The sequence below is a fragment of the Lygodium microphyllum genome, chromosome 25, assembly GCF_053477565.2.
Source record: "Lygodium microphyllum isolate KBCC chromosome 25, Lygodium_microphyllum_v1.1.10, whole genome shotgun sequence".
Classification (NCBI taxonomy): Eukaryota; Viridiplantae; Streptophyta; class Polypodiopsida; order Schizaeales; family Lygodiaceae; genus Lygodium; species Lygodium microphyllum.
The window spans coordinates 97,833,993-97,906,081 of record NC_141159.1 but is presented as its reverse complement, the minus strand read 5'-3'; the positions used below and the strand labels follow the sequence as shown (position 1 = coordinate 97,906,081).

The window sequence follows — 72,089 nt, the reverse complement described above, 5'->3', positions numbered from 1 at the left end:
GGATGTTTCCGAAAATTCCGCCACGTGGGAAAAAACGGCCCCCCCCTAAAAATTCACCGTTTTTGACTGATTAAGCTTACAAGCTTAATCACGTAAGCTCCAATCACATTAGTCTTCTCAATTCTCCAAGCCACACACAACCAATCAAATTCTACGAGTCTATCAAGTCAAAGTTCTGCAAGTTACATAAAGCAACCAAGTTTTGCAAGTCTACAAACTCTGCAAGTCACATAAGTCAGCAACTCTGCAAGTCAGACAAGTCACCTGAAGTCAAAACTGACTTCTGTTCAAAATTCATAGAAGGGCTGTTCTTGCGCAGAAACTCCGAACTGCAAAGTTGTTCATTGGAAGGTACTCTATGCATACGCAAGTTTGCTGAAGCATTTTCAGCATACGAAGAAGGATAAAACACATATTTTTCAAAGATTATGAAAGCCATACCCAAAAATATATAAGCCTTGTATACCCGATCTTGAGCTACGCTCATCCCGCTAACTTGATTTTGAGAGTGAGAGGTCTTTTGAGTTTTGCAGGATGACGGAACCACATACGGATGATTTAATGGCTGAAGGCGACCTACTTGAACCTACAATGGAGCAAAAGCTGGATTTAATTATGATGCAGTTGGATGAAGAACAACGAGATAGGCAAGCATTGCAAGTTCAATTGGCTAATTTACAAAGATCGATTACCGACAAAGAGAAACCTCAATCTGAAGATATTATCCGACGTATTATCGACGCGACTCTCAAAGCTCAAACCATCTGCAAGGAATCAAAGATAAGTAAAAGAAATTTCAAATTTCGTACTTTCAATGGCACTCGAGAGGGAAAAACTGTTCTTGCATTCATTACTCAGTTTGACGACTACTTTTATGAGGAAACCTATGCAGAAAAAGATAAAATCAAGTGTGTCACTAATCATTTAGTGGATAGAGCATCTCTTTGGTGGACTGTGGCTCGCAAGAGTATAGATTGTCCCACTACCTGGGAGAATTTCAAGAAGAAGTTTATGCAGAATTTCCTTCCTCCACAATTTCATGAAAAAGCCATAAAGCAATGGGATCTTCTTCAGCAAAGAGATCGTGAGCCTATTCCTCAGTACACAGAACTCTTTTGGAATGCATTACTCCAGTTACGCATGCTTGAAGACGTACCTGAAGCAACACACAAGCGCAAGTATATGTCTGGACTCCTTGGGCATTACTACTGTGAAGTTAATATGTTCAAGCCTGCAACTCTTGAAGACACAATTTCATTAGCTCATGACACTGAAGACAAGCTGCGAGGTAGAGACAGATGTCCACAGCAATTCCAAGCCAATGGTAACTATGGATCTAAGCAATTCAACTCAAATTTTAGAAGATTTAATCAAGGTCGTTTCACTTCATCATCTTTCCGTAAGAATTGGGCAAAACCACCTGCTTTACCATCCAATGCCAATCAAAACCCTAAGCCTATTCCACAGCCAAATCCTAATGTCCCTAGACTTTCTGCCATTGCAAATAATGTAACCAAAGCCAAGCCTATAGTATGTTATAAATGCCACCAGCCTGGACATCTAGCAGCAAATTGCCATTCAAAGAAGCCACATGTCCATATCAACTACCTTGGAGCAATGGAAGATGAAGAATATGAAGATATGAATGATTTCACGGAAGATGAGGACGATACTACTACTCTTTCGGATACTTTACCAAGTATGCCAACTCCACATTCTTTATTGACTATGAAATGTTTAGTGCATGGAAAGGAAAAGATTATTTTGCATGATGATGGTAGTACTCATTATTTTATTTTTGCAAAGCTAGTAAAAGAATTGAAGTTACAGACTGTACCTACGCATTATCGCATCAAAGCAACATTCTTAGGCACTAGGTATAATGGTACACATGAAGTGCATGACTTAGAAATTCAAATTGGTCAATACACTGAAAGAAAAAAATTTCTAGTTGTACCACTACAGTCGAGTGACATTATTTTAGGTATGCCTTGGCGTCATCAGGATAACCCAGATATAGATTATTCCACACATTCAATTAATATTAAATTTCAAGAAAAACATATTACATTGTATGGTATGCATGCATCTAATGCTTTTCCACTGCTTTCGCATACTCAAGCTAAACGAGCACTATGCAAAAGTAGTAAATCTTATCTCATTTGGGTGAATGAACTGCAAGTAAAAGAAAATCATATGCACCTTAGGCATAAAGAATTTCTTGCACATTTTAAAGACTGTTTTGCCGAAGATCTACCACCTGGTTTACCTCCTTCACGTCCAGAAGACCATAAAATAGATTTGATTCCTAGTACACAATCACCTTGCAAAGCACCATATAGGCATAACCAGATAGAGCAAAAAGAAATTCAAAGTCAAGTTAAGGAATTACTAAATAGAGGATTGATTAGACCTAGTAGTTCTCCATTTGGTGCACCTGTTTTGTTAGTTAAGAAAAAGAATAATACCTATCGTATGTGCATTGACTATCGAGCTTTAAATAAGATCACTGTAAAGAATAGGTATCCAATTCCTAGAGTCGATGACCTTATGGATAAACTGCAAGGTTCTGCCATATTTAGTAAAATAGACCTTAAGTCTAGTTATCATCAGGTGAGACTAGATAAGTCTGACATATTCAAGACTGCATTTAGGACACAGTTTGGTCATTATGAATTTTTAGTGATGCCTTTCGGATTGACTAATGCACCTGCTACATTTAGTAGAATGATGAATCGTATATTTTTGAAATATCAGTATTGTGTTATTGTCTTCTTTGATGATATTTTGGTGTTTAGTCAAAATGAGAAAGACCATTATGAGCATTTGTAATTGGTTTTCGAGTTATTAAAAGATAATCAACTGTATGCAAATTCGGAAAAGAGTGAATTCTTTAAAACAGAAATTGAGTATTTAGGTCATATAGTATCATCTGATGGAATTAAAGTTGACGATCATTCCTAGGTCTTGCTAGTTCCTATAGGAAGTTTGTGCGTAATTTTTCATTACTTGCTTTACCATTAACCAAACTTCTGAAGAAAGGTATTGTTTATCATTGGTCTGATAATCAACAGAAATCTTTTGACTTATTGAAACATGCATTAACCCATGCCCCTGTCTTACAGTTGCCTGATTTTAATAGACCATTCTTTTTAGTAGTGACTAATGCTAGCGGATCAGGAATAGAAGCCATACTTATGCAGGACAATCATCCAATAGCCTATTCTAGTTGTAAGCTAAAATCCTCTAAACTGAAATATTCCACATATGACAAAGAATTATTAGCTATTGTACAAGCCTTAAGACAGTGGAAACACTACTTAATGGGTTCAAAATTTATGATTAAGACCGATCAGCAAAGTATTAGACATTTACTTAGCTAACCCCAAATATCTGACCGGCATATCAAATGGGCATCTTTGATTCAGAGTTTTCATCCTATCATTCAATATCAACCCAGTAAAGAAAATGTAGTGGTGATGCATTAAGTAGAAGACCTGCCATTCATAATATTTCTGTTATATCTTTTGATTCTTTGATTGCTATGAAAGATACTTATCATTAGGATATTACTTTTCATGCTGATTGGAATAAATTAGTTCAAAATAACTTGATTCCTATTGATTCACTATCTTATAACGATGGATTTATGTTTTATGAAAAGAGATTATGTGTTATAGTTCCATTCAGATCTTTTGTTTTGAATGAGATTCATTGTCCTCCATATCAAGGTGATAGAAATATAATATCTACTTTACGTACATTAACTGAAGATTTTTATTGGCCGCATATGGACACTGATGTATCTAACTTTGTTTCTGAATGTTTGATTTGTCAAAGAGTTAAGAGACATCATGGTAAACAGTATGGATTACTTATGCCTTTATCTATTCCATCTAGACCATGGGAACAAATTTCTATGGATTTTATTACTGGTTTACCTAATACTTAATCTAACCATGATATGATTTGGACAGTAGTAGATAGGTTTAGTAAACAAGCATATTTCATTCCATGTGAGAAAACTTTAACAGCATCACAAGCAGCACAATTGTTTTTGAAAACTGTTTTCACTAACCATGGATTACCAAAAGTTATTATTTCTGATCGTGATTCTAGATTTTGAACAACTTTTGGATTACTTTGTTTGCTAACCTAGGCACAAAAATTGATTTCTCATCTGCATTTCATCCTGAAACTAATGGACAAACAGAAGCCACTAATAGCACTATTCTAGATTTTTTACGTGCTTATACTATTTCTAAACCACAGACATAGGATACACATTTGCATTTATTACAATTTGCATATAACAATACACCACACACATCTACAAAGAAAGCACCGTTTGAAGTGATTTATGGTTATAGATTATCTACACCTGTTGCATCTTTGTCAAATAGAATTCAGAGTGCTAATGATATTGCTAGTATGCATAATACTATTTTTGATGAGGTTAAAGACATGATTGCCAAAGCCTAGCAATCATATACCAAACAAGCCAATAAGAAAAGACAAGCAATGAATTTCAAAGTTGATGACTATGTTTGGTTGAGAATAGAAAAACGTAGACTACAAAGTGTAGATAGACACCCAGTTGTTAAATTAGCCCCTAGATTCTATGGACCATTTAGAATCATTCATAAAATTAATGACAATGCATTCAAGTTAGAATTACCACCTCATTGGAAAATTCACAACACATTTCACATTAGTTTATTAAGACCCTTTAGAGGCCAATTACATGTACACCCTGTTTATGAAAACCCACCTTTGTTACAGGAAGAGACTGAAATACTTGAACCTGAGGCTATCATAGATACTGACTTTATGACCACTAAAACTGGCCGAAGATATTCTAGATATCTAGTCAAATTTAAGAACCATCCTGTAGAAGAAGCACAATGGATGCACGCTAGAGACTTAAATGCTTTCCCCACTCTGTTAGCTCCACATTGAGCTAATAGCAATTGAGGTCAATTGCTATCCCACCCCAGGGGTATGATGTCAGGAGGCATATTTCACAGTGGATTCCGTGCCACGGTGGATTCCGTGAGGTCTTACGGTGGATTCCGTAAACTTTGATGACCGGGGATCATACACAAAGTGGATTCTTTGTGCGAGAAGTTGATGGGGACGCCTGTCCTTTTTGGGCGTTTCATTGATTTAGTGTGTACATGGGTGATTCCATAGCGGGTGATTCCGCAAAATGCATATTAAATTAATAAACGTTTATGAGTTTAGAGTGCGCACTCGTAATAAATTAAGGTTAGGATTGATTTCTAACCACTTGATTTATTTATGTAGCTGAAGACTGCTAGGTATTCACTTTTGTCGATTTAATTGTATTATTTTTACTAACGATTGTGAATGCTTCAGTTGATGTGTAGAGATAGCAGCAGTGGCGGAGGAAAGTATTGGAGGATAGCGAGTATTCGATTTATTATTTATATTTTGATGGGCACATACCTTAGGCATGGCGCCTATATTTTGTCGCGCCTATTTATTGAGGCATTGGATATTTATTATTATTTTGTATGCGCATGGGCGCATGATTATGTTATTTATACTTGGACATTGTATTGGGTATGCCAGACTCTTTGGGCACCGTCCGTTAGCTTTATTCCTATTTTGTGTTAAAGCAAACTCAAAAGCTAAAAGCTTGCTATTTTGTAATTTGGGCTATTATTTGAGCTTGAAGATGATTAATACATAAAATACATGCTTTGTGAAGCGCTCACACAAGGCATGGGGGGGAGATTGCATCTAATTGGTCTCTTATTCATGTCGTTCATGCTTTTTACATTGAATTTTGTACAAAAAGTAGAGTTCTATTGTTCTTGGGGACCTTCCGGCATTCACTACGCGAGCGTACAGCATCCGATCTGCGCACCAAGGTCAAGAAGCCATATGGTGCAGTGCACACGAACAAATTGTGCTTTGTGCATGGAGAGGCCCATCTCGTGCTTGCAACACTCCATTCACACATCTCACCTCTCATTTGATTTGAAGGGAAAGATTGGTCACTCACCCCACCCTCTGTCTCACTCTTTGATAGATATAGAGGGCAGCCCATACTCATGTCCCCATCCTATTAGGATGAAAGCTTGCATCACTCAAGGGGTTGGTGATGAAGATCATGTTGGCTGTTGTTGGCATCAGGATCTTAAGGAGGCATACCCATGGAGGCAGCCAACGAGTCTTGTACTTCAATGACTTGTAAGAAAGGTCGTCTGTTAAGAAGGGCAGACAGACTGATATTGTAGAGACAGTGCACCAAGGGAGGTGGCTTCAAATTACTTGCTAAAGAGGTTCTGCTGGTGAGTCAGCTATCATGCACTGCGTGGTGTTACCACCTTTTCCACAGTCAACTTCACGCCCAAGGGTGTTTCCACCTTTTCTTGGAACAAGGCCTGTTATGATAGGGAATTTCTTCCTTTTCTCCCATAACAGTTTGTTTATTTTATTTTTGGTTTTTTTTCCTTTTTTCTTTTTTTTTTAAATTTTTCTTAAGAAAGAGAATGGTAGAAATACCATATGTCAGGACCAACCTCGCCACCGTTGTTGGATCAGATGAGAAGATAACAATGTCGGGTTGAGATGTTTCTACGAGGGGGTAGTAGAACGAGACCGCCTCATGAGGAGAATCATAATGGCTATCAGATGCATGACAAGAAGGACAGTGTGATGCCCAAGAGGGAAGGGGTAGGTCGACTGTGATTGTCAAGATCCCTAGGGAGGGAAGCACTTCTTCAAGCGATAGCCATTGATGAGGAAAGGATCATTAGAGGCATCAACGGTCTACACTTGAACAAAACCGTTAGGATTGACGGCCGATACCTTGTACGGGCCCATCCACCATTGTTGAAGCTTGCCAAGAAACTTGCCAAATCTTGAATCATAGACTAGGACAAGATCACCTTCTTTGAACTCCTTGTGCTTGATGAAACTGTCATGATAGGCCTTGCATCGTGCTTGAGTGGTTTCCATGCATTGTAGGGCCATCCGCCGTATCTTGTCCAAGCATTCCAAGTGCAGGAGATGGCGTTGTAGTGACTCATTATCTCCCAAGCGTTCTTTAGCTGCCATTCGCAAAGAGGGCAATTCTAGCTCAACAGGGAAGACAGCTTCTGTACCATACACTAGATGGAAAGGGATATGTCCTGTTGCTGCCTTATGGGAGGTTCTGAACACCCAGAGGGCCTTTGTAAGTCGATCGTCCCAATCGCGACAAAGTGCCGCAATCGTTCTTGTCAGAATCGAGCAAAGGATACGATTGGTGACTTCAACTTGGCCATTGGCTCTAGGGTAATAGGGAGTGGACTTGCAATGGTGGATCTTATACAACTCAATCAACTCCTCCATGATTTTGTTAAGGAAATGAGTACCTCTGTCACTTACCAGCTCAAGGGGACTGCCAAAACAGGTGATAATATTATCGTACATGAACATGGCTACACTGTTACCATCATCCCGCTTTAGAGCTTTAGCTTCACACCACTTTGTGACATAATTTGTACATACTAGGATGTATCTGTTCTGCTTCCGTCTAGTGGGTGGATCAATAGGACTCACAAAATCAATCCCCCACTTCTCAAATGGCTTTAGGGAAAGAATGGGTTGCAATGGCATGGCATTTGTTTTGGTGGGTTTTCCCATTCGCTGACAAGCATCACATCTCTTGCAGTAATCGTATGCATCCTTGTGGAGGGTCGGCCACCAGTATCATGCTAGCAGAGCCTTCCTGACTATCGCATCTCCTGCAAAGTGTCCATCACAGGGTTCGTCATGGCATGTTTTCAATACTATGCCGATTTTATCCCCTACAACACATCTTCACAGCACTTCATCTTTGCCTTTCTTGTACAGTGCACCGCCTAGCAAGGTGTAGGGGGCTGATTCTAATAGAAGCTTCTTCTTCTCACGGCTTGAGATGCCAAGAGGATATTTTTGAGTTGCCAGGAGGTTGGCTATGTCTGTATACCAAGGAGTAACTGTTTCAACTGAAACAAGGAAGCATCAGGAAGGTATGGATCATTATGTTCCTCCTCTTCTGGTTGAGGGATCCGTGACAGATGATCAGCTAGGACATGGGAATGGCCAGGCTTAGTGACTACTTCAAAGTTAAACTCTTGGAATAAGAGTAACCATCTCATCAATCGTCCTTTAACATCTGCTTTGTTCATCAGGAAGGACAGGGCTTCATGATCCAAGTAGAACTTGAAATGCGTTGACAGTAGATAATGTCGAAACTTCTCCAGTGCAAACACCATTGCCAAGCAGTCAAGCTCTGTAACTGTGTAGTTCCATTCCCTATCAGTGACTTTTCGGCTTACATAATAAATGGGTTGATCTAATTTAGAGGGGCCCTTTTGACATAGGACAGCTCCTCGCCCTTCAACTGATGCATCGGTGTGCACATGGAACTCCTTCATCCAATCAGGAGGCTGTAAAATAGGTGCTTAGATCAGGCACTGTTTTAGGGTATTAAAGGATTCTTCATAGTCATCAGTCCAAAGAAAATCCACCTCTTTCCTTAGGAGCTTGTGCAGAGGGGCTGCCTTGGTTGCAAAATGTGCAATAAATCTTCTGTAGTAGTCCACATGGCCAAGAAATCCTCTTAATTGCTTGAGGTTTGTTGGTGCTATTAAGGCGGCAATCTTCTCAATCTTTGCCGGATCTGTTGCAATCCCTTGTGCAAAGACAATATGGCCCAAAAGAACTCCTGAGGAGATGCTAAAGACACATTTGTCGGGGTTGAGAGAGAACCCATACTTGCGGCATCTGTCAAAACATTGCTCTAGGTGTCCCCAGTGCTCTCGGATCAAATTGTAGACATAGAAGTCATCAAGATACACCTCAATGAGATCATGCAAATGATTCTCGAAGGTAGCCATCATTACTCGTTGGAAGGTGGTAGGAGCATTACAAAGCCCGAATGGCATCACTCTGTAGGCATAGGTCCCCCATTCCGTGGTAAAGGTTGTTTTAGATTGGTCCTCTTCTGCGATTTGGACTTGGTTATATCCGCTGAATCCATCCAAGAGGGAATACAGCTCATGGCCTGCCATTGTGTCCAACAATTGGTCTATAAAAGGGATAGGGAAATGATCCTTCTTCATCTTCGAATTTAGTTTTCGAAAGTCGACACATATTCAAAGTTTCCTTTTCTTCTTGGGTACTATCACAATGGGCGAAACCCATTCACTATTAGCCACTGGATAAATGAACTATGCTTCAAGAAGTTTCAATAATTCAGCCTTCACCAGAGTGGAGTAATTAGGATTCATACGTCTTTGTCTTTGCCTTACAGGTTTGGCATCAGGCTCTAGGTCAATATGATGTTGACATACTGTGGGATCAATCCCCTTTACGTCTTTATATGACCAAGCAAACACATCTAAGTTCTCCTTTACTAGGTCTCACAGGACCACTAGTTCTTCTTCTGGAAGATTGAAACCCACTTTCAGGTGACGTTCAGTATCGTCAGCATCCAAGAATGTTACTTGTCTTTCACCTTCCACTTCGCGAATAAATGTCCCACGGATTGCTTCTAGGTAGAGGTCTGATTCTTTCAAGAGAGTAGTATCCTCGTCTGATGTTCCACTAGAACCAGTATCCTCCTTCTGAACAGATGACTCATTTGTGTATTTAGGTTACTAGAAGGGTATCAGAGCTTTGTTTGCTTCTTTGTTAGTGGTGATTTCTTCTGGACTTAGGGATTCATCTTCAGAGGATGCGTCCAGAAATGTCACATAGCATGGACCTGCTAGAGGCCGGGGCTCTGAGGGCTTTGGCTTCTATTGGCAGGGGGCATCATCATCATCTTTTCTTTGGACTGAACGGTCAAGGAGACAAGAGCCACTGGTGAACTTAATTTTTATGCTTTTAATCCATTGCTTATATAGATTTTGCATACTTTGTGGTCCATTTATCAACCCAAATGGAACCATTGTCATTTCATCCAGCACCGGGAGATCTTCGGCCTCTGAGGTCTCTGTAGGGGCATCAACAAGATCATCCTCTATCTGAGGGAATTCCTCATCTACACTTTCATAACCTACTTTATTTTCTTCCTTATCATTCTCATCCTCTTTCTCTAGAAGCTCTGTCTCTGCTTTTGTAGAGGCTCTGTAGGAGAAGAACAGATCTTCTTCCTCTGCATCTGCTTTTGCTTCTGTTACAGCTTCTAACTCTGCTTCTGGCTCTAGCTCTGGCTCTAGATCTGTGTCTGTTACTGTCTCTATGACTGTCTCTGTATCCGCTCTGTCTCTGTTCTGTATCCGCTCTATATCTGCTTTGTCTCTGTATTGTCTCTGCTTTGTAACTGTACTGTCTCTATACTGTCTCTACTCTGTCTCTGGGACTGTCATGTAACAGGGAGAATAGTACATCCATACTTCTATTTCACTATCAGATGTGATTTTCGAAGTTAATTCTAGTTGAGGCAGGAGGTATTCTCCCATGGACAAGGATTTTACATCCCGTGGCAGTTGGCTTACAGTGCCCACTGTTAGGGACTGTGCCTCTGTTTTCTTAGGAAAGATCTGCTTAACAGCCTCTTCATCTCCTAATGTACCATCAGTTACCTCATTAGAGGAGTCAGTTATGACTTCAATGGATATGGATCCATTGCCTTTTTGCGATCCATACAACTTTAACACCGCTTTGTTGGGTCCTCTGCCTAGGGTTAGGGTTCCTTTGAACCAGTACGTCCTGGCTCTTGCTTCAAAAAGCCAAGGTCTTCCCAACAGCAGAGGGTATGAGGTCCCATAAGAATTTGGTTTGACCACCAGGTATGTCATCCAATAGTCTCTTCCTACAAGGGTTTTTTTTACGTATGGAAGAATGTCCAACGGTTTGACTTTGCTTTGGTCTGCCAATCTGATAAGCCACTGTGTAGGTTGAATTCCTTGCAACCCTAAGTCCCTCATTGTCACATCTGTCATTATGTTTACTGATGAGCCTCCATCAATCAATGCATCTAAAATAAAGCATCCTTCTATCCATACACTAATCTCTGGGGTTCCAGGATCTAGGAAGGCATTAGCCACATCTACTTCTTTTACAGGCTCCGGGGCCTTATTGATCTTGGTCGTCGTTGAAGGAGTGATCCTTAGTCCACGCCTTCTTGTCAAGATGCTTTTGAATTTCTTTCGCCATCTGGGAGACAACATCAGCAACTTTCGGAATGTTAAGTTTGGTTTAAAAGTGTCTAGGTCTTTGACCAAGTCATAATCTTTGATAGGATCTACAGGCTTCTCTAGCCGGCTGGGGAATGGGGCTACACCCATTTTTATTTTTCCTTTTTCTTCTAGTAATTGCAGCATCGGCACTTCTTCTATTTCTAGAAGCGCTTCTGTATCATCCATCTCCTGGGCCTCTGGTCCTGTCTCTGGGATTGTCTCTGTAGCTCTCTGTGGCGCTATAGTGCTCTATATTATACTGTTCTGTTTTGTACTACTCTGTCCCTTTGTAGATAGGTTAAACTTCACAGTCTTGGCAGGAGAATCATTTTTGTTCTGAAACACTGTTTCCTTCTTCTTGGTGCGCGTAACAGCAGCAACTTCCAACTCTACCAAATTGGAGGCAGGCTCTTGTACCTTCTGTTGGCTATCAATGGCATTGGCCTTTACAAGGGCTGAACTTGGACAGTCCTTTGTAGTGTGGCCTTTTCCTTTGCATCGACTCCATAAGGGCTTGTAATCCACAAATTGTCTAGGGTTTGGACAATTCGGGGAGATATGTCTCTTTTCTCCACACCTATAACATTCCATCTCTGATCTCTGACCACCGCCAGACTGTCGTCCTCTGCAACTTTGAGAGGGAAACCTCCTTGGACCGAAATTAGGACCAAACTCTCTAGGCTTTGGTCCAATATCCTGTGTTGTCATTTTGGATTCCAGCAAGTTGAATCTTGCATTTTCATCCTTCTGTCTTCGTTCATGCATCTCTTTCAGAGAGCAAATATCCTCTGTATGGTTCTTCTACAAACAGTAGGAACAGAAGGCTCCAGGAATGGTTGGTTTTCTAGTACATTCAGTGGCTAAATGTCCCGCTTAATGACACTTTCTGTACCATGTATTAGAGCGCATCACATCTCTTCCAACTCCCACATGAGTGGATATATTGGCGGTATTCACCTTCAACGTCTATAGCTGCTCTGTAATCACATCCAGAAGCTCTTTCTTGATACTTGCAACTGAGTTGGATAAGTAGTTCTTTAAATTTTCACCTCCTAAAGTGCTTGTAGTGGGATTTTGGGAAGCGTCTATAATTATTGCATACACTAGTTGGGTCGATCCAGAAGGTCCTCTGTTTTGGCTCTGATTCAAAGTTGCTGTTGAGACTTGGGATTGTTGATTCCAATTGGTAGGGTTCCACTATTGTTGAGTTGCCATTGGAGAAACTGTTTGAGGCCACTGTTACTGTGGTTGAACCATCATTTGAGGTACTGTCGTTTGCAATGACCACACTGGGTTAAATACATTATACTGTGGCACTGTTTGCATCTAAGGATAGGGGTAGGGAATTGTCCCTGGGACTGCAATTGGTGGGTATACCATTCCTGGCATGGGAGGAGGTAAGACTCCTTTTCCTAGAGTCATTGACAGCCTTGCTTCAACTTCGTCATACAATCTTGCACCTTCCACTGCAGCTTGCAGATTGACTGGTCTTCTTGATTCCACGTACTTGCAAACTTCCGGTTGTAGGCCCCTAAGAAACACTCCTTTCTGGATACCTTCGTCCAAATGATGGTTAGTCCATCTCTTCATAATGGATTCCATTCGTGAAACATAAGCTTCTACTCTTTCTCAAGAGGACTGACTTAAGTTCATGAACTCCTCTTGCATCCGCTCTTCAAAACCTTCAAGCCTGAATTTAGTGAGGAAGGCCAACTTCAAGTCGTCCCATGTACCAAAAGTTCGTGCTGCTTGTCTCTCATACCACTGAAACGCCGCACCCTTGAAAGTGGCGGGGAATATCGCTAACCAATGCTCAGGGGCTCTGGCATTGTTAGCCACACATGCTAGCATAAATTCTGCTACATGAATATCAGGGTCTTCATTGTACTCTCCCTTAAAAACTGACAATGGGACTATATTGGCTAGCCTGTCATCATCAATATTTCCATGACGAATGTGACTAGGAAGGGGACCTTGAGTTGCCATGGAGACTTCTGTAAAGAGTGCTTTTAGGGTGTCAAAGGAGGCTTCTGCTGCAAGCTCATTCTTAGATTTGATTTTTGCTTTCTCACGTACCTCTAGACTCGTTCTAACTCTTGCCTCTTTATTGCATCATTCATCAGGGGATTGGCTCCAACTAGTTGGTCTGGACTCAACAGGATAGTATCAGAGAGGGCTTCAGTCTCTGATGGATTCTCTGGCCAACATCTCTTCTAATTCCTTCTTTTCAACTTCTCTGAATTCAACTTTCAAACCACTATAGAGGAGGAGATATTCCATTCTGAAAGTATCAAAACTCATTCTTCTTAGGATCGTTGTTGCGTCATTATAATAATGCCAGCTTCTGAGGGTTTCAACAGTGTATGTTGTGAAAAACACTCTGTCTACCAACTTCCAGTGGATTGCTAATTGGACAAACAGAAGATTATCAATGCACCAAGCATCCCAATTATCTCGTTGTTGAGCATCCACGAACAAATTCCAACTCTTTTCCTTCTTGTCTTTGTGAACCTCCACAGACCACGACTCTTGAAGCTTCTTCAGGATCTCCCACTTGATGATGTCTGGAAACTTCTCAATGAATGCCAAATCTTCCATGGATGGTCATTCTCTCTATCCCTACTCTTTAGTTTGTTCCCAAACAATTTGCCACCAAGATGCAAGTTTCTACTGCTTCAACAAGAAGAGGAAACAGTCCACCACATAGAGCATGCATCATGATGGTGATATGTTTCCGCCACTATGGGATGAAATTCTTGTGGAAAGTGGCTTTGATAATGATAATTTCCAACTCTTTAGTGGAAGAAGAAACTTTGCAAACTTCCATTGAATTCTCCTCTTCTTGGCAATGACATTTCCTTCATTTTCAGCCTCTTCTGGTGCTTGTTGATGGCAAGATTCCCCGGCTGCGCACCAAAAACATGGAGCCCCAAGAGCAACACCAAGGAAAAGGGAATTCTCTTGCAAGAAAATATATCTTATAACATCAACAAGCTTTTATTTCATTCTTTTGATAACCAAAACAAAGAAAATAGCAATTCTTCACGTAGCATCATAGTAGATTTCTCCCACGGATTTGATAGAATCAACCATAATCTTCAACATCTTTATAAAATTCTTCAATAGAACAAAGAATAAAAAAGAATACACCATATTTTTAATGGAAATAAATCACATAATATTCATCTTCAATGTCTTCATAGTTCTCTCTCTCAATCTCTCATGTACATTTACATTGTTTTGATAGAATTGGCTATCTCTGGCTCTCTCTCTCTCTCTCCATCAATAGTACATCATCTCTCACTAAAATACTCTCATAATAACTCTCAATAATAATTATTAGGTCGTGGATGCACCTCCCAAGAGGTATGTCTGATATGAAGAGTCATCAGAGCCACTACAGTGTTTTTTCACAGCTCACTACTGTCACTGTCACTTAGTCTTCTCTTCAGTCTTCAGCAACTGCTTCTTCCACTTGTTTTAGCTCTTTTAAACTTATATTCATCCTTTCCAAAGGTTAGAAAAATTTCCCAAAGTCACACTTTCTACAGAACACTTACAAAAGTTCTACAGAACAGTTACAGTACAGTACCAGAGCAGCTACAGTACAGTTACAGCGCAGTACTAGAGCAGAGACAGAGGCTCTACAGAGGGTCATCATAAGGTCATCAAAACCTCATAACTCATACTCAAACCATTCCATACTATCAAAAACTATTCAATAAGCTTTCAAAAGATCTCAATCTTCATCAATCATCAATCCATGCTTCTTCATACAGAAGACAATCAGAATAAAACAGAAGCTATACAGAAGGTATACAGAACCAATCAGAACATCATTAGAACCTCATAGAGCTTCATATCTCCACTGAGAATCATCATGAAATTCCAAAACATAATCAATATCATCCAAAAAACTCTCAAACACTTCCATTATCAACCATACATCACTCTAAATCCATCAAAAAACAATCATTCAGACCTCAAAAACAACAAAATCAGTCAAAAATTCAGTCTTTTTCCACTCTCAACAGAAGTGCCTAGTTGAGACCTCAAACGTCTCCCCTAGGATTATTGCCAGGGAGAGAGCCCACGGAACATCCCACAATTTTTGGTGCATTTTGTGATGTTGTTCCTTACTCTATTGCTTGCCCCTTCCCCAACTCCACCCATTCCTCCTATGCTCCTAATGGCATTGACACCCCCTACTCCTCCTTGATCAGATGATTTGGATCTCCATGGTTCAACATTTGAGCTCCCACTTGTAGAAAGGCTTAGGTTTTAGTTGTACCCAGCCCTTCTAAATAGCCATTGAAGGTCATCCCAAGCTCTTATTTTGGCCCACAGCCTCAAGAAGCTTAGCTTCAAGAGATCCTTCAATCCCTTTTGGTTTCCCTTACCTAAATTGAAGACATGGAGCTTAGCATGCATAAGTTTTGTGGGTATCCATGAAAGCTCCATTTCAAGATTCAAGCTTAGGAGCAAACACGGGAGCCCCATCATCATTGGAAGCATTCGAATGCTTGAAGTCTTCATCCATTGGAATGCTCCAACCAATTGGGCTTGCTTGATGAAGCAATTGTAATCATGATGGGTTATGCTTCAACCATCTTTCCCAAACACTGAAGAAGTATGTCAATATGATATTAATCTCTCATATTTATCCACTTATTGATCTCAATCCTTTTTTTGGAGAGATTCAATATTGCATAGGCTTTATTAGTTCATTCAATCATTGTATGCATGTGTCCACTGAAAGTCAATATCCGGTTTGCCTCCTAATACATCATAACTAATCTTGAATCAATTGTGATTGCTAACATTAACCTCCTCTTTATCTTGTGTGCCTTGGATAAGTCTCAAAGTGAGTAATAGACCTTTGTAAATGGGTAAGTAGCAGCCTGTGAGTCACTAGACTACCAAGGTAATTCCTATCCAAGCTCTTGTTCATCCTTGCATCTCATGAAATGACCCAATGTTTCATTTTTAATGCATCTCATGCTAATTAATTAATAAAAATGTTTTCCATGTATACGTTGGCTGATAAAAAAGGCTAATGAGCTGGTAAGACAAAAGAGAGCTGACCCTCCCTTACCACTTAAGACCTTGAAGGGATGCACAACCCGGCCCAGGGGGAGCTTTGCCTACTTCCCGGTGATCTAGAGCCCGATACTTGTATGCAGGTGTGGGTACTCCCCTATGATCACCACCTCCCCCAATGAAATGATCCCCCTTGGGCACCCTTTCAGTGTTGATGGTACCTATGTATGACACTTAAAGTGTATGCAATTAGAAGAGATGTATGGCCGTAGCCCTCACTTATGCAATGATGACAAAGAAAATGGACATGAAATTATACTTGGGATAGTGATCCGTATGCTTAGGATGTTATTCATGTTGCTGCTTATGCCCCTTAGTATATGAGCCATTCATATAGTGCTTTTGCATTAAGGGACATACAATGTTTTTATTCACAGTCAATCAAAACAGTCATAAAGATCCAATTACAAAAATTTATGTATTGCACCTGGGAGTAAACCCTATAGCTCCTCTCGAAGAGGGCTTTTTCCCCTCTTTTTTGAATTAAAAACTCCCCAATTGGAGCTACGGTCTAAAAGTTATGGCCATTTTTGTACACTAAGGTCACTCTGGACAGGGTGCAGACCCCTCCAGGATAGACATAGAAATCCCATTGCACAATATTTTGATCATTTTCTATCACAAAGATTAATAGCTCATCTCAAAAAGGTCTTTGTTCCCTCTCATAATTTGAATAAAAAATCTCACAAATCGGAGTTTCCTACCAAAAGTTACACCCCATTTACTAACAAAAAGTCTTGTGGATTGCATCCAGATGGCTAGCCAGAAAGGCAAAAGTAAGGCCCATTTTTACTCATGATCTGTTCCAAGTACTCCATAGATGGTTCATGAATATACATTTTCTCTCCTTAGCAAATAGTTAATTCTCTCTCAATATGTCAAACAACCTTTTAACATGTGCCAAGTGCTCCTTTTGTGAATTTCTATAAATGAGGATATTGTCAAAGAAAACAGACACAAACTTGAACAGAAAGGGTTAAAAGATTTTATTCATGAGGCTCTGAAATGTGGCGAAGGCGTTAAAAAACCCAAAAGACATCGTCAATAGAAAATGATAAAGCCCATGATGAGTCCTGAAGGCTGTTTAGATCTCATCTCCCTCCCTCATGCAGATTTAATGGTAGCCAGAGCAAAAATCAATCTTAGTGAAAAAGCATATAGGTTCCATTGGGGCTCCTAGTAGGGAGAGTGGGGAAGTTTCTGCCAACGGTAGTAGAGGGGCTTAGTGGGGGGGATAGCTACATGGTTGATGGGGGAGCTCAATAGGGTCTTGTCATGCACATGAGAGGGTTCACCAATCCCATTAGATCCAAGGATGCCCTGTGTGCCATGTAGTGGTTCCAGTGGTGGCAGGTGTCTAGACTCACACTTAGATTCACTTTTCCTCTCTTGGAATGAAGCTGTAGCTAGCTAAGCAATAAGAGTGGTGAGTTGTTCTAAGGTTTGTTGAGTTCTAGAGTTTGAGAGGGCCATTTTCTCAATTTATTCATCAAACTTAGACATCATTTAGTGGTGATTGGTGACCATGTCATTATGCCTTTCCATGTGACAAAGCTCATGCTAACATAAGGTGTGGTTGATTCAGTTGTTGTAGGGATCCATATTTGGCATTTCCTCTTGCATATCACCATGGTAATCTTGTGCTGAGATAGGTTCATCATTCATAGAGGTCCTAGAGTCTCTAATCTCCCTCAGATTTATTGACCATAACATAAGGAAACCCAAGGTAGTAACAATTTGGGGTCTACAGGGTATAAACCTTAACCCAAGGAAAAAGGGGAAAACAAGCAACCCAGCTTGCTAAACCCTTGGGATCTTGCCAAGTCACGAATGATCCAAGATCGAATACTAGAAGTATTCGAGGAGAAGGAATCACATCTTAGTAGTTGACCGTACGAAACAACCATTGGAATGCTCGTGATTGTACACTTAGGTGCACTGTTTGTACTTCTTTGCTCAAGGAACTAATTCAGGAAAAATAACTAATGCTTCAGGTTAAAATCCCGGAGGGAGAGGCAGTATCAGTTACCTCCAACTGTCTGCTTGACCCTATCCAAGGGGGTTGTTAACTGTGCCGGGTACATGGACCGAACCCACCGTGAGAGGTCTCTCCGTGGGTGCTACTTGGAGCAGGAGGATGCTTGGGTGCTATGGGAGGCTCTGGCCTAAATTCCTTGCCTCCGAATCCTACACAAGATGCCGACGTGACTCAAGAATGGATCTTGAGGCCCGTATACTAGTCAATAGGCGGAACTTGGAATAGCGATCCCTGAGGATTGCTAGGATAGCCTTCGGGCTGGATATTTGATGTATTCCAAAGACTATGATAAATAAAGATCAAATGTTGAAAAAAGGAACTTGCTTGATATTGTTTTTCTGTGTCAGTGCTTAAGTTACGTGAAGGAACTAGTGTTTAATTGGTTAATTAAGGAAGCTATTTTTGCTTGTCAAACTAAATGTGGTAGGTAATTAGATAACTAAGCAACCCGAGGAAAGTGCGGTGGACGTGACTCTAGGTCCGTCCTATGGAAGGGTGGTCCTGGTTGGCCAGAAAATTTTCTCGAATGAATTGATAGCGAAGTAGCGATGACCTAGAATCAATAGAGTTAGAGTCCCGATTTATGTTGTTTTAGGGGAATGGAATGGGACTATGCCTTATGGGAAGAGAGGTCGAGCTTTGCATTCCTCTCGTTTCCCATTCTCTTTGAACCAAGTGCAATATAAATCCGCTTCGACCCTAATGTTTCTGCACAAAGTGATTCGTGTCTGGGGCTCAATGCTAGCTACTTCCTAGAAAATTGACTATTAGGAAAACCTTGATTCAGGTCGTTCCTAAGTGGGAATGGCCAGATGCTTTCGCTTCGTGGTAGACTCGAGAAGACCCTGATCGCAAACCCCGTGACATTCCTTTGTGAGTGCCGGGCAGCGCTTTCTAGACTCTCTTCCTGATGGGCTGCTAAGACGTGTCCTACAAGTGGACAGGGGACACGTTACATTATTTGGTCCCATGGCAAGAACGTCAGCCCACATGCTTCTCCCTTCACACGGAAGATCATGGAAGGGATACATTCTTGTCCCACTACTGGTCATTCGGGATTTTTCAAAACATATGATAGGATTGCCAAGAGCTTTCATTGGAAAGGCTTATGGAGGGATGTCAAGGACTTTGTGACCAAATGTGTCCCATGCCAACATAACAAGGACATCACACTCAGTCATGCTAGCCTCTTATAGACTCTCCCTATTCTTGAAGGGATATGGGATCATATGACAATGGACTTCATCACCGGCCTCGTCATGATCAAGAAAGGTTGGAACAACATATATGTGGTAGTTGATCACCTCACCAAACCTGCTACTTTATCCCCATTAAGATGCAATACACTACCTCTCAATTGGCCACTCAATTTATGGAATATATCTTCAAGTTGCATGGCTTACCACAAGTCATAGTACATGATTTTGATGCTAAGTTTATGAGAAACTTTTGGCAAACACTTTTCACATCTATGGGTACCAAGATTGCTCCATCCACTGCATACCACCCTCAAATCGAGGCTAGACTGAAAGAGCAAACAAATGGCTTGAGACATATTTTTGGCACTTTTTTCATGATGTATAAGACAATTGGGATGCGTGGCTCCACGTGGTTGAGTTTTCCTATAATAACTCCACCCACTCTAGCATGTGAGTTTCCCATTTTGAGGCATTATACGGGTATAAGGTCCCCCTCCCTACAGTCTTATTCAATGATAAGATCAACCCTCAGAGTCAGGCCGAGTGGATCGCATGTAGGCCCTACTTCCACAATGCAAAGTGAATCTTTAAAAGGCACAAACTCACATGAAACTCTATGATAATGAGAAAATAAGGCATTTGGAATTCCAAGAAGGGGAACTAGTCCTCTTGAAAGTGCCTAAGTCCCGCTACTCCATTCTCAAAGAGGGTAGCAATAACAAGCTGGCCCATCGCTTCTATGGCCCCTATCGAATCCTAAAGAGAGTTGGTGATTTTGCCTACCGATTAGAGCTTCTCCGTACCACCAAAATCCACAATGTGTTTCATGTCAGCTAGTTGAAACCCTTCATTAGCACGTGAGTGGACTATGTGGAAGAACTTCCCCCCATAGATGAAGAAGGTATCATTCAGAATATCCCTAAGACAATCATTGTGCAACGAGATAAGCGCTTAAGATCTCAATCTATCAAGGATTACCTCATCAAATGGCAAGGCCTACCCTTGGAAGAAGCCTCTTGGTTCCCAACCACCATTATCAATGAAATTACTCACCTCCAAGAGGCCCAATAATGGGTTGAAGGTTTACCGAGTTATGCCCCCGTTTGACCACCCTCACTTGTAAATTGCACATTGCTTTAGAACAGTTTTGTACTTGCCCAAATCTCAAAAGTGTGTATCCTACCTAGGCTCAAAGTACTCATGATCAACTCTGTTTCAACATGCGGCATGCCCCCTTTGGAGCAGCCTATCAAAAGTTATAACAAATTTACCTCAATAGGCATGGACATGGACATCATGTTGTCCCTAGTCTTTACCCATCCATTTTCATTGTAACATGGATCAAAGTAGTACTCTACACTCCACTCCCTAAGCCCACCTATCACTTTCCTCTAGTTCTCTTCATTTTTGTGGGAAAAAACCTTCAGGGTGGGGGTGGATTGTAATGAGCGGGATACATGGAAACTAGGGATTAGACACCCAGTCACACTGACTGAGGTATATAAGGTGTAAGAGTCCTGGTTTATGGCTACCACTTATTATCAAGAACATACTCTTCACCTTCATCTCTAGATTCCATGGCTTCCTCCTTTCTCCCCTCTTTTCTATATTTCTATCTCCTCTTCTAGCCTTCCTTTCTCTTTTTTTTGCTCTCTTTCTCTCTCTTCAGTTCTTTCTCCTCTCTCCTCTTAGATTCATTCATTACACCAACTTTGTTGAACTTGAAGGATGTAGTTATGATTCTCAAACTTTGTCAAACTTGAAGGATGTAGTGACAATTCTTGAGTGGCTAGAGGGGTGTGAACAGAGTTTTCACTAATGAAAGGGATGCTCCATCAAGCGATGACAATGACTAGATGATGATGACTCTTCTTCCTTCCTCTCTTATCCTCTTCTCTTGTGCTTCTCTTCCTTCATGTCTCTTCTCTCTTCCTCTCCTCTCTTATCCTCTTATCTCCTTTTTTCACTTTTCTTTTCTCCTATTGATTCTCTCTCTCTTTTCTACTACTCTTTCTTATTCTTTTCCTTTTTTTCCTCCCTCTCCTCCCCTTCTTCCCCTTTTCTCCTCTTACCCATCTCTCTCACCCTATTATCTTTTCCTCTCCTCTTACTACTCTCTCTCTTCCTCCCTCTCTCTCTCTCTCTCTCTCTCTCTCTCTCTCTCTCTCTCTCTCTCTCTCTCTCTCTCTCTCTCTCTCTCTCTCTCTCTCTCTCTCTCTCTCTCTCCATGTCATGAATCTTCCAATAAATAAAACTAGGATTTCATCCTAATTGCTAAGGCTTTTATAGCCTTGGTTAAAGGCTTCTATTGGTACTCTACTTGTGTAGGGCTATGGCCATTGCCATGTCAAAATCTCTCTCTCACTTCCTCTTGCGGTGATTTTGAGGTCACTCTTGCTTGTCCATTTCATGTGGCAATATGGTGTTATTGAAGCTGATGTTTGTCGCAAACTAATGATCATGAGGGGGAGTTTTTGATGATTGCGAGGTGGAGGTCACACTTAGCTTGCATCGTGCTCAAGAGGATGGTACGAGTTGGCTACATAAAATTTCAATAGGCTAACATGAAATACATTGTGAAATTTTAGATATTCAAGAAATTATAACTTGTAAGCATTGAGTCCCAAACACTTGAGAATCTTGTATAGCCCACAATACCTTAGGCTTAGTTTCTTGAATTGTCCCAAGGGCAAGAAACTCTTCTTAGGATGGACACATAGACAAAAACCATGCCTCCTTCTTTGAAGATCCCTTCTTGTCTTCCTAGATCAGCATATGCTTTTTGTCGATCCTTAGCAGCTTGGATGTCTTATCTTATAGCCTTAACCTCTTCATCCAATTCTTTCAATATCTTCTTGGAAGATTCTAACTTTAGGATAGGGTTAGAAAGCTCAATGGAGTAAAATATTATTGTCCATAAATGCTTGGAATGGATTCATCTAAATGCTTTGATGATAGGATGCATTCTAAGCTTTGTTTAAGCTTCTCAAAGCTAAACTATTGAGTATGAGTCCATACTATAGTAATTTGCATCTTCAGTAAGTTGGTTAGAGGTATAGCAATCAAGGCATAGTCCTCGATAAAGATTCTCAACCATCCCGTTATACGCAAAAGGCTTCAAACTTCCTTAAAGGTTCTCATTCTTGCACATCCTCTTAAATTTAGTAGGGTATACTGCAATTCCTTGATCGAATACTATGAATCCAAGATATTTAGTCTACCTTTTGAAGAAAACACATTTCTTCTTCTTGGTATAAAGTTCATGGATCCTCATTGTTTCAAGGATGACTCAAAGTTGTGGTTCTTGATCTTTGTCTCTCTTTGAGTAGATCAAGATGTCATCAAAGAATATAAGGAAAAATTCATCAAGAGAGGGTCAAAAAATATATTGCATTAACCTATTGAAAATTTCAGGGGCTTTGGTTAATCTTAAAGACATCAACAAATGATGTCATTCCAAAAAAGCAAGATGGTCTTGTCAAATTTGTAATGGCCGCATCTTATGTCGAAGGTAGTCTTTGGGATGTCTTCTTCTTTTATCCTTATTTGGTAATATATTGATCTTAGATTAAATTTTTAGAAGATCTTTGCCCCCTAAAGAGGATCAAGTAGTCTATCTATCCTTGGAATCAAATACTTATTCTTGAATGTCACTTGGTTCTCAACCTATGGTAATCGATGCAAAGGCAGAGGGTCCCATCCTTATTTTGTAATAACACCGGCCCATAGTGTGTTACTTTGCCTAATGTATCTTTGATCGATCCAAGAGTTTCTTTAGCCTCTCTTTTAGCACAATGGCTTCTAGAATAGACATTTAGTAAGGTCTCTTTGCTAATGGAGAAGTTCCTAATGCTAACTTGATTTCATGATCAACTTCTCTTTGTAGTGATAGTTCAATCAGCCCTTCCAAGAATACATCCGCATATTCCTTTAACCAAGATGTCACTTTCTAAGCTTCTTTTCCCTACTCTATCTTATTAAGTTTAATTTGGTAGATATGCAGTCCTTTCCTTAATCCCTTCACAATTCGAAAAGCTTTTTCCAATTGGATTCTAAGCTTTCTAATTTCTTCGTGAGTGGTTACTAGCTCTCTTTTTTGAATTTGGAATGTGATTTGGCCTCTCCCACAATGAATATGAACATCATTAGGGATCAACCACTCCTTCCAACAAACATTCATAAGATTCTAGGTTCACAACTTTGAACCCCATGTTGGAAAGATTGCTTCCTAGTTAAATGCCACTTTGTTAGTCTATTGAGTAGAAATTTCCTCTTTCCCATTTGCTAAGTCTACCAACAAATTTGATGCAGATGCAATGTCTATCTCTAATCTTTTTGAACATTTTGGTGAGATAAATGAGTGGGTGTTTCCACTTCAATCAAAATTTTGATGATTTTATCTTGGTAGGTTGGTAGGATTTAGATCACTAAGAGTTGATGATTTGGACCCTTCTTATTAAGGGTAGTTGTATTGTTGCTCTTTCCATGTTCGCATCCAAAATAGGATCTTCACCTTCTTCCATCCCCTTGAGGGCTACTCCAACAAATTTTCCCTTAGCCATAGCTACTTGATTCATGCCACAAAACTATCCTTGGCGAATTATTTGGCCTAGCTTTGGGCATTATCTTTTGAAGTGGCATGGCTCATTGCAATGGAAACACATTGTCACTTCATTGCTGCCAATTGTAGGTCAAATTTTTCATCTACATTTATTTTGGCCTTCAGCTGCTCTTGGGGTTTTGTTCAATGTTCTAGATAATTGTCTTAGATCTAATTAATATATCATACAAATCATATGGATGCAATGCTTTGAGGTGAGTATCTAATGCAGGATTTAGTTCGTGGCAGAACTTTGACATCTATTGGGAGATATCCATGGATGGGGCATATTTTAAAAGAGATACAAATTTAGAATACAAGGCTTATAAGCTTAGCCCAAACTACTTTTAAATTAAAGAAGTAATTCATATTTAAGGTGTAGAATGGTGGGATGGGATATCACATGTGTAGAGCCTCCTTTTGCTTCTCTTAGGTGATGGTTGCTTTAGAAACCCCTAGGACATTACACCATTGTTTCCATAAAGTGGAGCTTCACCTATTAGCTTCAACTTAGCTATCATATCCTGATTAGGGGAAGTAGTTCCTATAGTAGCAAAGTAATCCTTCATGGACTCAATCAAAACCTTCACTTTAGACTCAACATCCTTTCCTTTGCCATCAAATTTTGGTAGCTTGATTTGCTAGACAAGGAATTTCTTATCTTGCAGTCCAACCAAGGTAATCATAGGTATAGAAGATGTGATACCCTGGGATTGAAAAGATCTTATGATTAGATGTGCCTCTCTCATGAGCAATAATTTTAGTTTCTTTCTTAAGACTTTCAATACTCAACTTTACCATTTTAAATTTACAACAATATTTTAATTTAAAAATGCACAAACTTGAAAGGAAATCAAGACCTTTTTCATTACTCACTGTCGTGGTAATATAAGCTAATTTTTTTTAACATCAGATAGAAAGTCTAAGTACAAAAATTACTTTGTATGGATGGACAATAAGAAGAGAATAGCTCTTTTATTATATAACCCAAAGGCTTACAACTTTAGGGTAGAATCCTAAGGATGATAATAAGCTAGATCAAAGGGGTAATAGTATAGTGGTTCATGGTGGATATTAAAAATCTTGTACTCCAAAGGAGGATTATCAAGACCTTCTACGTGGAATCCACAGTGATGTGAGCATCCCTGTATTAACACTTAGGTGGCTAGAATTCCTCATCACTTCATCATAAACGTAGTGGTCTAGGTGAATTTCTCAATTGTAGGTGTACAAAGTGGGATTTCTCCTTTATCATCAAGGGAATATAAAAGTAGTTGTGACCTTCAAGTTCTCCATGTATTGAATTTTCTTTAAGTTTGTTTGGGTGTAGTTAAATGATCGATGTCTATGTAACAATAACACACATCCAAAACCCATATTGTTTCTGAGTGTGATGGGGATGGATCATACAACATATCCAAGATGCACATCACTTCTCTCCTCTCCATACGTAGTTAGAGGAGTGCATTGCCAATGTGTCCATGGCTCAAAACACTAGAAACTGGTCCCAAGCTTCCATTCTCTATTGAAGTTACACCATATTAGTACAAGAAAACTTCTTGAATCCTGAGTTAGGTTAATAACTTATCCATAAGCTTTTACCATATAATCATAACTCCATTTATGCTCTGATACCATGTGTAACATGCTCAATTGAGGAGTCCTTAGTAGCACAATTTAGTGGCCCCTCAAGAGGATCTTCCTTGGCAATGCTACCAGGTACTTCTTAGAATAACATGGGCTTTGTCTCATAGGCACTCTCGCATCCACTTCGTGTAATGGAAGGTTCTATCCATAACCCATAAGGAGTGACTTGAGTTCTGAGCTCCTAAAATAAGCTAAGCTTGCCTATCGGTTTGTCTACAATCTTCAAGCATCTCCTTGCACTAGAAGCCAACCCATGTCATACTTGGTTCAAGAAGAGTGAGAAATAAGGGGAAGTATAGGTATGTAGACCCCTTTGCCCATAAGGCATAGTCTCACTCTAGTCCCCTAAAATGATACAAAGTTAGGGTTCTAGTTAATCTCTACTTCATCAACATTTTACTTTTAACTAATGTATTGGATTGTGGAGAAGCTCTCATCTCATCGAGACCACCCTACCTTAGGATGGATCTCTTGGGGATGTTGCCCTCTCACTTTCCTCAATTGGTCAACTTTAATTGATTAACTACCTATCACACTTAGATTTAAGCATATAAAATCAACTTCTTTAATAAAATTTTAAAGCACTGGGTCTATTTTGTAATTTAGGGTCTCGATACTGAAAAAGACTTCTTTAAAAAAAAACTTATTTATTTTGAAGAGTCTTCTACAATTTCACCTTGCCCATACGAAAGAATAATTTCATCAAGATTTTGCCCTTAACTATTAATAGCACTCTCAAGAAGTCCATCGTGAGTCACATAAGGGTTAGGTAATTCCTAGGAGCCTAAGAGGCTTATTAGCTACTAGAGCCCCCTTGGAACCCTCACCCCTTGTGCTCAACGATTCCCTATAGAGTAACCTCTTGCCATCAAGGCTAGCCCAAGCTCTAGTATGACTCTTTTATCCTATTACCATTTAGATTCAATTAGGGTCCTAGACACTACAATATGTTCTTCCAAGTATATTTGGTAATCTTTTGCAATCATTATTTGAAGCGTAAACAAGATGACAATAAAAAGTAAGATTTAACCTAGTAGGCAATATTTCAACCTTCCAACTTGGTTTCTCTTTCCCTTGGATGTCTTGAGGATTTTTTGAAGTCTCAAGTTAATAACACCTATCAAATTTTTTCTTGGCTACAAGCAACTTACCTAAATTTCTAAGGTCTTTAATTAGTAATCTCTTCCTGTTTAAGTCCCTTATTGAAGATTGGATATATGATCAATCTAATTGGGAGCCTTAGTTAAGAGGTTGATTTTTATGTGTTGATGTGATGGGCTAAGTCTCAACTTTATGAAAGCTAAATCAAAACTTTGGAGTCTTTCTAGTGTAAGCTTGCTTTGAGATCATCATCACTAAGTAAGTTATCAAAGTGAACCATTTTCCTAAAAGTTTAGGTTTCTAATATTTCAAGAGATTATCATCAATAAGCTCTTGTATTTGCTTCTTCGAATAATGATCATGCTTTCTTCTTTATGTGGATCTATGTGAGTCTATTCTAGTTATCCTAAGGTCTCTCAACATACTAAATACATGTATTGAATTTTTTCTCAAGAAATTTTATCTTATTTAAATTATTTTTTAAATAAAATAACACATTTCTTTTGGTTAGATTAATCCTTCTCTTTTCTATCTCTAGATGACTTACAATGCCCTAAATATATTTGATGTATTTATTCATTTTTTATTCCTTGTCAAAATGGATTTTTTTCTAATTTATTATTTCAAAGTTTACTATTTGACCTATTTCTTGATGCAATTGGTCTAAATTTAGCTTCCCTTCAATTTGCCCTATTTTGTGTACATAATTTCTACTATCTTGATTTTTATTGCTTTAGTATTGAAAAATTTTATATTTTTCTTTTTAGTAATTAATTTTTTATATTAGTAAATTCTAAAAACTTGTTATAATTTTTATCTTTTATATTACGCAAATTTTAAAATTCGATGGATAATAATTTAGGATTGGCTTACAAGTGATGGTGCGTTGTCCATGCTTGCAACTCCATTCACGACTTTAGCACTTCTTTCTCTTGTGCTTCACTTCTGTGGAGTCATCACGAATGTGAATCCTCTTGTGTGCTAGGCCCCAACTTTTTGGACTTGAAGGGTGCAACTACGAGTCTCAAGCAGCTAGAGGGGTGTGGATAGAGTTTCCGTAGATGGAAGGGATGCTCCTTTGAGCAATGCTAATGACCAGAAGACGATGATTCTATTTTCTTTATTTTTTATCATGTCCTCTTGGTCTTCTCTTCCTTTATTTATATTTTCTCTTCCTCTTCTCTATCCTCCTCACATTTCATTTGTTCCCTTCTCTCTTCTCTCTTCTCCTTCTACTAATTCTCTCTCTTCTTTTACTCCTATTTCTTTTTCTTCTCCTTTTTTGTTCCTCCTTCTATCTTCCCCCTTCTACCTCTACCTCTCCCTCTCCTTCTTCTCTTTCTCTTTCCTATACTCTTTCTTGTCTTCTTTCTTTATCTCCTAGTCTTCTTCTCTTTTCCTCCTATTCCTCTCTCTCTCTCTCTCTCTCTCTCTCTCTCTCTCTCTCTCTCTCTCTCTCTCTCTCTGTGTGTGTGTGTGTGTGTGTGTGTGTGTGTGTGTGTGTGTGTGTGTGTGTGTGTGTGTGTGTGTGTGTGTGTGTGTGTGTGTGTGTGTGTGTGTGTGTGTGTGTGTGTGTGTGTGTGTGTGTGTGTGTGTGTGTGTGTGTGTGTGTGTGTGTGTGTGTGTGTGTGTGTGTGTGTGTGTGTGTGTGTGTGTGTGTGTGTGTGTGTGTGTGTGTGTGTGTGTGTGTGTGTGTGTGTGTGTGTGTGTGTGTGTGTGTGTGTGTGTGTGTGTGTGTGTGTGTGTGTGTGTGTGTGTGTGTGTGTGTGTGTGTGTGTGTGTGTGTGTGTGTGTGTGTGTGTGTGAGGAATCTTCCAAGAAAAAGGACTAGGCTTTAAGCCTAATTGCTAAGGCCTTTATAGCCTTAGTTAAAGGCTTCTATTGGTACTGTAGTTTCATAGGAATATGGCCATTGACATGTCAAGCTCCCTCTCTCATTTCCTCTTGTGGGTGGTGATTTTGAGGTCACTCTCATTCCAAATTGAGTCTAATAACCCTGACATGCCCTCCAATTACCTCTCTAGTCCTACTACTTTTTTTTCTTGAGCTTCTCTTGATTCTTAACCTCGGCTCTTCTTCCTCTCTTCAACCACTAGGATAGGTGCATTTTCTCGATTGCTCTCCATGTTGTCATGGGGGAGCTGCACCTTGGCTCTAGTGTTGTTGATGTGGAAAAGCCACATTTCACCTCTAAATGGTGGTTGTGCCATAGGGAAGCCTCGTCATGTCTTTAGATGGAGACTTGTGTTAAGGTCATTGTGTCAAGAAACATCATGATGAGGGTCGACGTGACGGGGTGACACAACGTGGGGCAATATGATGTGGGGAATTGCGATGTGGGATGTCATGATATGGTTTTGAGTGATGGATCTTCTTTCTTACTTCTGTGAACACTCTTTCACGCTGAGCAAGAGTTTCTTAGATATCAAGTGTAATACATCTACACTTAATCACTCACATGGCACAGAAAGATAACACAATATGTGAGAGCCAGGTATACTCTTGCATTATTGAAAGAAAGAAATGGTACAACATAAGCACATCCTATGACTACATCCTCGTGATACCGCACATGTGAGGGTTCAACATTGGGTATAGGGAATCACAAACATAATGGAAACCAAGTAGGGCTCAAAGTCACTACTACTCCTTATATAGGTGTTTTTGCCAACAACACCATGGTATAGCTACAAAGCCCTTATAGTGGCTAACAAAAAGAGAAAAAAGTTAAAAAATTTCAACAAAATAAAAGGAAGAGAAAGAAGTATTTGTTGATTAGGTTTCCATCCTTTGCATCGCTGCCATCCTCTCCAACATGATGGAAGGTAATTGCAACCTCCACAATGCGATCATCATTTGTAATATTTCCGCTCAGAAATATTATGGAACTTGACTTCCCGCACGCTGCGTAAAAACTTGTGCAAGGTTATCTCCCGCATCGTAATTACTAGCAGCTTAATCCCCGGCACGCGCAAAAATAAGGCCTCCGCATTGTGAAATCAAGGCCAGGGTTAAAGACCGTTAAAAAAAACCTGCAGGAGAACACTCTTACTCTTTTCCTTCACAGCCAATGCACTTAACAATTTCCTCAACCCTAGGCAATATGCATTTTAGGCTTCCACTTTGAGAAATGCACAACAAGGCAATTAGTGACTAAGTTCATAGGGCGAGTAAGTGCTTTTCATTCATAACTTTGGAGATGCATGATATGCACAAATCCTTTATCTATCATTCAAAGAGATAATTTATCAAATGTACTTTTATCACTACCCATGAATTAATGATAACGTAGAATGCATTTTTCCTATGGAATTAAGCGTACTTAAAACATCTCTTCATGTGGGAATAAATTTATGGAGCCTGGGCTTGTGGATCCACGGTGATATCCACGTGCAAGTTCGGGGAATAACCTCCCGCAGGTGCGCCTTGCAACATCTTGGGAGCCATCATTGATGACTTGAACTCCGCGGATTACCCTCGCTTCTACGCATTCTCCAAACAGCCTCAAGATGTGCCTTCTTCCTTGTACGCAGGAGATTCCTTCACCGAAATGCGGATCTTTGAAAACCCGAGAGCTTGTGGGATTGGGGCTTATGGGAAGGCTTGTGGGAATGGAGCTTTACGAGCCCGGTTTTAAAACCAGGAAGGCACGCAAGAACAAGGCCCAAAGACCTTATCCTTTAGAAGCTTCTTAGAGAAGCTTCTAAGAAGCTTTTGATCTTCTTAGAAAACATGGGATTAAGGTAATGATTGAGGGGAGGGAATATTATCGACGACAGGTGGGGGTTTATGATGGAACGGCGGCGGCTTGAAGAACTGGGCGGGGCAGCGACTGCATCGGTAGCCTGGCAGCGGGTTGGTGGCGGCAGTGGCGTTTTCTCAATAGCACGGTGGCGTTCGTCAACATAGCAGCCTATCCTCCTTCCTCATATCCCTCACTAAGGGGTGTTTATATAGGTCTAGGGGGGGGGGGGGGGGGGGGGGGGGAGAGACTCCGCACACGTGGAGCCCCCCCATGCTTCCCTCTTCTCCCATGCAACTCCACCTCAACAAGCTCCCCATACTCTTTCCTACTCTTCTCCTACTCCCTCTCCTCCAGCCATGCATCGGCTGGGGGAAGGGATATTTAGGAAAAAAAATTGCATAAATTTACATTATTATCCATTTGCCCCTTTTAGTCAATAACTTTCTTGTTATGACTCGCATGAAAAGAATCATTAACGTCCGTTGCACAGCATGAGAATGAAACCTTGGACAATTGCGTAGTATGGGAATGGAACCACAGACTTGTAAGTTTCATGAAAAAGGATGCTTGGAAATGCATTAAGCCAACACTAGCCTTAGGCTTGCATACAAATGAAGGAAGAAGAGGAGGAAAAGAGAAGAAAGTTTGAAGTGGAGCAAGGTTACAAGGAGTGGGTGATACAACAGGAGGATGAGAAGAGACACAAATTGCAAGAGAATGTGGATAGATTGGCAAATAGGTTAGCTAGGAAGGAAACCTTTAGGAGAACTCAAGATAGAAAGAAAGACAAGGAGAAGGAAGCTAAAGTAGGAAGCAAGAAGAAGTACAAAAATAAAGACAAAAGGCAAAACAAGAAGGATGATGAGGAGAGTGAAAGTTTAGAATATGACTATGGCAACAAGTTCAAGATGCCTCAACCCACCATGTACAAGGGAGAGAGAGATGGGTTGATCCTAAAGAAATGGATTGCAGAAGTAGATAGATACTTGAAGTATGCTATAATCACTAAATATAGGAAGGAAGAAGCGACGGCCATCTATTTGGAAGAGGATACCACTAGTTGGTGCCCATTGGAACAAGAGCAAGGCCACACTATCCTCTCATGGGAGGAACTTTAAGAGAAACTCAAAGGCTACTTCATCCCAAGGATGGAAAATTTAAAAGTTAGAGATAAGTGGAGAAATCTCAAACAAGCACAAGGAAATATGAAGGTGTATGTTAGCAAGTATAGGTGGTTGATACTGCACCTACCCAACATGGACATAGATAAAAATTTACATGGATTCCTATTCGACATGCAAGAGTGGGCTAGGAGAGAAATGGAAAGACAAGAACTGACTAGTTTGGCAAAGGCCATGAGAATGGCTAAAAGATTAGTAGACTTAGAAGGGAGGAGAACAGCCCAACGGAATCAAGCTAGATTCAATACCAACCTTACTACAAACTCTTGGCTCCCAAGACCCAACCTCCCAAGAGGTCCCATCTTGGAGATTTTAGGTCAAAGCTCTAGCTTAACTACCAACCATGTTGCAATCAACCTTGGTTCCAAGAGGAGCATTTGGATGGTGGGGAAACAACCGCTATAGACCAACCCCCCCTAGTACATCTTACAAGTCTGTAGGTTCAAACACATCATGGTGGAGATAACAAGCCTCAACTACAGGGGTTCAATGTTTCAAGTGCAGGGGACCACACTACCAAAAAAGATGCCCCATGAAAGGCAAACCCTCAACAAGTGGGTCCAAGATGGTAACAACCACAAGTGCATATGGAGGAGAGGAGCCACAACGCCCATGCATCCAAGAAATTTCGAATGGAAGTGAAGAGAGCCTAGACCACACAAGAGTGGGGATAGTTAGTGCATGTCCCCAATGCATGGTGGATCAAGTAGCAATAGTACATTACTTATATCTTAAGGGTAGAGTGAGTAAAGGGGATCAAGCTATCATGGTTGATACATGAGCTACTCACAATTTCATCACCCCAAATTGTGCAACAAAGCATGGACTAAAATTGTCTAAGGATCCAAAAAAGTGACTTTTGCACAAGGAGAAGCAAAGGAGTTCAAGCAAATATTTGTAGTGCAAGTGGAAGCAGGGAAATGAAGACCAAGTTCAAATTTTTAGTGATACCCATGGACGACTTTGAAGTTATTTTGGGCCTGGAGTTCATGACAAGTATATCACGGTAATGTCATCACTGCAATGTCTGGTAAAAGAGTGAATGAAATGTTGCTAGATATGCAAGGAGAGGGTATAAGAGTACCATGTGAAAAGATGCAACTCCCAGGTAGGACGTTAATCAAAGTGCAAATGAAGGAGAGCAAGCCTAGAGTCTCTTGCCAAACTGCAAAGCCAAGACATAGTAAACTAGGAGCTTCAATTCAAGTAGTTTATCAACCAATCACAAATATTAGGTCCTGAATCATGATTTTAGTGCCAAACAAGTGGAGAAATCTATGACGCAGGGAGATATGGAATATTTATGCATGATCCAACTTGTAGAGCAAGAGGTCATCAAAAATCCTAAATCACAAGTTGGCAACAATGAAGTGGAGGTCAGACTTAAGGAGTATACACATGTGATGCCAACAAAATGACCCAAAGGCCTACCCCCCAAAAGAGAGGTAGACCATAAGATTGAGCTACTCCTAGGGGGATAGTCCCACTAGCTAGACTCGCATACTGCGTGAATCACACTAAACTTATGGAGTTGAAGAAGAAATTTCATGAACTAGAAGCGTAGGGATTTATTTGACCAAGCAAGTCACCATTCCGTGCCCTAGTTTTGGTTGTCAAGAAAAAGGATGGGGGACTCTGATTGTCTATAAACTATAGGGCTCTTAACAAGATCACCATCAAGACCAAATATCCCATGCTACTTAGTCGAAGGCCTATTAGATAGACTCCATGGAGCCAAATACTTTAGTCACATAGATCATAGGTCAAGTTACCACCAAATCCACATAGCCGAAGAAGAGATCCCCAAAACATCTTTTCATAGCCATTATGGAAGCTTTGAATGGCTCATCCTAGGGTGACTGAGCAATGACATAGGTAACTTTTGTGGCTTAATGGGTGGAGTATTTTGGCCAAAGATCGATGTATTCATAATTATATATATAGATTATCTCCTAGTGTATAGCAAAACCTTATAGGAACACAAGAAACATCTAAGGTTAGTATTTGAGAAGCTAAGACAACACAAACTGTATGCCAAACCTAAAAAATGTGAGTTTGCAATGAAGGAGTTAGAATTCTTAGGATTCATCGAAGGCAAGGAAGGCATCAAGATCAACCCCAAGAAAGTCACTGCAATGAAGAATTGGCTAGTACTAAAGATTGTTACAGAAGTTAGAGAATTCTTAGGGTTCCTTATGTTTTGTAGAAGATTTGTCAAGGATTACAATATGGTAACAATCCCACTATTCCATCTAACCAAAGGAGATAAAATTTTCATATGGGGGAGTGAGCAACAAGCCAATTTTGAGAGGATGAAAGAACGTATGAACCAAATCTCCATACTCAAAGTGCTAGACTTTACCAAGCCCTTGGAAATATCCATAGATGCATTTATCTTTTAGCTTATGAATCCAAAAATTTCATAGATACAGAAACTAGATGGAGCACACATGAGAAGAAAATGCTAGCAATAATTCATTCCCTTAGAAAATGGAAACAGTTTGTACAAGACAAACACATAGTTGTGTTCTCACACAACATATCACTCAAATACTTCTAGTCCTAGCCCAAGTTATTTGCCAAACAAGCTAGGTGGCTCAACTTCTTGGTTGAGTTTGACTTGGAACTCAAACACAAGCCAAGGTCTGTAAACAAAATAGCAGATGTACTAAGTTGCAAGACCAATTTGAAAGGCATGAGTGTGGCCAATAGTAACTTCCTCGAGTTAGTGAAAGAGGCTTTAGAACATGACCAAGAAATGCACAAAATCATAGAAGTATGAGCTAAAAGGACACCACATGGCATGCATGCCTTGCAAGAGGGAATCTTGTTTGTAGGCAAGAGATTGTACATTCTCAATAGTGTGGAGTTGAAGAAAATCATAATACTTGAAGTGCATGATGGGAAATTAGGAGGACATAAGGGTCAAAGAAAAACACTCGGGGCCCTTTGAAAACAATTCTTTTGGCCAAACATGAAGGAGGAAGTCATAGACTATGTTAAGACTTGTCCCACTTGCCAACAAGTGAAAGCATCATGCTCTAAGCTAGTTGGTTTACTTCAACCAATGCTAGTATACCTAGCTAGCCATTGGATGCTATTAACATGGATTTTATTGTGGAATTGCCCAAATCCCATGGCTATACCATCATCTTTGTAGTGGTGAACTATTTTCCAAGCCCACTTTATATCCTCCAAGCCACCATTGAATGCTAAGGAGATAACCTGCCTCTTCTTCACGTATGTCTTCAAGATACATGGGTTACCATTAGCCATTGTATCATATCAATATGGAAACTTCATGAGTGACATGTGGAAGGAACTCTTTAAGACTTTGGAAACATAGCTGAGATTATTCTCATCATCCTTCCACCTCGAAACATATGGGCAAACAAAAAAAGTGAACCAAGGCATCGAAGAGTATCTCAAAAGCTATGCCTGGGTGGACCAAAAAGATTGGGTCTTGTAACTTCATGTGCTCGAGTTCCACTACAATAGTTCAATCCATTCAGCAAACAATAGGTTGCACACCCTTTGAGTTAGCCACAAGGAAAGAAGTTATAACATCCTTAGCCTTAGCCTTAGGAGTCACCAAAGCCGCCAAAGATCACGATGCAAAAGACTTCTTGAAGAAGTGGAGAGAGAGAAATGTAGCAGCCAAGCAAAGCTTGGAAAGGAGCAAAAATTACCATGACAATCAAACAAGCCAACAAGAAATGCAAGGCAGTTCTCTTCACCAAAGGAGACATGGTTCTCATCATCTCCAAAAGTATGTTCCTTCCAAACAATATGAGCATCGAATTCAACCATTGATACCATGAACCTTACTACATCACCCAGGTCTTGAATGAGGTTAGGACTTGCTAGAAAGCATATGTGTCCATGATGCCTTCCATACATGCCTTTTGCATAGGTTCTACCTCGACACCCTATGGGGGCATCACATTTCATAAGCCACTTGGATCTTGGAAGCGAGGGCCCATGAACACAGCAACAAGGCCTTTGCCACTTGTCTCAAAGAGGATCCCACCAACCAATGTGCCTTGAGGTATCACTTAGCTTACCATAGGACTTATAGGGCCTCCACTCCTCACATGTAATTGAGTCAAGGGTGGACTAGCATGACAAAAAACAATAAAAATTGAGTCTAGATAAGCAGACACTTGCCAGCTTGATAGGAAAAACTATGTTAAGACCCCCAAGTCGTAGTGTAGTAGACACTAACCAGCTTGATAGAAAAGGCTACATTGATACCTTGTTAATGCATCAAGTCATAGACCATCGGCAAACATTGGCCAGCTTGATGGAAGAAGCTGTGTGTTTAGATCCTAGAATGAGTCAATAAGCACTACCCTTAGATTGTTGAGGATAGCAATCCATTGTGTGGGGTGGGTGTAAGGGCTTTGTAGCTATACCATAGCATTGCTACCAGAAACACCTCACCTATATAGAGAGTAGTAGTGACTTTGAGTCGTACTTGGTTTCCACTCTATGTGAGATTCCCTATATCCAATGGTAAACTCTCACATGTGCGATGTCACGAGGGTGTAGTCTTGGGATGTGCCTATGTTGTATTGTTTCTTTCATTGAATAATACAAGAGTATACATTGCTCTCACATATCATGTTATCTTTCTATATCGTGTCATAAGTGGGGTGCATAAACCCCCCTCTCCTCCCCCCCTTCCTAAGCACTAATTCATATGGTAGGGAAAGGGGAGAAACATTACAAATACAATGGAAAAAGTACTTTTAAAAAGTATTTTTTAAATAGGTAAAATTTATTTTCCATATGTAAAATCACATTTATGTAAACAAAAGTGCCATAAGTATTGATAACATAGTTAACAATTTAATATAGCAATGGATTCCCCCAATCCTGAAAATAAGATTCAACTCATGCTTAGCATATGCTTAAGCAAAATCTTTCTAATGCAAAAAACTAACTTATATGAAGTGCATCTAGGCAAGCAAGTGGAAGCTAGATCAAAGTGCATAAACAAAGCCTCTAAACAAAGGGTAGATCAATGGAACAAGAATAATTATAATTGAGAATCAAGAAAATGAGATATTCAAGTATAAGATGATAACGGAGAAGTTCAAAGGAAACTAGATCCATAGTCTAGTTAGACTAAATAATGAGTTGACTTACTGTAACTATATAAATTAGCTCAAATAAGTGAATGAGCTAAATGGCTATTCCAATGCTCTTAATGAGCTATTCTCTAATATGTATGAGCTCTTCTCCAATATCTTGTCAATCTTTATGCATCTATTCTATATAGATCCAATTAATTCATAAGAAGAGAGAGCTAAAGTTACTCCTAAATTTCAATTACCTGATTGGAAAAACTAATATTAATCCTATCAAAATTTTACTTTTTACACAAACAATGTAATTTTACAAAAAGCGAAAGGGGTGTTGAAGGGGGGTCTAGCTTATAGAATATGTAAGATACCACATGAGTTCAAAAGAAAGGGTATTATATTTAATACAATTTTTAGGATTATATTTACAAAATGGATTTTTAAATTATAATTTAAAAAAATTGTAAGTTTAGTAAATAAAAGGGGTCGTTTTAATGTGTTATAGCATGTAAAGAAAGGGTACTAAATATCTTTTGAATACACATTACATAGATGATTTCTTATAGGTGGACCCCTAGGGTCTTTCTCTCAATATTGCACCTCTTTGGTGTCTATTATCTACTCTCACTCTTAGTGTGCGGGATAGTCCTGGACTCTATACTTGACTCTATGTAATTGAAAATTGGTTGCTTTGAACAATTAAAATACTTTTTTAGTACACTTGAATAACTGTGAAACACTTGTATCCAACATGAGATCATTTTTGTAGCTCCAAATACTTAGCTCCCCAAGTAGATAGATACATATAATCCTAAAATTTTATAATTAATTTACTAGTCAAATTTTTTGTTGTATAAAATGGTCTAGAAAACATATCTAAAAAATCCCAACTATCAAGCTATAATACACAAAAAGATAAATATTCCATATTTTTATTCCTCAAAAAGCTAATAGTTATATTTTGAGATATTAGGCTTGCAAGAGTACTTCTAGCGAAAGGATTAGGACTAGAACTTTCTCCTTGATTGAAGGATACTTTTTCACTTGGCATGATGGATCAAACTCTAAGAAAAACTAAAGTCTTATCCCACACTTGAGAACCAAATCCATATATAAGTTATGGCGCAATTACTATGTGAGTGCACATGCTTATATAGGCTATTACATAGTTAGAAGATAGTTTCATGGTTTCCTATTGCAAAGAATTGATGAAGCAAGGTCTAAGTTAACATTATGATCATTGCTAAGGAACAAGAAAATGGAAGAAGAATAATGTAGAAACCCTTGACTTGTGTTGACTATCTTAGAGTTTATAGTCACGGATTAACTAGAAGAGGTCCGTTCACCATTCATGAATCATCAATTAGTAGAGGTAGCATGTCTTGCTTCTAACATTATTATAATGGCATTGAGGGGTTTGGAAAGGAAAAGAGAGAATTATGCAAGTGACTCATAAAGATGGGTCTAAGCAAGGCAAGATTCCCTAGGTATACCCTACCCTTGATATGCCTTGTGTTTGTGTGGGAGAGGTAGGAAGTAGGGGTAAGGGGTTAGGGATGGAGCGACCAACCAAGCCATCAATTGTACTTAATTGGAGGATTCCTAGGTGTGGTACTCTATCCATGGGTGCATGTTTTTCTTTTTCTTCTTTTTCTCTTATTCTTGTTGATTTACAATGTCGTAGAAGAGGGCTTTCAATCTATATGAATGTGATAGGATTGTAGGGGTAAGGACACATTTGAGAAAGGATAGCCTTGACCTTGTATAGGAGGATTTCTTGTTGAGTTATGATGCCCTATGGGAGGGCTTTCATTATTTGTGAATCTGATAGGATTGTACAAATAAGGAGGCTTTTAAGAAGGATAACCTTAACCCTAACAAAAAAGGTTTTGATTTGTAGTCCTTAGTACATGAATTTTACAATCTATATTTTTTAAGGATAATATATTTTTTATATGAAAAAATGTATATATGAGAATTTTTTATAAAATTTAATTTTTCCACTAATTATATCGTTAATCAAATATTTTAATGACTATTTTTGCTGACTTGTCCCAACATTATACTCTGTATTTCTAGTCTTATTGTATAATACTTCCATGTGTTTCAAATATTAGAAAACCCATATTTGTATTAATGAAACCTAGAGCTCCAACATCCTACCTTCAATTGTGAGTATTGAGGAATTATGGGAATAAATATTAATTGCAAGACAAGAGCGGCAAGGATGAATTAAGTCAAAGACAAAAACAATCAAAAGGTCAAGAATAAAGTGGTATGGTTGTTTTTGAAAGTAATATTATCTATTTATGCTTCATCATATTTCTTAGGAAATTTGTAATATAAAGATAATGCTCCAAAGTCAAAAGATATACAACAAGAGTTTGAGTTACAGGCACACAACTATTTTTCACGCCCATAAACCTAAGTGATTTGCGTGTAATATTGTAAGGGCCAATCATAAGCCATAGAAGTGGGTAGGACATGTGAAATTTTATTTTAAAAGAGAAGAAAAATATGCAACTCAATTGTAACAAGTAGAATCCTGATAGTAGTACTAATATAATTGAAGGAAGTGAGCCCTGAAGTGGAAGCATGGAGTGGAAGCAAGAGGTATGGTGGAAGAAGAGAGAGAGAGAGAGAGGGGGGGGGGGATGTGAAAACTCCAACAATCACAATGTGTGATCATTCTTCCCTTTATTCAAATGTCACTAAAAGAATAAATAATGAAGTGACAATGATAGGTGCTTGCCACCTACAGTGTACAGTTGTGTGGGTATGCATGTACTGTCCGTGTAACTAATACATGGGTGGCTAGGCATAGGCACAATTGTACCCAAAAATCTTTCACTTAAAGGAAAATGTGCGCCTAGTGAGGAGAGAACCAGAAAAAAGATGAACTACAAATGTACATAAGTATAGCAAGATGAGAAGAGACGTCATCTCATCCAAGGCTCTCATCAACTTCCTAAGAAAGACAAAATGCTCTACTAGGAGACTTTTAGTGATGAGTAGATCTACATGATTTTGGTCAATTGAGATCTTAACAAGCTCAATGGACTTGTCCTAAGTGTCCTCTTGGATAAAGTGATAACACACCTCAATGTGCTTCATCTTTGCAAGGAAGACTGGATTCTTCGTCAACTAAATAGCACTCATAGAATCCGAATGCAATGTAGGGACCATATCAGTAATGCTAATGTCTGCCACCAGACAGCCTAACTAGAGAGCCGCCTTGCAAGCCTCGATGTGGAGTCTCTTCCTTTGTAAATGGAGTGTAATGACTCCATGTGACCATGAAATTGAATAGAGCTAAGGATTTTGGCAACTTATATCCATATGATATCTATACAAATAATTGGTAGGCTTAAGAGGATATAAGAACAACTGGACAACAAGGTAACTATCATATTTTGAATAGTTGGTCAAGTCTTCAAATGACATTTGGCACCTTTATGTTTTATGCTCCTCTATCCTTTTTACACCTTTCCAAACTTGTATGAATGAGCTTATTAGCATAGGAAACTCAATTATATGGCACGTTATATGAATGTGCTTATTAGCATAGGCAATTCATTATATGGCACATTATATGAATGTGCTTGTTAGCATAGGAAATTCATTATATGGCACATATAGTGATGTGTCTATTTCATACCATTCTTAGATCTCTTCCTTTTTACAACATTAGGCTTGACATTTGGTGCCTTATAGATATGTATTATCATCCAAGCTAGACTGGAGTATATAGAGTTTCATTTCCCTTCCCACTTTGGATTATTTAGAGCCATGAAAGATAAGTTTATAGCGAGTCCACTCATTTGAATTGCATGCACAATGTAGAGTATTTGATTAGCATGCAATCAATTGAGAGAGAGAGAGAGAGAGAGAGAGAGAGAGAGAGAGAGAGAGAGAGAGAGAGAGAGAGAGAGAGAGTTAGGCAACTTGTCCTTCCCAAAATATCCAAATTTAGAGTCCATGTAAAATCTTACAACAAATGTATGAAAATTTCACTTCATGAGATATGGAACCTTTTGTCCAAGCATGCTAGCAAATAATATGGGGGGGATAATTTTGTACAATTCATAAGGTGGGTATATTGGCCCTTTCATTCAACACCATATATAATCATGGTTGACTCAGTCCTTCGGGAAGAGGCTTTAGGAATGGTTGCCAAATAAATTGGTTCTAAGATCTTTACTCAAAAATGCCTTCTCGACAACATATGTGGCATGTGCAATAAGGGGGATAGTATTGCATAAGGGTAAGAGGCTCAGGTTTAGGCACTTCAACTGCACACAGAAATAAATGGTTTGAACTTTAAGCAGCTTTCTTGCACTAATCAAAAGTCCAACTTGTTAGGTCATTCCACTAAAGAATAAACAAAATAACATTTTATGACATTCAAATATTTAAACATAGAGATGTAACGATATATGCCCTTTTCCTACTTTGAGACTTGTTATTTCAGTCCAATTTTGATTTGTAGTAGATTGAAGTTGCTTAGCACAAAGAGTGATAAGTTGAGTATGAAAGGTAATGTGTATAGCATACAAACCTAATTAGTTGAAGCTTCAAAAAATGTGAGTTCCCAACTAGTAACCATAGTACCATCATGTTGAAAATTATGTGCAAAGTAAGTTGGTGAATCATATCTACATGTTCAATGCCCTATCTTTAAATTGACATGAAAAATCAAAATATTCTAAGGGCAAATAGGCCAATATGATGGTTAGCTTTTCTATATACTCATGGGTGTCAAGTGTACTATATGAAAGGGTTGTATTAAACTTTTCTATATCAATAGTCTTAATACTTTTCTATATGAATAGTCATAGGTTGTTATTGAGTGCTAACATCATGGTACAAATATACTCACAGGTTTCAAGTATACTATATGAAAGGGTTGTATAAAACTTTTCCATTTCGATAGAGTACATGAGGCATCTTGGACAATAGAAGCAAATGGTGCCTTCATTTAATATCATTTTACTATGTTACTAGTTGGAATCATAATGTCTCACCTATTGAGAGTACTATGGTTTGTGAGCAAGTAAAAATGATAAGTTTATGTAAACAGCGATAAAGAATGTCACTAGATGTAATTTTCTCAATGAAATGAAGCTCTTGATAAAGATTTGGTGGTTTTGAAGTTGTGTGTGTGCATATGCAAGCACGCTCATATGTGCAGATGTATGTGTATGTGTAGGTGGACATACATCAGTATGTGCATGTGCAGGTGTGCATATATCAGTACATATGAGCATGTGTGCATGGTGTGGACATTGGCTTTAAAAAAGAGCACCCATGGAAGATGGAATTTCATTTTTGAAAATAGTGCGTGATCAATGAATTGGTTGGTACTATTTGGGTAAAGTAGCTTTAGATTATAGGCATGTCTCATTACAGTCCTTGATGACCTTGATGACATGTCTCACTATAGTCCTTGATGGCATGATGAGCTCATGACCTTGATGACATGTCTCACTATAGTCCTTGATGACATGATGAGCTATCATGGTTTTTGCTATTGAAAGCACTACTTTAGCAAAACTTTTTTTGTTCGATTCTATACACTCATGTGGAATGTAAGGTTCTAATCTACAAGTGTTTAGTATTGCATTGATTTGTGGCTTATCCATTATATTTTGAGGAGTTGGCTCCCAGAAACATGGGTGAATAGCATGGGTTCGTACTAGACTAATATAAAGATAGTTTGTGAGCTTGATGAATGCAAATATTTTATCCACATGGCTTCATATTAGACTAATATAAGGATAGTTCACCTGTGGATCCAAGCAACCAATTGTGGACATGTTACTTGGATCACCTAGTGAGTGCTAAACAAAATATCCAAATTATTTCATGTGAAGTAGGATAACAAACGCTTTAGAACCTAGCAAATATGCTAAACACAAATTGAAATGATAATGATCAAATCTAGTTGTGTTCCCTTACCTAGTAATTATTAGGAAATCTAAGTAGTATGGTTATTAACATGAGGAAATCTAACTCTCCCTTAACGATGCGAACTTACTAAAATAAACTCTTATTATAAGTAGAGAAAAGAAACCCTCATTAGGAGGAAATTCAACTAGTATGGTCCCGTGGAAAACTAGTGTCTCTAATGAGGCGAATCTTATTAAAAGAAATTCTTATTAGTAGGAGAAAAGAGAGAGAGGATGTTTTACCTGGTTCAGGGGGGGGAGGAGGTGGAGGAGGAGGAGGGGCAGGTTCAGCTGGGGGAGGGGGAGGCTCGGGTGCAGGCGGGGGAGGGGGGTCTGCGGGCGGAGGGGGAGGGGGGTCGGCAGGAGGAGGAGGGGGGGCTTCGGGAGGGGGAGCCTCGGCAGGAGGAGGAGGTGCGGCGTCGGCAGGAGGAGGGGGTTCAGCTGGAGGGGGAGGGGGGGCTTCTGGGGGCGGGGGAGGCGGCGGGGCCTCCTCGGGTGGCGGCGGTGGCGGCGGCGGGTCTGGCGGCTTGGGCGCCTCGACGTCGCCGTCGATGCAGGAGGCGCAGCGCTTCTCGACCCAGCCCTCGAAGTCGTAGTCAGAGGCGCCGCCCCAGTGGCGCCCACTGCACACGCGCCCCACCAGCCCCGCCATCACCCCGACGATCATGATTATCGCCAGCACCACGAACAGGGGCCCTATCGCCCCCCCTCCCCCGTGCCCTCCCGATCCGCCGCTGCTGCTTAGTTGCGTTGTCGCCATCCCGTAGGTCGTCTCATTAATGGACGTCGCCATCACACACACACACACACACTCTCTCTCTCTCTCTCTCTCTCTCTCAGTAGCACCACCCTCCCACTCTCATCAAAACTTAGCTTCCCTACGACGAATCAAGATGATCTCATGGGCGACCGATCACAGCTCAGTCAGACATCCGTCATAATACCGCGCCTGGGTGACTCACTGATCATCTCCAAATGCAGCTCATAACTCACTCAACCAGCGAGGACTCATACAGGAGCTGGCTAGGAGTCTCTCCCCGATGCAACAGACCTCGAGAAAGCGCAAACTTTTGCACTAGCATGCAGCTGCACAGACCAAAAGATAAAGAAGAGGGGAGGAGGAAGAGAAGGACAGGCCGGACCCGGCACGGAAGAGCATGCATGTGCTGCGGTATGTCTATGCTAGAGGAGGAGGAGGAGGAGGAGGAGGAGGTAAAGAAAGAAAAGCAACGCACCATCAGCATACTTCTAAGTTCTCACTTCTTATGCCGAAAGCCTCAGTAGCCTTATCTTCTCTTTCACATAAGGTCGCTCTTAATTCTCGTAGCCTACCCCTATCATTCCCAAAGACTAGTAGCTACATAGTCCATGAACCTCGTATGCGGCTCCTTGAAACAAAGTCATCTCGAGTATGGGGCACTAGTTAATTTTGCTTGTTCACTCCTCCCATCTATTGTTCATCCGTCTCTAGTATTCCTCATATGGTCCTACTAGCTTGCAAATAGGACCATCTGCAAATCAACATTGCCATACTATTGTGAAATAATATGCTTGCTAAGGGTGGTTATACACCACCAATATGCCCACTGTGGCCATGTAACCTTTTGGGATGGAGGGTACATTTGTTGCATCTATAACCACCCACCATGTGTGCAAGTGAACTTGTAATGGCCCACTTGGCTAGAGCATGTGATTGGAAAATTTTTGCATGATGGGCATTCAAATATGTGAGCTTCCATGTTACTTTTTGCCACAAATATGATAGGCATGGGAAATTCTCTTAGGCAAGTGTCTTGCTTGCCTAGTTCTCTATATATGGCATCATGAAAACTTAGGACCTATGGCTAAATGACAAGTGTTTGTTCATAAATTCTTGTCTGTGGCAATTGATTTCTACCCTTAGTAACCATCTAAAAACAATTAAATACACTTTGCACTTCTTGCCACTATTCCTTTTCAGCATAGATAAGATTCAAAAGATAACAATTAACAAAGGCAATGTCCAATAGTTATCTTTTTCACTAATATTAGAGGAGTGTAGACTAACTTCATAGATTACCTTAAATACATGCAAATATCATTGAATCAAAAGTAGGGATTTTTCTAAAACCTTGCTATAGGTTCATGTATTTTATTCAATCTCTAAATCTAGAAATTTGTAAAGCCATGGCAATTGAACTTGATGTAATGGATATCGTCTTTAACTTTTCCTTGGGTTCTTTTTTAGCTTGACTCTTTGTTTCAACCTCTAAGCATGCATGCAATAAATAAAAACATTGCACTAAAGTATCCATATAGGTTCTTTAACCTCAAAATATTGAAACTATGAGGTTTCATACTAATGGGTTGAAATTTCTTGTAAAAGGAGTGTTGTCTAGATTGCTTCCACTAGCATTCATTGAATGTCCTTGGGAGCTTCCAAATATTTCAATGTTCATCTCAACTTCTTTAATGTGACGCAATAAGGGATCTAGTTGCACTAATGTATGAGCAAGGTATTGACAAGCCCTTCACATGGTGAGCAATGATGATTACTTATCTTTATTAAACTAGTGATTATCTATGAGCCCATCACAAGGTAAATAATAATGATTACATTTCATTATTAAAACATGACAAATAGATAGAATAGTTTTTTGGTAAGCATTATAAAATAGATTTATTGGCCACGTGTATTGTCAATGTCAACATTATAAACCTGACAATGTACTCGTCCTACTACCAAACTTGAAAAGACTTAATACCTTAAAACCTTTCATATTGGCTTTACGCTAATGAACTTATGCTATTCTAAAGTTTGCATAATAAATCTTGTTTCAATCTCTTATTATCATTCAAAGCTTTTGAAGTCTAAAACACTAGTATGAAGGAGCAGACTTTGCACATCAAAGCTCACCTAATGATTTGGATAGCATTTGAAGGTTAACAACATTTGATTAACAAAATTTTTAAATTATTTTGCATTATGCTACTCAGTCTTGGTTAACAAAGCTTATCTCAATCTCTTTAATCTTCCTTAAAAGTTGGCCCATCTAAATAGTCTAATTTTGTCACCTAGTTGACACTATAGTTCTCAACTCCAATTTACTCCCAAATCCTTTTCTACTCCCATTCTTGAGTATAAGATTTTACATCTTCACAATGTTCTCAATAGTCTATATACACTACTGGTTTCAAGCAAACAAAGACTTTCAAAAAGGTCGACCCATAAGATTCCTTCCCCTTTAATGAATAACACACTTTATGGTTCTCTTTCTTACCCTTTCCATTGCATTATTGGGTATCTTTTCTAGGCTCAAAGATAAAGTATTCTTTCATACCTTTAAAAATGGTATGATTTCCCTTATTTAGTATCTTTAAGAAATCCTATCTCCCTCAGATCTCCCCTTGTATTGTCCATGGTAAATTACATGACATGCCTACAATCCATGTACCCGGTTTTATACCTTAGTATAATCTCAAAACCATGTATAAAAGTTAAATCCTCATTTTTAATAACATCTCCTATACGAAGCATATGTAAAATTGAAACCATTTTAACAATCTAGTTGATGTCGAATAACTTTTCCACAACATGAAATTCACCATGTTAATAATCGCCCTTGTTCATGTCAAAGGTATAGAGAAAGCACACTTATTTTTACCAATAAAGATATCTAATTTAAATTCTTTATCTCGACATCTCAACAATCAACCAGATAAGTCAAGTAAATTCTAGGGATTCCATTGTGTACGTATGTATAGTATAAACTCATTTTCAGCAATAGTATGAACATGGGTTTAACATGGGGATTCATGAATTTGTTATTCATGAAAAATCATATTGCATAATATTAACATTGGTTGCTTCATTTTCTTTATGAGTAGTTTATAAATATTTTTGCTTTCAAGCCTTTTTGTGAGTCCATGGAAAATTTTCAAATGTTCTTTAGGAATTGGCATCTCCTAAAGTAGTTGCATTCATGCATCCTATTAATTCTTATTGAGATGGACGTAACGGATATGGCTAAAAAGCATACTTTTTGGTTTTATAGGTATTGTGGTGATTCTTTTTATTGTGTTCAAACAACTTTTAGCATGATGATGATGGCAAGATCATGAAAAGGCAAACCATTCTTTTCACTTTCATGACTTTGCAGAACTTTTTGTCATGACTATTGCTAGAAGGGAAATCTCTACAAACATGTTTTCTAAATATTAAATGGTATGTTTGTATTTCAATTCAAGTTGGTAGAATAGGAATGAACAACTTTTAGTACATTGTTGGGAAAAAAAATCAACTTGCCCCTGTCATGTTGAATAATACACTCATAACTCTTTTATATTAGTTAGATAATACTCTCTATCAAACTCTTCTCAAACAAGTACCATGTATAAATTATGTAAAATTCTAGTTTAGTAGCCTAAATGAAAATTTAAGATGCATTAAACATTTATTGTATTATCTCATGTAGGATGGCCTCAAAAAGCAATCAAACTTAATTTTAATGAGTTGGAGGTAATATAGCCAGTTCATATTTAATCTAGCAAATTGTAGGAGATGCAAGAATGTAATTTTTTTCCTAATATTTCACTTTTAATTTCCAAATGGATTTTTAGAATTGAACTTGTAAATTCATAAATCCATGAAAGCACAACAAAATTTTCATGTTTTCATTTGCAAATCAAATATAAAGAGAGTTAATATACCCAACAATAGTTTAGAACCCCTTGTGAAACTTGTCTTTTTTCCACACACACACCCCATCTTTTGAATTTCTTTCTCCATCTTCCAACATGGAAAATTTTGACTCATCCTCCTTCATACCACCAACACACTTGAAAGAGGGGGCAAATGTATTAGCTTCACGAGGGATTCACTAGTAGTAATAAGGAGACGTCACCTTTGTGCAAGAAATATATGAAAATACCCCTTATCTACCCCCTATTTATAGGACCTTACCTTATAAAATGTACCTTCCTTCCCTTAAATAACCCCCCTCCCTTACACTCACATGGTACCATATGATAAATCAATTGCACATGTATGCATGCAAAGACATTGCATATAAAAGTCTCTACAAAAATATAATATTTTTGTGTTGTATAGTGTATAATTTTTAATAATATTTTCATACTATGAAGTGTACAATTTTCATGTATTAAAATGTACTTTCTAAAAATATTTATTCTGCATAATCCTATCTAATAATATGCTCACCATAAGACAAAATACATTAATATTCTTCTATCTATATACCGAGCATAATGCGACTAGTGTCACATGTGTGCACTTATGCAACATGTCATAGATTATACGACAAATATACAAAATCCACAATAAATAAAAGTAATCTAATTTTCATAGTGATTTTTTGTAAATACCATAAATACCATAATCCTACAATGTTTCAGGTTATACATTATGTGGCAGATAGAAAAAATTCACAATTAAAAAAAATCATCTTATTTTCTTAATGAATTTGGATAAAATATCGTGAGTAGAGTAATTCCCTAACATTTTGATATCACTGTTGTGAAGAAAACCACATGTTGAATCTAGCATCTCAAATCTTAGATGTAAACAACTGAATTAAATATATAAGAATTTGAATACAAATTTACAAAGAACAAGAGAAAAATATAGGATAGGGTCCAACCTCCCCCATGACAAAAGCCATGGTTTGTCACCCTCTATTATGGAATATCAATTTACATAGCTATTTACATTCATATCACACATCTAATTACCAAAAAAAACCCTACAAAGTTTTATATCAAACAAAACCCCAAGATTACTATAATAGCTCTGAATTTTGATTTTGAATAAGAGAGAGATAACAAAACTAAGTTATTATAACAATGTTCTTCTATTTCGCACACAATCATATTGCTTTTATTAAAAAAAGTTAGAAAATATTTTTAAAAATGAGCAACATCAAGAAAATAGCAAAGTATTTTATTTAAAATATATATTTTAATAAAAAATAAATATAATATTTTTATATTTTTAATATTAAAATATTAAATCAAATAGTAAATATGAATAATTCATTTTAAATTATCACTAAAGAAACTTAAATCTATAATATCACATATATAGATTACAATATCATGTAAATACATATTATTATACATTTCACTTACTATATAGATTCATCTAAAGATGATTTATAATCAATACTTTTTTAAAGTATCGTTTTGCTTAATTCTACCTAATAATTTACTTGCCATGATGTAAAGCACATTAATATTCTTCCCTATTTTTACCAAGCATAATACGATTAGAGCTACATGTAGTGCTACACATAATATGTCATGGATGTGGCAAATAGATAAAATCATTAAAAATAAATAAAGTAAAAATCATCTTAATTTTTATAATATTTTTTATCAATACAAAAAAACCAAAACTTCATAATATTTTCACTATTGCAAATGGGCCATGCAGTGAATCTAACATTAAAAATATTTAATACAACTTACTTTATGAAACCTAAAAGGATTCAAATCAGTTTAAAAATTCCAAAAAAAGAAAAAACATATGATAGCTCCCAATCTTTCTCATAATAAAAGCCATCATGTGTCATCCTCTATTACGAAATATTGATTTAGATAGCTATTCACATTCATATCATGTATCTAAGTGTAAAGAAAATACAAATACCAGTCAAATTACAAAGTTGTGTAATAATAGGTTTCCTATAGGTTGTTGTAGTTGATACAAAAAATTATTTGTACCAAATTGTGATATTTTAACGTTACCACCATGTTTGGAACATGCAAAAAAGTTAAAAATGACTCAAAAAGCTCTCAAATTCAACTCTAGATAAGAGAGAAACAAAAAAAATTAAGTTTTTAAAAAACGAATCACATTAAAAAAAACAAGGAATCCATAGAGAAAACTCATTTTGATAAAAACATATGTTAAATATAATACTCTAATATATTTATATAAAAATATAAAATCCAATTGATTAATAATATTAAAGACAAATGATTTAGTTTAAATTATTGTTAAAGAATCTTAAACTTGTAATTCACAAATAAACTAAAAACTTTAATATAATATAAATACGTATTATTAGAAAGTATGATAACTATATAGATTCATCTAAAGATTTAAATAATTTTGCATAATAATCTACTCATCATAATACTAAACATATTAGTTCCCTTCCATCTATCTACCAAGTAAAATGTGACTAGTGTTATGTGCAATGCTTACATGTAAAGCTCATGACTATGGGGCAAAGAAAGAATAAAATCCACATATAGAAAAACATAAAATCATCTTATTTTCATGATAAGATCTAAAACATCTAATTTATGGTAGCATGATATGGATTTATTATTATCACATTCTTAGCTTATAAACCTATAAAAAATCCACAAAATGATAAGAAAAGTTCATTTTTTATAACATACTGGGCACAATCTTTACCATGATAAAAACATGGTTTTCCATCATCCATTATGGAATATTTATTTACAAAGCTACTTACATTTATATCATATATCTAATTACAAAGAAAATACACATATAAATCAAAATATAAGTTTTGTGTGTTAAGAGTTTTTTTTAGCTTACTGTTGCTGCTTTGAATTTTGTGTGTTGAATCACGACGTTTTAATATCATTATCCTATCTAGAGTGTCTCAAAATCTAGATTCTAATTCTGGATAAGGAAGGAATAATGAAAATAAGTTTTTACAATGTTCTTTTGTTTTATACATGATGTTGTTTTTCTAACGAAACCTAGGAAAGCTTTCTACAAATGGACCACATACAAAAATAAGCAAAGTATTCTATAAATTAAACTTGTTATGATAAAATCATATCTTAGATATAATATTTTTTGTATAAAAAATATTAAATAAAATAAATTAATAAATCTAAATATCAATACTTTAGTTAAAATTACTACTAAAGAACCTTGAATTTATAATTTGTAAATATAATAATAATTTTAATAATACATAATACCATGTAAATATATATTAATATATATCATGCTTAGTGTGTGGATTTATCTAAAGATTATTTATACTTGGTAATTATTTAAAAATATAAATTTACTTAAATTTTCTTAATCATCTACTCATCACAACAAAAAACACATTAGTATCCTTCCATTTATCTACTATGGACATAGGGCAATCAATGTCACATGTGTGCACTTGTACAACGAGTCACAAATCATGCAACGAATAGATAGAAATTTCTAAAATATATAGAAGTCGTCTTATTTTCATAGTGAATTTTGGTAAATATTGTAAATACCATACTTTCGCAACACTTTCCTCTCTTGTGTTGTCTCTATTCCTACAAAATACATAGTTTGACCATGTTTTCTAGCTTAGAATCCACCCATGAAGAAAATATTGATTAGAGAATTACTGGTTTTTGCTCATTTAAGAGAGTAGGAACACTCACACACAAAAATGATTTGCAAACCTAATGAGACGATAAATGTCTACTTCCCCCGAAGTTAATATTCTAGACACTATATCACAAGGCACAAAACAATCTACTTTCCATGAATTATAAGCTAAGAGCTCTATGTCCACCAACTTGACACTAATATGCTCCATGGACCTATTTCCCTTTTTCTAGGTTAGCTAAGGTAGTCTTCCTCTCTTTCTCCCATTGGTCTCTCTGAACCCCCAGATCCTTTAGTAACTCTTCAAATCCTTATGCAAGGCTCAGCATGGGCTAAATGTATGGAAATAACAAATCCTTCAACCTTGGGTATTTTAGGTGTCTTTTACCCAAATTCTACATCTGCAATTGCCAGTCTCTTCCTTGTGGGCTATGTTATCTCCTAAACTTGCTTGAAAGAGGGTAAAAAATTGTGAGGCTAATTTATAGACCATATCCTCCAACCTACTTATAGCACTACTTTCTGTTGTGAACAGTAGAATGGAAAATGTGGTGGCTACAATTGGCGGGACTCTAGTTTCTAATGGGACTTTATACTTGTTGGTTACTAGTGGTTGTGTTGAGGGTTGCTGCTCTTGTGCTTGTTTGTGGTACCATTTTAAGATTTATGTTCATGAGTGCCAATTCCTTGGCCCTAGAAGGCTACTCAATTGAATCTTTGATGGGTGGCTAGGGATGTATCCTCTTTTTCTTGCTTCTTGAGCTACTTATCTACCTCCTATTGTTTTTTCTTTTGTTTCTCCTCTTCCCTTCTTCATTCCTCTTTAGATTTCCTTATGGCCTATACCATTGCAAGTCATTTTTTTTAGTGGTATAGTAATCCAACTTTGTGCTTGTGAGCTGTTGACTAGTGAAGCTCACTAAGTAATCAAAATTGTGTTTTCTAGCCTAGCATAATCCTACTCCTACAACAAACTTTGAGACATCAACATGCACATGGAGGGTTACTTTCTAGTATGGGATCATAGAATTGGTGCTAATTTAGAGCCCTTTTTAGTCCTTTTAAGAATGTTGGCATTCCTTCGTCTATTGAAAATAATCAACAGCTTGTACAAGGGTCTAGCAAATTAATGTTTAGTTTAGTACCAACCATTAATAGTATCATGTGTGGCCAAAAAAACATTGAACTCCCTTGTAGTTCACTTATGGTGGTAGATAAACAATAACTCTAATATTCAAGAAGTCAATTGCAATACTATTCTTAGAAACTAATTATTGGTATATAGAGAGACCATATTATTGAAAAGGTGATGCGTTGTAAAGTTTTTAACATGGGATTCAGGATTAAGTTGGATTTATGTGTATAATTAGCATGACCTTGCATGCTTCCTATTTTCGATTACATTGGTCTCTTTATCCATTTTTTTCAACACTTCCAAAAGCACAGGTCGTTACTTCAGCGGCAATCCTAGCAGCAAACATGCCTTTGCTTTAACAACTATCATATTAGCAAAGAGACTAGGGTTCAAGTTAATGTGGAAAGTATGCTGGCAATTAGTTTTGTCTATTCATATCCCCTAACCCTCTTTCTCCAATACTCATCACTTGGCTAGTGTTCAACTATGGTATTGCTTAGTTGTTTATGCAACACCTTGGGCATTTAGTTTCCTTTTGATCTAAGGTAGGTGAGAGAAGTGAGTGGACTCATACTCAAGAAGCCATGAAACTCCTATTTTTTACTCTTGGTTATATATCATGGAGATGTAAATGTGTTACCTTTACCCAACTTCTAAATTTATCTACTATTTCTAGTTGATGATTTGGATCATACTATTTGCACTTCCTTTCTTCTTCATCTTTAGAGCATACATTTTTTCTTTTGTATCAAGGACTTGCTGTAAGAAGTTGGGAATAGTTAGAATGTTGATAATATGCCATGTCACACAGACATTGGTATATAAGGAGAGAAGTTGTAAATTTTCACATCTTTTTGATATATCAATACAATTACAATCTTTCTCTCCCTTCTTGTTCACAGCTTCTATGGCTTCTTCATCTTTCCTGTCTTTCTCTCTCTAAATCTAGTCTTTCTCTCTCCTCATCACTCTTATTCTCTCTCTTCGTGCAGTATTTCTCTCTCCTCTTTCTCTCTCCCTGGTTCTCTCTCTGACAAGTGGTATCAGAGCTTCAGTCTTTGATCCATTATTTTCTCCCAATTTCAGTCTCATTTTCCTATTTCAAAACCAATTTCAGACAAAAATGGTACAAGACAGTGACTAGTGGAGTGCTGCAGGACAACTACGGTTAGCAAATGACTACATCTGGAGATATCCAAGGTCAGATATGGCGGGTAAAGGCTTAAATGGCTGGAAGTCATCAAATTTCATGCAAAAATGGAGGTAACTAGGGTAAAGGATGGTTAACCGGGCTTAGTTAGAGACTAAACTACAGTTACTTTTCAAAAGAGAGCTTCTCTTCTCTCTCCTTCAAGCTTTTGGCTGAAGCTTTCATGGTGGATGTCAAGAATCTCCACAAATATCTCTCTCTATGCTGAACATCTCACTGCCAAACCATGGGGCAAAGATTCTTTGTGTCTTAAGCTTCAGGAGGAATACCATGCTTGATGATTGCTAATGATTGTAAGCCAGGAAACAGCCCGAAAAATGCGCCGAAAAATGCGCTGATTTTCCTGCTCCTTCTCCCTGCTCAGCTGCTCCAAATTCTCAGCTCACTGATCAATGGTTGCAAAGGCTTCATCAAACATTTGATTGCATCAACTTTCAGCTCTCCAGGAGAACTCTTATCAGCCATTCCTTTGTTCAAAACCCTAATACACAGCAGGGCAGCCATAGCCATAGACATGGAAGCTCAAATTTCTCAAAATTTTGGACTTCCCCGACCTTCAAGGCTTCTCTAAAGCTGAATACAAGCTGGATAGACTTCAAGATTGAAGACATTGAAGAGATTTCAGCCCGTGCATGTCAATGAAGCTCACATGGAAGGATTATTTTGGGGCTTTTCATCAAGGAGCTTGAATCTTTGAGGTTCAAGTGTTCAAGCAAGGCTGGAGTATTGATTCTTCAAGGATTTCATTATATTGAAGCATGTATGGACTGATTTCATGGAGATTCCAAGCTTTATGTTGGATTTATGATGGATTATGAAGAACTCTTGCATCAACGGGGTTGAAGCTGACATCCATCATAATTTTCAAGCTTAATGGAGGTATTTTCCTTTTACTAATCTCTGAAATCTCTCAATAATCCTATTGCTAATGGCCTTTCCACTTGTTGATGAGAGGTTATTGATCAATTAATTCACTGGATTAATCAATAGATCAGAGAATAGTATTAATTTTCTTCAATATCAACCTAATTCATTGAATTCCTTTTGATTCAAACCATTACTCATCATAGGTATCATTTGATCAGCTTGATGCATAACCTTGATTTGTTTTGTTGAAATTTTTCTCACCCAAGCTGAAATATTGTAAAAGGGTAAGTACTAGCAATCAGTGAGTCACTGAATTGCATAGGTAAACCCTTCTCCCATCTCAAGCTTTCTTATCTCAATCAATTGCATCTCATGAAAGGCTGAATGAATATTTTTGGAATTGCATATCATGCTGATTGCTTAGTACACTAGCCTCTGCCATGTTGATATTCCCACCGAGGAAAAAGGTGGATGTCGGGGGAGATAGTGGGACAAAAGAGAGGTGACCCTCCCTCACTATCGAAGATCCTGAAGGGATGCAACCAACCGACCCGGGGGGAACTTTGCCCATCTCCCGGTGATTCGGAGCCCGTGTAGGGAGCCTGTCATGCTGTTTTATCCCTCACACAGGTACAACGAGTGGAGGATTGAAGATTGAAAACTTTCCAAGGACTCAAGTACCCATAGGACTGAAACAGGGTAAAACAGGAAATTTACAGGTTACTTACAGGGTATTTACAGGTGGATACAGGTACACCCTTCATTGTTGAAGCACAGGTGCAGGTACTACAGGGTACCCACAGGTCCTATATACCCCTTTGCAGGGTTTGGTAGCCATTTGAGGTTACTTTCTTGCATTACAGGGTCAAAACAGGGCACTTACAGGTCTAGACAGGGTGCAGGACTGGACAGTTCAGACTCTGAAATTCAGCTACAGAATTTTCTGTCCTAAACCTGTTATAGCGTGCTATAGCTCATCTCGAAGAGGGCATTGTTAGCTTTGATTTGCACAAAAAAGTTCTGAAATCGGAGTTTCCTAGCCAAAGTTATAGCCGTTTTACTGACAGGGGGTACTGCAGGACTGCACTAGTATGGCAGGACATAAAGGCAAAAATAAGGTCCAGGAGGATTATGCACAGCAAATCAGGGATTCCATGATGGAAGGCACACTTCAAGAGAACCCTGAAGAGCTTCAACAACAAGGAGAAATCAGTATACTCATTGATACGTTGTGTGCCCATGAACTAAGACATAGGGAACGTCATGAGGCTATTTTGTCTACAATGGAGCAAATGATTTTATCTCATGGTCAAACGAAGTCTACTGTTGATAAGTTGATGGATTCAACTAATAAGTTGATGGATTCAACTACCCAAACCAAGGCTTCCATTGATAAATTAGTAGAATCTAATGCTCAACTTATGGCACAATTTTCTCAATTAATGCACTCACAAATGGGATCAAGAGAAGCCAATGAGAAGGCTTGTTCAAACAGTGGCCCTTCAGTTCCACTTCAGCCATCTATCCAGAATGGTCATGTAAATGGGATCATTGGAAAAAGAGGCATTCCAAATAGTCAGTATGAAGTAGGAGAAGCTTCACAAAGGCATGATGACTATTTGGGCAGTTTGAATGGAGCTAATAATCAAGCTTTTGGACTGCATACTCAGAATTCCAGGGGTGCTTTATCAACAGGAAGATTACATGAGTATCATTCCATTGAACCTTGGCAACAAAATGGTTACTATGGTCAACATGCTTATGCTTATGAGCATCCATCTCTTCAACAAAATAGTTATGATTATACTTGTGAAGCTCTCTTGGTTGACCAGCCCAGTTCTTATGGATGTAACAGAAATGGTTATGCTTATCAGTGCACTCCTAGCTTTGATCAAGAGCGAGCAAGTGATTATGACCAATGCTGTGGGACTAATGATCAAAGGCAGCATGCTTATGAATGTGAGCAGCAAACATCAGTGGAAGCAAATACATATGCTCAACCTAACTGTCCCTCTGATGTGCAACAGGGCTATTATCACCATATGCAGTATGGATAGCATGAGCAATATGGTTATGAGTATGGACAGCCATCTGTTGTACATGATGAGTATGGACAGCCATCTGTTGTACATGATGAGCATGGACAGCCATCTGTTGTACATGATGAGCATGGACAGCCATCTGTTATGCATGAGCAGCAAGATGACTATGAGCAGCATGTCAAAACTATCATAGAGCTGACCAATGGTGATGAACAGGTGTGTAAATTGCTATCTAAGGCTAAACGTATTAGACACCTTACTAGTGATACAATACGGGAACTGCATGCTGCAGGCTTATGCTATCGTTGTGCTAAGCCACTATCTTGTAATTGCCAAGCCACATGTAGGGCAAAGTCTGCCAAAATAATCTTGCTATTTGAATATTATGATGTAAATAATGGAGAACATCTTGTTGAAGACCATTTTGGTATGAGTCCACAACAAGAAGTTCAACAACAAGAAGTTCAGTTTAAGAAGGCAGATTATGGACAGCATGTGGATTTGGAGAACCATCATGCAATGGAGACTTCGTTAGTGAGTACCATCATGATGATCATACTTCCAGTAGTATTTGATTTCGATCTTATGAAAGTTGATCCAATGCATGGCAAAGATACAACTTTTTCTTTTGATCCGGGAGGCTACAGGCTGATTTTGACCTCTTGTATAGATTAGTACTACTATTGAGTATTAGGTAATCTTTTCCTTTACCCCTTGTAATGCTGTATAGAGTAGTACTCTGTTCTATCCATCTCCTCTTTAGCTTGTTTCTAGGTTTGTTTTTGGGGACAAAAACTTTTGGGAAGGGATGGATTGTAAGAAGTTGGGAATAGTTAGAATGTTGATAATATGCCATGTCACACAGACATTGGTATATAAGGAGAGAAGTTGTAAATTTTCACGTCTTTTTGACATATCAATACAATTACAATCTTTCTCTCCCTTCTTGTTCACAGCTTCTATGGCTTCTTCATCTTTCCTGTCTTTCTCTCTCTAAATCTAGTCTTTCTCTCTCCTCGTCACTCTTATTCTCTCTCTTCCTGCAGTCTTTCTCTCTCCTCTGCAGTCTTTCTCGCTCCCTGGTCCTCTCTCTGACAAGTCTTTCTCTCTCCTCGTCACTCTTATTCTCTCTCTTTCTGCAGTCTTTCTCTCTCCTCTGCAGTATTTCTCTCTCCTCTTTCTCTCTCCCTGGTTCTCTCTCTGACACTTGCTTTCCTTTAGTTAGCATTATAGCATTGCCAACCTTAATGGAAAGTTTTACATCAAATTTTGTGTTCCTTTTATTTTGGTTCTTTTTGCATTTGGATAGTACATCTAGGTTATTGCGCCAGGTACCAAAATGCTAGCATATTTTTTCTTGAGGTCTTATCATTACATTTAAGGGAATTATAATAGCTTCAAAATGGGTGTCCCAACACTAAAAAAATGAGTGTACTAGTGGCACAATCACCAAGCTAGTGGAAGGATTCCATCTAGGGGAATTCGCATAAGACATTGATATATAAGTGTGTGAGTCCATACTATGGACATTTCAAGTAAGCTTTGTCCTTTTTAGCTTGTTTGCTTTCAAGACATTGATGAAATGTACCCTAGGTGTCGTAAGTCCAACAATAGACAATAGGTTCTTATGATTCATTTCCTCATGAGTATTAACCTTGTCCCTTGTCTAAAGCCATAACTAGAATTGGTCTAAAATCTATCAAGATTGGACATCCCATTATGTATAAGCTAGTGATGTAAGGATTCATGTATGTTTCCTCTTCTAGTGGTTCTTCCATGAAGTGCATAAGAGCATCACTAGGTGGATAGGTGACAATGAGTCTAGGTGGTTTGGGTATTTTTATTGGCATCCTAGAGGATAGCTGACGATGGATCTAGGTGGTTTGGGCATTCATATTGGCACCCTAATGTGGATAGACGATGATGGATATAGGTGGTTTGGGTATTTCTATTGGCACCCTAGGGGCTATATGTCTTTGTTGGTTTGGTGTTAGTAGTGCTAAATATAGCTCCTCTTCTATAGTTGAGTTGTCTACTCATTGAAGAAAATGATTGAGGATAGGACTGAGAATATGAAGCATCCAAAATAGTCTATAATACATGTCCTTATGTCCAAATCTTCCACACCTCGTACAATTACACGATTGTGGATTAGGGAACTTTGATAGGAGATAGTTGTTGCTACAATGGATGCACTAAACATGTGGTCTTGTGTGTTGTATTAGTACGTCCTAAAGCTTAGCAACATCTAGCTTAGGGCTTGCCATTTCTTGTGTAAGGTCCATGCCCTTTCCCTTGTCTTGAATGTTAAAGGTAGGCTACTTAGTATGGATTATAGATCTCTTACTATGAACGGTAATGATGCTTATTGGTTGAATAGCCATGGAATTCCTCTCCTTTAATAGGTCATCAACATGAATTGCCTCTTCACAAAATTTGGCTAGCATGTCTCTTGTAGACTCGAATTAATATTGTTAACATTTTATAGAATTTGTCATTTCTAATTCCATTCACAAATGTAGTGAAGACTTCTTTTTGAGTGGATCATTTTGCTATTGGGATCCTCTTCTAGAGACTCCAAAGGTGGGTGATGATCACATGTTTCCTCCTTGTCATTTTGACCTACATTCATCGATTTGACAGTAAAATTATCTGCATATCCCACTTCCAAATTTTTTTTAATGAAAATATCCTTAAGCATGCCTAATTCGTTGCATTCAGAATTGTCCAAGCTAGTAAACCAAGTTTGTCCCTTTTTCCTTAGACACAACTTAAAGCTTGTGTATGTTGGATAGAGTCTTAGAGGTTGCTAGTCTCGCATACTTGTTCAAACCACTCCAGGAAGTTGTTCAAGTCATCTCCTACTTTTTACTACTTAATCTACTTTGTGACTATGGGGATTTTTACTCGGATCTTTATTGCTAGAGGAACCTACATGAGGGAATGAGTGTCTTAAATGGTTCTCCTTTAGTGTGGGGCATGTTCTTAAGAGTGGATGAATTTCCTCTTAAGCGAAAGGTCAATGGGGATGCCTATCCTTTCTAGGCATGAGACTTGAAGGTGTGAATGCAAGTGAATTCATTTATGGGTGATGCCACAACATCCACATCATAAGTGTAACGTCTACGTGCTTTTTATATTTAATGAAATTCGAATTATTTATGATTTATTATGGCTAGTTATTTTAATTTAGTTAATTATTTAATCATAATAATTTTTTTAAATTTGTGATAGCTAATGTATATAGCAGATATGAGAAATTGGATATGCATAGCATGCACAATTTAAGCCAGCGAATACTTTCTTATTTAGTATTTATTTAATAAGATGCACCACCAATTAGCCTATGGTGTGTGCAAAACCATTTGTTATTATTTATTGATACGATAGACTTATTAGAGACTTTATGAAGATATTTTATAAATAATGGAGGGTTCTCATTGCCAAAGAGATATCCAACTATTAGCAACCTTAGATTTAGTAAACTTAGGCTATTTTATCAAAAGAGTGATGTAAATGGCCTACTTTGTGTAAAAGAAAGATTCAATAAAATATTATAAATACGTACATGAAGAAGCAACCCACTTCATGTATAGGGTAAAATTGTACCTAATAGTGCGTCACCTCATTCTACTTTACTTTACTTTTTGTCTTCTTTAGTCTACTTTTGGCTTAAGTGAGTTGTGCTATTCATTTTATGAGAAAAGAGTGAGAGGGAGAGCTTTGGTCGCTCACTATGTGCACATCTTGCATCTGATTTGTGCAACAATCTTGGTGTTGGGCATTATTCCTAGCCGATTAGAATTGAGGAAGCTAATGCCACACTAGTTTGGTCATTTGCTAAATTATCCAAGAATTTCTTGGTCAATATATAATTAGTGTGATATTTGTCTTGAGGCCTATTTCCGTATCTGCATATTCTCTTGGTCTAGTTCTTTTTGCAAATGTTAAGATGTACTAGATCTAATATAGATTAGCCTCTTTCCTTTTCTTATCGATTCTTTGTAAAAATTACACGGTGCAGCGAACAAAATTTGAGAAAGAGATAGAGATAGAGAGTACACAATAGATAAGAGGAGAATTAGAAAATTCCTTTAGCTCCAAACAACTGATACAAAGATGGCTTTGTCCACTCGTGCACTTCCACAATGAAGCTTAGATGGCGATCTAGACAGAAGATAGGTGAAGAGCTTAAGGCTAGTTGGAACAACTTTGACTGGGTGAAATCGAAGGCTGTGAAGGGGTTTAGCTTTTATAGCCTGTGAAGGCGGTTATGTCAGCATGACCGACCTACCATATGAGCCTCCATTAGTCGGCCAAGGAATATTCCCTTTACCGTTGGGCTAGGGGCGCTACCCCAGACCCCAAAATAGGGGTCCCTTTGAACTCCCTTACCCCGCAACTCGATGCAATGTGCCTCAAGTTTCTACCAGCTTAACTACTCAGTCCAACCCAAAGGTTAGACCCACAATGGTCACCTTTTTGCCATCCGGTCACATAGACCTCATCTGATACACAAATCAAGACTCAACCAATGTCTAGGCTCACATTTGGCTTCTCCTCATAATGGGGGCCTTACAACTTTGAGCACCATGGATCATTGGTGGCACCTTATGAGGGTGGGGCGTTGAGCATATCTAACATTCTTTGCATTTGCGTGAAGCTCAAAATTGTGCACTATCCTTATCTTTGAATCATATCACAAAATACCTACTAGATTTTTTTTAAAAAATCACTACGATCAAATCCTCGTTTGTATCTGAGCATAAAGTAGACATGGTTTTGACTCTTCATGTTGGACTAGGATCCACCATTGCATAAGCTTGCTCCTGCTTTGACACATACAGACTAAAAGCTCTCTCTCTCTCTCTCTCTCTCTCTCTATGTTCTCCCTTTAGTATAGAGAGAAACAATGTTTTACACAAAGCATGTTGTGCAAACACATAATTGATGCACATTGTTTTGAAAGAGAGAAAGCTCACTTAATCATGAGAACATGATTAAGACTTTTGACTTAAAGTGATTGATTGAAACTACAAATGAGATCTGGAAACTAACTAAACATCATGCGAATTTGAACTAATTAAAAGGAAATCCAAAATAACACCACAAATCATGATGAAAGAAGGACGTCAACTAATTTGTATCAGGAATGGAAATACAAGAGTTAGAAAGCCCTATAAAAATTAATGGACTTGACTCTCTCAATGTCTCAAAAGGAGAAAAATTCTAAAGAGAAATAAGTAAACAAGGCAACTACTCCTAAACATAGAGTCGGCCAAGGCCTCTCATGATTCTCCTATAGACTCTAACAAGAGAGATCACTAAATCAAACTAGTGTGTTGCATGAGGAATCACACATTACTAGTACTCTATGCAAATGATTTGGCATAAAGTTGAGTGTACTAGAAGACCACTCGAGTGCAAGAGTGAGAAGAATAAACTCACCTTGATGAGGGGCAAAGGGAAGCTTTGAGAATCCACTTGAAGGATGAGCCAAACGATGGCTTCAATCTTGCATTAAAGAAAAATAGGCATCCACTGTAGGTCACATAAATCATATATGAACAATAGTGAGATTCTTCACTTTTAAAGCATGAGCTAACTACAACATCCAATTAATTGCATAAGAGTTACATATTATAATAGTGTTTTAACAAAATTAGAGAGAAAAAAAACAAAATGCAAAACAAAAAATATGTAAAAAATGTAGAATTTAATGAATGAATGAATGCTAAATGTAAATGAACAAATGCACACCATGCTCAAGAGTAGAGTATGTTGAGATATCGAGCTCCACTCGTGATACGCCAGGGTGACCGTTGTGTATTTATGTCACCGACTTGTCAGTTGCAGATGCGGTTGGTACACCGCCCATGAATAATAGCTACATGATAGCTATCATTATCTACTCTAGTTCGTGGCTCAGTTAGTATGCCACCTTAGTTAGTTGAGTTTGGTTTGAGACCCATATATAGGGTTCTTCTATTTCTTTGTACTAGAGTTCTTTTTGGCTTACACAACTAAGAAGAGAAAAACTGTTTTCAGCCTCCACCTCTGTGTGTATTCCCCCATTGTGCAAGCAAGAAAGCTACAAGTGAGACTCCTTCCTTCTCTCCCACAATCTTGACATGGTATCAGAGCCTTGTTCGTGGTAAGGAGCTCAAGAAAGCAAGCCAAGCTCGCGGTGTTCTGGTAAGAGGAGCAGTGTTGCTTTCATTTTCTGTTTTGGGAGCAAATCTCTGCAGGCAGCATAGCCGAAAATTGCAAGAGTGCATTGTCTCAGGTTGAGACGCCCTTCGCGGTGAAGCAAGAGGGCAGTATATGCTGCAGGTCAGGGCTTTAGCCCTGGGTGGCCCTGTTTTTTTTATTTGAGGCCATTTCGGGGCCTGTTTTGGAGGCGGAAGTTTTCTGCACGCACTCAGAAAAAAGCCCTGTTTTATGCTGTGCGACCACTGTTCTACAGGTCGGTGAAAAGTTACCACAGATATTGTATCGTATGCTCATGCCTAGAGACATTGGGAGTTACAGAATCATTCTTGGTTCCTGTATATGCAAAATCGTCACTAGGAAGTGACTGTGTGGTCAAATACCACTTTCGTCAGTTTTGCAGATTTACCTTTGTGAGGCTGAAGTTGTGTTCTCTGCAGTGACAGAATTTTTTGCAGTATTCTGTAATGGCGTCTGATTCTCTCTCACAGATTATCACTGAAAAGCTTGACAAGAACAACTTCCAAGCATGGAAGTTTAGAATGACGAATTTCCTTATGGGAAAAGGATATTGGGAATTTGTTGCAGGAAATGAAGAAGAACCAGTTCTTCCTAATGTTCCCAATCAACAGCAAATGCAGGCATTCAAAGCATGGCATGAGAGAGCCAGGAAAGTTATGTACTGGCTGTCTATCAGTATTTTAGACTCTATGATTGTGCATATTCAGGATGCAAGTACGCCAAAGGAGGCATGGGATATTTTGTCAAAAATGTATAGCACAAATACTCAAGCCAGGAAAATGCAGCTCAAGCAAGAGTTGCATAATGTGCAAAGAGAAAATATGAGCATCAATGACTACCACATGAAGGTGAAGAAGATTGTAGATGCACTTGCTTCCATTGGGTCGCCAGTGGAAGATGATGATTTAGTTTCTGTGACCTTCAATGGTCTAGGAAAGGATTATGCACAGTTTCGGACATCCATTTCAGTTCGTGAAAGATTTCCTGATTTTGAGGAGTTGATTGCTCTTCTAATTTTTGAGGAGCAGAGAAATGGTGGTGCATCTTCTTCAGGAGGAACTTCAAAAGAAACTGTCTTCTACTCAAATGCTGGAAGAGGTAGAGGCAGAGGTAGAGGAGGCCGATTTGGAGGCCATGGCAGAAATTAGAATATGCAGCAAACTCAAGAAAACCAGTCCTATGGAGGAGGACGTGGTAACTCTAGAGGCAGGGGGAGCCAAAGAGGTCGTGGTGGATGGCAAAGAGGCCAAAATGCAAACAGTAATGTTGAATGCTACTACTGTGGCAAAATGGGTCATACGGCTAAAGACTGCTATAAAAAGCAGAATGACATCATGAATGGAAAACTGCAACAAGGGAATTATGCATCTTCTAGTAGACAGGGTGATGATAGAAATGAGCATTTGTTCATGGTGCAGCACATGAACAATTCTGTGACAAGTGCAGAAGAAAGCAACAATGTATGGTATGTTGACTCAGGTGCATCAAACCACATGACAGGTCATGCAGAATGGATGGAGGATGTAAGGAAAATGGAAAAACCAGGATTTGTGGAGACTGGTGATGATACTGCACATCCTATTGTGCAAATTGGAAAAATTCCATTGTCTATGCAGGATGGGAAAAAGAAATACCTGTTCGATGTATTTCATGTCCCGAATATCACCAAGAATCTGGTTTCTGTTGGTCAAATGGTTGAGCAGGGCTTGCAGGTCAGATTTAATCCTCATGGATGCTTTGTTGAGGATATGAAAAATAAAGGTCGCTTGATAGCAAAAGGAAAGAAGAAGGGCGGAATGTTTACATTGGATGCAGACATGTCTCAATTGAGTGCAGCAATGTTTGCACATGGGACCGGTGTAGTTGCAGATATTGATATCTGGCATAAACGCATTGGTCATGTTAATGTACAGCGACTTAAATCAATGCAGGCCCAAAATATTGTTGCAGGATTGCCCAAATTCAAGGTTGCAGAAATGCATAAGGTATGTGAAGCCTGTCAGTTTGGAAAACAGGCAAGGAAACCATTTCCTAGACATGTTCAAGAGAGTGAGAAGCCATTGGAATTAATCCACTCTGATGTGTGGACTACTAAAGCTGCATCTCTTGGAGGCTGTCATTATTTTGTCACTTTTATTGATGACTATAGCAGAAAATTTTGGGTGTATTTTATGAAAAAGAAAAGTGAAGTTTTTGGGCATTTCAAAACTCTTAAAGCTATGGTTGAAAAAGAAACAGGCCTGCAGATAAAATGCCTAAGGTCAGATGGAGGGGGAGAGTACCTCTTAAATGAGTTTGCAAGGTTCCTGCAGGAGCATGGCATAAAGCAGCAATATTCATGCAGTCATACCCCACAACAAAATGGAATTGCAGAAAGGAAAAACATGCATATTGGAGAGGTATCTCGTGCCATGCTCAATGAAAAAGACTTGCCAGATTTTTATTGGGTTAAAGCAGTTGCTACAGCAGTCTACATAATGAACAGGACTCCCACTGCAGCAATACATGGAATGACTCCAGAGGAGAGGTATACTGGTAGGAAACCAGATATTTCTCATTTGAAAATTTTTGGTTGCATTGCCTATGTACATGTGCCAAATGAGTTGAGATCCAAGTTGGATCCAAAAGCTGAGAAGTGCATCTTTATTGGTTACTCTCTGCAGCAAAAAGGGTATAGATGCTATAACCCTTCTACTCGTAAGTTTACAGTGAGCAGAGATGTTGTTTTTGATGAGATGAGTAGCTGATATAAACCAGTAAATGTGATTGATGATGTAGATGCACAAAATGGTAATGCTGCACAGAATTCACAGCAGCAGTCACAAAATATTAGTGGACCTGGAGCGCCCTCTAGCAGTGGTTCACATTCTTCGCCATGGACAGGCAGATTGAGATCAGGAGAATCTTCTCAAAGCAATGCAAATAGTGGTATGGAGGTATCACGAAAAGGAAAAGAGAAGGTTGATCAGCCCATGTTTGATGTGAATGCAGGTCACTCTTATGTGGATGGTGAATTCAGTGGCTCAGAACAGAGCATTGATGATGAGTTGGGTATTCCTTCTATTGTTACACCTGGAGTAAGGAAGACCAGGGATGTTTTGAGAGCACCTGGGAGTGAACCTATTTTGCGCAGGTCTACGAGAGCTAGGTATCCTGTGGATAGGCTGAAATATGATGGATTTACAGCCATCCACTATGCATATATGGTCAAAGTGATATAGGAACCAGAACCCACTTCTTTTGAGCAAGCCATGGGAAAAGAAAAATGGGAGAAAGCCTTGGATGAAGAAATGGATGCCTTGGAAGCAAATGCTACATGGGAGTTGGTACCTTTGCCTAAAGGTAAGAATGCAATTGGCTGTAAGTGGGTTTATAAGGTGAAGCACAATGCAGATGGTTCTGTGAACAGATACAAGGCAAGATTAGTAGTCAAGGGGTATGCACAAACATATGGCATTGACTATGAAGAAACATTCAGTCCGGTTGCAAGGATGGCAACCGTAAGAGCAGTCATTGCTATGGCTGCATCAAAGGGATGGTCTTTACATCAGATGGATGTAAAGAATGCCTTCTTGCATGGTGATTTGCAAGAAGAGGTCTATATGGAGCAGCCACCAGGTTATGTGCATGCTGTTCATCCTGAGTTTGTTTGCAGGTTGAAGAAAGCCTTGTATGGCTTGAAGCAAGCACCTAGAGCATGGTCTGACAAGATAGGACAGTATCTTGTCACTATTGGCTTTCATATTTCCAAGGCAGATTTCTCACTTTATGTGAGAAAAACAGAGAAAGGTATTATGCTACTTGTCATTTATGTTGATGATTTGATTATGACAGGTGACAGTGATGAAGATATCCTTCATGTGAAAATGCTATTGAAGCAGAAGTTTGAGATGAAGGATTTGGGAGAGCTGCGTTATTTCTTGGGCATTGAGGTGATTAGATCACCAAGTGGGATACAGCTCTTGCAGAGGCAGTATGGATTGGACATGCTGTCCAAATATGGGATGACAGGCTGTAAGCCTATTTCAGTTCCTTTGGAGCAAAATGTGAAGCTGAGCGCAGATGCAGGTGAGCTTCTGGAAGACCCTACTATGTACAGACGCATAGTAGGAAGCTTGATTTATATGACTATTACCAAGCCAGATTTGAGCTATGCTGTTGGATTGGTAAGTCAGTTTATGCAGGCTCCAAGGAAACCGCATTTGGATGCGGCTAGATGCATACTCAGGTATGTGAAGTCCACATTGCAGTATGGACTATTTTATGAGACCGGGGTTCAGATACAGTTGCATGGATACACTGATGCTGATTGGGCTGGTAGCATTTCGGATAGACGATCTACCAGTGGATATGTGTTCTCTTTTGAGAGTGCTGCAGTCACTTGGAGCAGCAAGAAACAGCCTACAGTTGCCTTGTCCAGCACAGAGGCTGAGTACAGGGGTGCAGCAATGGCTGCATGTGAGGTAGCTTGGTTGCATAAGCTACTTTATGATATGCATCAGTCTACAGATGGGCCAGTTGTCATTTATTGTGACAACATGAGTAGTATACACTTGGCAAATAACCCAGTCTATCATGCTAGAACAAAGCACATTGAGGTGCATTATCACTATGTGTGAGAGAGGGTTTTACTAGGTCTTATTGATCTAGTTTATGTCAGCACAGAGGATCAGGTAGCTGACATATTCACAAAGGCATTGGGCGCAGAGAAGCTGCGCAAGTTCAGAGACCTGCTTGGTGTGCAGGAATTGGGATTGAGCTCGAGGGGGAGTGTTGAGATATCGAGCTCCACTCGTGATACGCCAGGGTGACCGTTGTGTATTTATGTCACCGACTTGTTAGTTGTAGACGCGGTTGGTACACCGCCCATGAATAATAGCTACATGATAGCTATCATTATCTACTCTAGTTCGTGGCTCAGTTAGTATGCCACCTTAGTTAGTTGAGTTTGGTTTGAGACCCATATATAGGGTTCTTCTATTTCTTTGTACTAGAGTTCTTTTTGGTTTACACAACTAAGAAGAGAAAAACTGTTTTCAGCCTCCACCTCTGTGTGTATTCCCCCATTGTGCAAGCAAGAAAGCTACAAGTGAGACTCCTTCCTTCTCTCCCACAATCTTGACAGAGTAGTCCAATAGGTGACGACTCTTATGAGAGTGGGCTAAGGGAGATGTGGATGTGTTCCTCTATTAGAGACAATTCCCAAGTGCACTAACCACTAATGGAGTAGTAGACGATGTAGAAAAGTATTGAAAACTAAAGCATGACCTACTAAAGATGATGATCAATAGTAGGCATGACCTAGAATAATAAAAACTCAGGTTGGTGTTGATGGTGACAAGGTTGTAGGAGCTATTGACATCAAGGCAGACTCAGCACTAGCTACTAGAGGAGATGGTGTAGAAAACAAATGTATAACAACACAAAAACTCCATTAGATTAGGATGACAAGAGAAATGGTTGGCTCTGACAACATCAAGTTGATGGGTTCAACAGACTAGGAATAAACACAATCCATTGGATGATGCAAAGTAATTGTAGGATATCCATAACAATAGTTGGAGATGGAGGGCAAGCATTTGTTTGAAGAAGATGGCAATGATTAAAGGGGGGAGATCGACGATGCAAGGAATGCAAATGGGATAGAAGTGATGACCAGTGATAAGTGACCTAGCATAGTTATAAGCATTGATTTCATTTTTGTAAAAGGGCACCTCCCCTTGAGTGCATTATCTTAATGGCACCTTGCTACATGAGCATGTGTTCACATTGTGTGTATGTGTTGGGCACTTTGGTTGGGTGAAAACTTGCAAAAGAAAGCTCCCCCTTCCATGCAAAAAACCCATGTATTGTTAGCAAGATTCACTTTTACATCATCAAGGGAGCATATATGAGCACACAATTCTCTTTTACCTCATTGAGTGGAGCATAATGAGCACACTGCTCACCTAGAAGCATGAGAAACTATCACCTATACTATGTCTACTACCAATGTTTACTTTTCTATATCTCTACATCAACACCCTTAAGTGTGGTTGTGAATTATTTTTTCTTAACTTTGTATGAAATAAGAAGCATGTGCCTTTTCTATCCATAATCCAATAAAAAATAATTTCAAGTCCCATTCAATTAGCTGACTCAAAAGAAGATATCCTCGATGCCTTGGTCATTTTGGGGTGGGACCTTTTGGGCTAGGGCTAAGCTAGATCTTCACCCTCCTCTCTCCCTCTTTGGGCCTAAGAGGGGGTGGTGAACTACTAGAATTATCTTTAATTTATTATATTTTTCTAGTTTTTTTGGCTCATTAAAGTAACCCTTTAAAAAAATGTTTTTTGTTTCAACAAGACAAAATTGATTCGGGCTTCAACATGTTCTATAAAAGGGACTCAGTTGCACATCATTCTCTATCCCATTCATCCTTTGCATCCCAAGTTGTGACCATCATCATTACCCACATCACCTACCCTTCTACCCCACTACCGCATGGACTTCATCTATTGTATGTGTTTGCTAGCAACTACCATGACCTGATTTGTTACCATTCATAGGCTTCTTCACCATGCTACACCTACCACAACCTTATTAACAGCCTTGTCATCATTTTCTAATATTAGATGATGTAATCTATAGTAGTTATGACTTGTTTTATAGCCAAGGAACCTAATTCTGGGCCTACATTTTTGATAGAGGCTTCTACATTTCACATCTTCTATGCCAACTTGATCTCTATTTTGCTCATTCAGTAGGTTGAGATTAGTTTTAAGACATTCTTCATCAGGTTTATAGTCATTTTCACTCTTGAATGGCATATCAGCTTATTGTTGCATGACTTCATCCTTAGCTCCACTCGCGTGTGTTTATATCTAATTTTGTGGTTTATGCACTTCGGATTCATATGTTGAGGATAACACGCTGTGGCATCATCAACCTATTCACATGAGAGTCAATGGTTATTGGACATCTTTGATCCTTGAGCATCTCATGTGTATCATCTTTTTCACTCATTCATATTAAACATTCATTTATCATCAAATTCTACTGTCTTTCATTTTTTGTGATTTTGCATTTTTGACTAAGTTATTTTTTAAAAGTGTTGTTTGTGCATTTTTTACTTCTCTTTAGAGACCTTTAGTCTCCTAGCCTCTCCTATGATTCACATGTATATCTATCCACTCAACCCTCAAAACTTGGCAATTCTATGATCAGATCACTCTACTTTGGCCAAAGTATGCAAGAGCAAGAGCTTGTAGCTTTGCAAGTTGTAGAGCATCACAAATTCTAGTATCAAGAGATAGAACATAGTCTCATCTCAACCCTCACATCTACAAACATCTCAATTTTCCTTGCAAATTTTGAGGAAATGAAGCCCTACCACATAACACTCATTCAAAAACTTGATGTAACAAATTGATCCTATATTTCAACATGTAAATTGAAGCTCAACCTCTCAACTAGATCAACTCTGGGAGCCTGAGGTATCAATACCTTTTGGCATGGAGGAGAGTATCATGCCATCCTCCTAGTGGAAGCTCTGGGAGACTCTATCATGCATGGAGTCATTGATACAAGAGCTGGAGTTAGCATAGTTGAAAGATGTGCTTTGTTCATGGTAAACTCACTAATTAAATCTATCTAATTTGATTTGACTATTATCAATGGATTCAAAGTCCACCCATAATATGTGTTGAAAGATTTGCTACTCAAAGTCATCATAGTAGAACTTTTAGTTGGCTTTTCTATTATGAAAGGAGCATACTATGACTTGTTGCTTGGATATTCTTGGAGATGAAACTATGACTTATTGAGGACTAGGACAATGGCCTAAACTTTCAAGAATATGAAGGACACAGTGCAAGTCAAAATGGTCACTTAGAGAACCTCTCCAATTGATATTGATGCAATTTCTAGCATGTTATGTACAAAATACTAATTGTCCTCTTGCTCAAACCTTTGACAAGGTACATCTAGTGCTGTGAGAATGAGAAAGATTGGATTCATATACTCACCAATCTATAATTACCATTTATGGAGGAACCAAAATAGTGGGAAGAATATAAACACTTAAGCCAGCACAAAGCATGAGAACCCGATGCTCAATTGATAAGTCCTCAATTCCATGGTGTCTTGATGTCTATCTTTATGATGGCCCCTATCTTAGTGCAACAAACCTATATCAAGGGCTATCCCATCTCTACAACTCAAGCTATAAAATATTGAGGTAATGCGAGCCATGTTTTTGTGGCAAATTGAAGCTAACCTTTCAATCTTTGAGGATTTTCTCAGTATCGGCAATCGGTAATAGACAAGCCTCCATCAAGTCTTGTTTGATCATCACAATGACCTCCTGATCTTCCTAATGCAACATGAAGGTTCAAATATCAAGGAGGAAAGTGAACTTGAGAGAAAGACGGTAAAACTCCAATATGCATTAACTACAAAAAGCTCAATAGTATAATGAAACAAGACCATTACCCAATGTGGTACATAGAATGTTCAACCTTGATGCCCATTTAATCCACATCCAGTAAAAAGCTCCACTCTTTAAGAAAATCTTACACCTTGATAAGAGCATCAAATAATCACTAGTGAATTATATCAATTAAGATACGATGGTCTCCTTCAAAGATGCAAATGTGAGCACAAAATTGAGAGTATGTTGCAAGAAGAACACAAAGGAGTCACAAGAGGATATTTTGATGCATACACCACTACGAGGAAGATTCTACATTTCTGATTTTGGTGGCCAACCCTTTTCAAGGATGCCACTTGCTTTTCAAACATTTCGATAAGTGCTAACAAACCAAACTGCTAATCAGAAAGGATAAAATAGAACTTTTTGCTATAATTGCATGTAAATATTTTGATAATGGGAAGTAGACTTCATGGGATCCATTAGTTCTACTATACAATATTCTCAAGTGTGCTCTATAGTGGCTAATTGATGACATGACTAAGTGGCCAAAGGTTAGGCCCACATGGAAGAATAATGCCAAAACCATGGAAAAATTCATGTTAGAGCAAGCCATCTCAAAATTCAGATTTCCCATTGAGATTGTTGGTGACCAAGAAACCCATTTCTTAAATGAAGTCATCGAAGATATCTTGTCCATGGTTCTCATCTTGCACTACAAATCTAGCCCATACTATGCTCAAGAAAATAATCAAGGAAAGGAAACTAATAAGATCCTTATTAGTGTCCTCACCAAGACTATTTTAGCTTCCTTATGTAACTAGGATTGCAAGCTCGTGGTAGCCCTCTAGGCTTACCATACAGCTTACAAGATCGCTATGTGAAAAACACCCTTCATGCTAACTTATGAGACTAACAAGGTTATTCGAATTGATTTCCTTATCCTTAGTCTTCGCATTACAAGACAAGAATACTAGGGAGATACCAAATCTTGGTTTTA

General features: G+C 38.5%; 1 protein-coding gene across 1 annotated transcript; it reads right to left on the bottom strand.

Moving 5' to 3' along the window:
* Positions 1–40,835: 40,835 nt before the first annotated feature.
* LOC148014529 (uncharacterized) lies at positions 40,836–44,379 on the bottom strand. The gene is made up of 2 exons (XM_087666696.1): positions 43,076–44,379; positions 40,836–41,176 (listed from the first exon to the last, which is right to left on the bottom strand). The coding sequence occupies exons 1-2, from the start codon at positions 43,623–43,625 to the stop codon at positions 41,082–41,084; spliced, it is 645 nt and encodes a 214-aa protein (XP_087522822.1). The 5' UTR covers positions 43,626–44,379; the 3' UTR covers positions 40,836–41,081.
* Between the last annotated feature and the right edge of the window lie 27,710 nt (positions 44,380–72,089).

Excerpts from the sequence above, each read along its gene's own strand:
- LOC148014529 (XM_087666696.1), bottom strand. The coding sequence starts at position 43,625 with ATGGCGACGTCCATTAATGAGACGACCTACGGGATGGCGACAACGCAA. Across the intron at positions 41,177-43,075 it reads TCCTCCCCCCCCTGAACCAG|TTGAAGTGCCTAAACCTGAG; the intron begins GTAAAACATCCT and ends TTCTGTGTGCAG.